This window comes from Gossypium raimondii, chromosome 5, assembly GCF_025698545.1.
Source record: "Gossypium raimondii isolate GPD5lz chromosome 5, ASM2569854v1, whole genome shotgun sequence".
Lineage (NCBI taxonomy): Eukaryota > Viridiplantae > Streptophyta > Magnoliopsida > Malvales > Malvaceae > Gossypium > Gossypium raimondii.
The window spans coordinates 39694151-39766239 of NC_068569.1; the positions used below are offsets into that span (position 1 = coordinate 39694151).

Below are 72089 nucleotides of genomic sequence, written 5' to 3' on the forward strand. Positions count from 1 at the left end.
TATTAGAGTCACTTTTTAAAAATAACTTCACTTGCCCTCAATAGAAACTCTCTAATAAAAGCCTAAAGAGAATACAAAATATATTAAGAAAACAATACAAAATGATAGCCTAAGATACTCAAAAAGCACACCAAGCATGTGGGACGCAACAACCTATTTATAGACTTTATACGATCAACCTTTAATTAAACACAAAGATAAGTTATCTCTCAAATTTAAGCTAATTTTATCCTCCAAGATATCTCCATTTTTATTTTCGAAAATGGCTTTACCTCTAAGGAAATTTAAGGCTCTGATTGGTTTTTGGAAATATTTTACGTTTTCATTTTAAGTTTAAAAAATAGTTTTTATTTTTTAAAAATTGAAACATGCGTTTGGTAAATAAAATTAATAAAATTATTAATAAAAACATGAAAATATGTTTGGTAATTTTTTTTATAATAGAATTATGAGAAATAAAATAAATAATTTTTTACATTCATCTAGATTCAAACTAGACTAAAAAATTTAAAATCTGAAAATTTATTAAAAAAGGAATATTTTTGCTTTTATATTGGTTTAAATTAGAGTCAATTAATTTAAGGTTAAAATGTAACACCCCAAAGCCGGCCTAGACGTTGTGGCCAAATCTGGAGAGCTACATTAAACCACATCTAAAAAGTCCAACTTTTAATAATAACATTCAAACGTTTCAAAACCATTTACAAAATCATAAACAACCCATAAAATCCAGTCTTTAAAAGCAGCAATCTGAAAAAATATGCAATAGTATAAATTCAGATAAAACAAATAAGTAATCAAACGGAGATGACCGAGCTCCTACTACGTCGAGCCGTCTAAGCCTATGGGCTACCTTAAATTCAATCAAACAGACGAAATGAGTTTTCATACTCAGTGTGTAACTTATGCATTCAATTAAGCATAAAATATCAGACAAGTCTTTAGGTTCCTATTACTCGACAGTTCACAGAATTGGATACAATAACAGAAACATGATATATCAGATACAGATACAGATGCAGATTTCCTACCCCATTCCGCTACACACCATCTTCATCCATCTCTACACACCAAATAGGGTAGTATCAAGTACCCATCCATCCCTACACACTGCATAGTAACTGTATGTCACGTTGAGAATGTTGCAAACTAGCTACTAGATTAGAGTGCGATAAATTGCCAAAATCAGATATATATGTATGTGTGTGTGCGTGCGTGTGTGTGTGTGTGTGTGTGTGTGTGTGTGCGTGCGTGTGTGTGTGTGTGTGCGTGGCTTAGCCACTAGAATCGACAGATAATTGAATTTCAGATATATATATATATATGATTATGATTCAATGCATAATTAATAGAAATCATATATGCATATACAGTGGTACAGATTCAAACAATACAGATCATACTTGCTTATCAAATAACACTTTGGATATATGCTCATATAACAGATTTTCCAGTAACAGATCATCAGATAATGAGTTTTATAGCCTAATTCAGATCATATAAACCCTATAGAAGGCCCACGTTCAATTCGAATGACGTTTACGTCCCTAGGGAAAATTTTCTGATTTTTGGCCCACATGCCCTTGTGGCCAACAAGCTAGAGAGTTACATGGTCTAGGCACACGCCCGTGTGACTCACAATCAAAAAAATCCCTCACATGGCTTGGACACACGCCCGTGTGACCCAAGTCAGAGAGTTACACGACCTACCACACTACCTGGCACACGGCCGTGTGGCGTCGACCACCATGGATTTCTACTTTCGCTGTTCATAGAAAACACGATCTAAAAGCAACAGAGATGATATCGAAACCTAAAAATGACAATCAATTTCCCAATTAATCGATTAAATCAAACTAAAACCTTAAATTCACATCCAAACTGAATTTATGTCAAATAAATTCGATGGAAACCAAGTCAAACTTAACACTTACCCTTGCGTACAATAGCAATTACGAGAATTCTACGTCAAGGTAAAAATGTTGCCCTCGAGAACTTCGCCTATTAAAGAATTACACAAATCAAGAATTCACTCCAAACGAAAAAGAACAAACACATCAACCATTAACAAACTCATGCAAAAATAATTGAATAAAGAATACTTACACAGTTAAATTGAAAAAAAAACTAGCAGCACAACGAAACATAGATACGAGCAGATTCTATAACCAATCAATGTGACCTAGAGGGAAAAAATTGATTCGAAGCAAAGAAGAGTAAAAAGAAAGGAATGATAGAAAAAAATACATTTTGAAACTGTGAGAAATTTCAGGAAAGTGAAAGATTAATTAATTATATTTTTTAAAAATAAAGGATAACTAAATTACAAAACAACATAAAGTATTCCCTTAATGCCTATGCAGAGACTTGAACACAAGACGAAGAGTATACAAAAGCTTAACCATTGAACCAGCAGGCTCATTCTTGACATAAACTTACACATAATTAAACTTAAGCCGATCATTCCCAGATAAGGTTTGAATCAAATGAATAATAAATTTTCCAAAAGTAGGACTTCAAGACCACGATCTAAAACACACAAACATGACCCTTTACTACAGAAGCATATACCTATTTATTGACAGAGTTTACCAAACGAAAGCTCAAATTTTGGGGCGTTACAGCTCTCTCCCCTTAAAAAGAAATTTCAGTCTCAAAATTTACTTTATTCAAACAAATTAGGGTATTGTTGTTGAATCGAATCCTCAGGTTCCCAAGTGGCTTCCTCGATGCCGTGATTCCGCCAAATCATCTTAATCGGAGAAACGATTTTCCTTTTTAAGACCTTAACATCTCGATCCAGAATCTGAATAGGCTCCTCCTTGAAAGTCAGATCCGGTCGTACCTCTATCTCCTCAATAGGGATAATGTAAGATGGGTCAGACAAGTACCGTATCAGCATAAAGAAGTGGAATATGCTGTGAATCTGATCTAATTCAGGAGATAGCTCTAGTTGATAGGCGACAGGTCCAAGACGTTTCAGAAAGTGGTAAGACCCAATGAACCTCGGGCTCAACTTGCTTTTATGTCCAAACCGTAGAACCTTTTTCTAAGGAGATACTTTCAAAAAACCCTAGTCACCCACTGAATACTCAATATCTCTCCTCTTTAAATCCGCATACGATTTCGGCCAATCAAAAGCTACTTTAAGGCGGTCTCGAATCAATCTAACTATATTCTCAGTCTTAGAAATCAAATCGGAACTAACACTCGACACTAACCTAACTCGGTCTAACACAGAGGGATACGACACTTACGACCATACAGAGCCACGTAAGGTGTCATCTGAATGCTAGACTGGAAGTTATTATATGCAAACTCAGCCAATAGAAAATCCTCCCAACTACCTCAAAAGTCAATGACACAGCTCCGTAACATATCCTCTAGAATCTGAATAACTCGCTCAGACAGTCCATCGATCTGAGAATGGTACGCAATATTGAAATCCAATTAAGTGCCCAATGCCCGTGAAGCTTCTTCTAGAACCAAGAACTAAAACGTGGGTCTCTGTTAGAGATGATCGAAACTGAAACTCTGTGCAGTCTTACAATTTCAAAGACATACAGTCTAGCTAGCTTCTATAACCAATAGCCCATCTTAATAGGTAGGAAATGAATAGACTTAGTCAATCGATCTATGATGACCCAAATAGAATCTTTCTTAGAGGGTGCCAGAGGCAATCTGCTAACAAAATCTATAATCATAAGCTCTCACTTCCAAAGGGGAATCTTAACTGGTTGTAGCAGACCTAAAGGTAGTTGATGCTCAACCTTAACCTGCTAGTACGTCAAATAATGAGAAATAAAGACAGTTACCTCCTATTTCAAACTAGGCCACTAGTAAAGCTCTTAGAGATCGTTGTGCATTTTATTTCCACTAGGATGCATAGCATAAGGTCTATTATGCGTTTCCCGCAAAACTGACTGCCTCAACTCAGCATCGTTAAGCTCATAGATCTGACCTCTAAAACACAAGACCCTGTCGTCGTTCAGCCCAAAATCAGAAGTCCCATTATCCTCAACTTGTCAAAAATACGACACCAGAGACTCATCACTCAACTGTTTAACTGATGCGATTTCTTGAGACTTGGAATGTTCAAAAAATAGCTTGCATGGAAGGATTGTCTTGAATGGTCTAATTTGATGGTGGAAACTGAAGTACTCGAATGCTTTAAGGAACTGAAGTTATAGAGGACCTCGACCAATTTAAACTTGTCAAGTAACTTGAACCTTGGTATGGTAGAAGTTGTCGCACCCCGGGAAGGGTTACGGGATGATAAGACAAAGGGTGAACACCACAAACTCGTGACAGTTTGATAAGTTCAGTTAAGAACCATAAAGAGAAAATCTCACAAATATATTTTATATTCAAGAAAGATGTTCTCTAACAAATGACCAGACTTAAACTATTTATAGGACCCTAAGTGACCATTAAAATTCAGCAACTAAAATGTTCACACACTATAAACATGTTAACACTTAACATTAACATGTTCACACACAACTAATAAATTCGATTCATGTCTCTTGGAAAATTTCATGAATGAAGAAATTAATTATATGCATGAATAAATCAGATTCATGGATCACTTGAATAACCATGTTCGTCCCTCCAAAACCGTGCATGAATCCTTAGCATGGAAGAAAACTCCGAATACCTTGAATGTTCACCTTCATCTCCCATATCCGTACATGTATTTGCATCAGCATGCATTTTCATAATTTTATGTGCCTTATTGATTTGCTTGTTCATGAATTAGCAGCATGTATCTTGTAAATTCTTCCTTCCTTTTGTGCATGCATATTAACAATTCAATGTGCTGAATTTATGTAGCACTTTCCCTTTGGATGTTCATGAATTATTCTTCATTAGGAAATGCATGGAGACATGCATTTAACACACCATATAATCGGTTACATGCACCATATTGATGGCTGATTCTTAAATATTCTAGAAGCTTTCCTTGTGCATGCATTCAACAAGATGAAGAGTTATCCTTGGTCCACCAAATAGTCACCCACAACACATATAAATAGACGTTATTTTAAGCATTCCGTACCATAATTTGGCAAGAATTCTAGACTAAGACTCACACGCATAAAATCTAGATTTATCACATTATGAAAACACTCATAGGTATATGAACAAATGACACACTCATGCATCAACTTAACACACACACATATATAAAGCAAATGTAATGACAATATCCTATATGCATATAATTATGAAATTATAACACGAATAACATATGAAACCCATAAATAAGATGCAAACAGAAACTATGGAATTAAGATTGCAAACAAACTTAATTAAAAGCTTTTAAAACCGACCCATCTTGAACGACAACTTTCATTTTACACTTGGGCCCCTAGTGTTTAGGCCAAACTCGGTATCTCCGAATGGCTTTGTAACATAAAGTGACTGGAATCACAGCATTAACTCTAATCTGATCAATCCAGGTAGATTTAACCTACAACTCGGCCAACAAACTACCGTCGTCAAACAAACTTAGGTGAGCAAACACCGCTCTCAAATCAGACATCGCTCTACCACTAAGAGCATCGACCATAACATTGGCCTTACCAGGATGATACTCTATAGTGTAATCGCAGTCCTTAAGCAACTCCATCCATCTATGCTACCTAAAGTTCAACTCTTTCTGAGTCAATAGATACTTGAGGCTCTTGTGATAAGTGAAAATGATACATCCTCACCATACAAATAACGTCTCCAGATTTTTAGAGCGAAGACAACCGCAATCAACTCAAAGCTGTGGGTAGGATAGTTGCCTTCGTGTGACTTAAGCTGTCGAGAAACATAAGCCATAACCTTACAATCTTACATTAGAACGCAACTTAATCTGACATGCGAATCATCGATGTAAACTACAAACTCTCTACCAGATTCAGGCTGTACCAGAATAGGTGCCTGAGTCAGAATGGACTTAAGCTTCTCAAAGCTCACTTGCTGCTCTTCAGACCACACGAAAGACACATTCTTACGTAATAACTTAGTCATGGGAGTTGCAGTAAGTGAGAACCCCTCGACAAACCTTTAGTAGTAACCCGATAAACCTAGGAAACATTGAATCTCAGACATATTACTCGGCAGTTTCCACTTGATCACAGCCTTAACCTTTTTAGGATCAACTCGAATTTCCTCAGCAGAAACATGTCCCAAAAAGGTAACCTCTCGCAATCAAAACTCATATTTACTCCACTTAGCATAGAGATTTTCACAGAGTATCTACAAAACTACTCTAAGATGATCATTGTGCTCGCTCTCAGTCTTAAAGTATATCAAAATATCATCGATGAAGGTCACGATAAACTGATCCAGATAGGACTGAGCTACCAGATTATTTAGATCCATAAATACAGCCAGAGCATTCATCAAACCAAAGGGCATGACTAGAAACTCGTAGTGTCTGTACGAGTCCTAAAATCAGTCTTATACATATCAACCTCCTTACCTTGAGCTGATGGTACCCAGAACGAAGATCAATCTTAGATAATACAGATACCTTATTGAACTGATCAAACAAGTCATCGATCATTGAAAATGAATACCTCTTATTTACTATCAACTTATTCAATTAATTATAATTCACACATATTCTAATCGTGCCGTCCTTTTTTTACAAACAGAACTGATGCTCCCCACAGGGACACACTCGATCTAATGAACCCTTGATCGGGAAGTTTCTGAAGCTGAGTCTTTAATTTCATAAGCTCCTTTGGTGCATGCGGTAAGGAGCAATGGACACAGGAACGGTACCTGACAAAAATTCAATATCAAACTCAACCTCCTTATTCGGAGGTATCCTTAATAACTCTTCAGAGAAGACATCTGGAAAATCCCTTACAGTCCAAATATTTCTAAAAAAAGTTATGTAAAACTAGAGTCAGACACAAAGGCCATATATGCCTCACAATCTTTTTGAACTAACCTTTTAGCTATTAGAACAGAGATCACGTTAAAGAGGTAATCTCGACGCTCACCGATCATAAAAGTCTTAGTATCACTATCAGATTTCAGAGTTACCCTATTAGAGGCATAGCCTAAATTGACTCGATGTTCCACGAGCCAATACATTCCTAGAATTAGATCAAACTCTCCAAACGACAATTCCATCAGATTAGCCGAAAACACAAGACCCTAAATTTCTAACGAAACCCTCCTATAAACTTTATTAACCCAAACTGACTGACCCAGAGAACTAATCATAGAAACCTCTGCAGCAGTACTCTCAACATATATTCCCAAATACATAGAAGCAGTACTAGCTACGAACGAGTGTGTAGAACCAATATCCATTAAAGTAAAATACAATACATAATGAATAAAGAATGTACCTGATATAAAGTTGGCGTTGTCTCTGTCCTTACGGTGTCCTACCGCATACACGATAGTAAGCTATCATGCCTCAGTCTAAACCACACCTTTATCTGGTGCTCTCTTACCTCTGCAAGAACCATTATCACCCATGGCCGTACCATGACCCCTAGGTGGTTATTGTGTTACCCTCGGAGGTTGAACTAAACTCGAAGTTGGCAACTTCACAGGAGCTTGCCCCTGATCAGATCAGAAGGGACAGCCTTTAATACGGGCTCCATTGACCCGTATTGTAAACAGGCTCCCAACCTCTTTCAGCACTTGCCCAGATGTGGTCTACCACGGTTGCCACAAATCTGAATCTTAATTAGTGTAGTTGGTGCCTCAGCCCTCCGAGGCCCATCAAACCTAGCCCATTTCTTAGTGCGTTGAACAAAACTAGAAAGACTTGAATCCCTCTTAAGCTTACTCTGACCCTTCTCCCGATCTCTCCTTTCGCGCTCAATGCGCTTCACCTCCTTCACTATCTTCGCATTGTCAACCAAGGCTGCCTCAAACACTCTCTCCCTCTAAGGAGCTATCAGAACCCTTAAATCGTATCTCAGCCCCTCATCGAATCAAATACTATTTTCATAATCATTCAAAACCAAATTGCGAGCATACCTACTCAATCTTAGAAACTCAGCAACAGTCCTCTCACCCTAAACTGGGCTTATAAACTTGTGTCTACGAGCCTCCACATAACTCACCCTCACATACTTACTTTAAAAAGTATTCTTGAAGAAATCTTATGTGATACGTTCGGGCTAGGTGCCCTTCTCAACTGTTAACCACCACTGTACCTCTTAATTTTTACGCAGGAGTGCAGTCAATATCATTCTTGATGCGCTCGGTGGCCTCTAACTAGTACTCGACCACTGTTGGGGTGACTCTAGTGAGGCCCTTGAATACTTTAACACTATTTGACCAAAGTCATTCAGTAATCGACCCTCAACTTCCACGTTCAAAATGTGTCCCAGCGACCCTCTCTAAAACATAAAGCATGGCTTGAGACAGTGTGTCATCCCCAGTCATTAGAGTTTGAGATCCCGTCTAAGTAGTAGGAGTACCAACAGTCTTGGTGGTGTCTAGATTGGGCATACTTCCCATTAAGGAAGACTCAGCTCGAGCTCCCCCTCGGCGCCCACGACGCCCATAAGAACCACGCCCAAGACTACTGCGTGAACTCATAATATCAACATATCCAGAAATATCAGAAGTTTATAGATCAGTTCGAAGTTTTTATCAAATGTCTTATTTCACAGTTTATATCACAGTCTCTAACTAAAGTAAACAAGTTTAATCACTATAGTATTTTTTAGCTAAATAGTATAGCTAAAGAAGAAGTACTTACAGGTTCGGCGCCAGGGAATCAGTCTTTCATAAAATTAATTTTTAGAATTAATCAAATAAATATTTTATCTAAAAGTACTTTTCATAAAAACAGGAGCCTGGAGTACACAACTCGAGTTTTATAACCTGACTCTGATACCACAAAATGTAACACCCCGAACCCGGCCTAGACGTTATGATCGAATCTAGAGAGCTACATTAAACCACTTTTGGAAAGTCCAACTTTTAAAAATAAAATTCAAATGTTCCAATGCCATCTACAGAATCATAAAAAACCCATAAAATCCAGTCTTTAAAAGCAACAGTCTGAAAAATATGCAATAGTATAAATTCAGATAAACCAAATAAGTAATCAAACAGAGATGACCGAGCTCCTACTACGGCGAGCTATCCAAGTCTGCGGGTTACCTGAAATTCAATCAAACAAACGAAATGAGTTTTCATACTTAATGTGTAACTTATGTGTTCAATTAAGCAGAAAATATCAGACAAGTCTTCGGGTTCCCATTACTCAGACAGTTCTTAGAATCGAATACATAAACAGAAACAAGATATATCATATACAGTTACAAGATATATCAGATACAGTTACAAGATATATCAGATATAGATAAATGATATATCAGATATCAGATATAGATACAGATCATATCAGATACAGATGAAGATTTCTTACCCCCTTCGACTACAAACCATCTCCGTTCATCCCTATACACCAAACAGGGTATCAAGTACCCATCCATGTTTACACACCACATAGTGACTGTATGTCACGTTTAGAATGTTGTAGACTAGCTGCCGAATTAGAGTGCGATAAATCACCAAAATCATATATATATATATGTGACTTAGCCACCAGAATCAGTAGATAATTAAACTGTCCACACTTCCTCCTTTATCACAAATCTCATCCCAATGCAGATGCATAATTAACAGAAATCATATATGCGTATACAGTGGTACAGATTCAAACAATATAGATCATACTTGCTTATCAGATAACACATCAGATATATGTTCATATAACAAATTTTCCAGTAACAGACCATCAGATAATGAGTTTTATAGCCTAATTCAAATCATATAGACCCTAAAGGAAGGCTTATGTTTGATTTGAATGACATTTACGACCTTAGGAAAAAAAATCAAATTTTGGCTCACACGCCTGTGTGGATTCACACGACTTGGATGATTGGCACATGTGGTCCACATGGCTTGGCACATGCCCGTATGTCTCATCATATAGTCTCACACGACTTGACACACGCTCGTCTGACTCAAGTTAGAGAGTTACACAGTCTAGACACACGCTCATGTCATTCGCCAGTGTGATTCACAATCAAAATAGTCCTTCACACGGCCTGGACACATGCCCGTGTAACCTAAGTCAGAGAGTTACACGACTTATCACACAACCTGGCACACGGCATTGTGGTGTTAACATCCATGGAGTTCGGCTTTTGCCATTCATAAAAAACTCAATTTTTGTTACACAACTGACACAGGTTTGATGTAGAAGCAATAGAGATGATCCTGAAACCTAAAAACGACAATCAATTACCCAATTAATCGATTAAATCGAACCAAAATGTTAAATTCACATCCAAACAGAATTTACGTTGAATAAATTTGACAGAAAATAAGTCAAAATTAACACCTACCTTTGCATACAACAGCAATTACGAGAATTATACGTCGATGTAAAAACATTGCTCTCAAGAACTTCACCTATTAAAAAATTATGCAAATCAGGAATTCACACTAAACGAAAAAGAAAAACACGTTAACCATTAACAAACTCAAGCAAAAACAACTGAGTAAAGAATACTTACACAGTTTAATTGAAAAAAAAAACTAGCATCACAACGGAATGTAACGTAACAGATTCCGCAACCAATCGATGCGACCAAGAGGAAAAAGAAATTGATTCGAAGCAAAGAAGAGTAAAAAGAAAGGAACGATAGAAAAAAAAAGACATGTTGAAACTGAGGGAAATTTTCGGAAAGTGAAACATTAATCAATATTTTTTTAAAAAAATAAAGGATAACTAAATTACAAAACAACATAAAAATGTTCCCCTAATGCTTATATAGAGACTCGAACACAAGACCAAAAAGTATACAAATTTAACTATTGAACCAGTAGACTCATTCTTAACATAAATTTACATAGAATTAAACTTAAGCCGATCATTCCTAGATAAGGTTTGAATCAAAAGAATAATAAATTTTCCAAAAATGGGACTTGAAGACCACGATCTCAAACACACAAATAGGACCCTTAACCACATAAACATATACTTATTTATTGACAAAATTTAACAAACAAAAGCTCAAATTTTGGGGTATTACATAACAATTCTTTTTCATCTTTTTTCACTTTTACAAAGAAAAACAACGAAAACAATTTTTATTGTTCTCTCTTTTACACATATTTTCATTTTATTTTCTAAAATTATTTTAAAAGTCGACCAAGTGATAAGATTAAAACTCATTATATATAGTTACCTTTTGCACGAATCAACATTCATTTGTTGTACAAATACTTTCAATAGTTTATACAAGTCTGAAATGCAAACAAAAGAAGACAAATTTTAATCGTCCTAAACTGATGCTCCAATTGATGTTCGAACAAAAAACATAAGAATTGAATGGAACAACGAATTAAAATTCATTATAAGAATTATTAGGTAATCATAAATTAGTTATTATCAAGCCTAATAGAAATCAAATTGAAATAAAATTCAAACTTCATTTGAGTTGGATTTAATATTACTTAAAATTTAAAATGCAATTAAACTCGTAAATTACTAAAATCAAATATTAGAATTCTAAAATTTAATTTACTTAATAGCACAAGAACTATTGATAATCTTGCGAGTACATATGCATCATTTCTGTTGCAAGTAAAATATCGTACTATATTTTTTTATTGATAACTTAAATATATTGATGGCTGAATTAAAAAGGAATGGCATACAAAACAGGTTCATGGCATGTATGGCGGCGACACATAGCTTGAATAGAATGGGGCCATGTTCGATTGACATTTTGGAAACTTCGTCCAACACATGATCGAGAAATGCCAATTCAACCATGTGTTCCCAATAGCTAGACAGATAATGAATTCTTTGGACATCTTTAAACCAAGTCAATGATGTTTTTTTGGTCTACAAATACTAAGCTACAAAGTGCCAGTTATTGCTCATTAACCCCATTGCACGCCTCTGCTATATTTCCAAGCTTAAGGCCCTTATTTTGTGTCACAAGATTTCTTCAGAATGGCTTTAACCCACAACTCATTTCAAGTAAAGATTATGGTGGTTTTCTTGGCCATCATGCTTCTCATGTCCTTAGCAGCTGCTAGAAACGGAGCCAGATATTACGGTTTTGACTTTTTTTGTCATTCATATTTTTCATAATTAATTTCAATAGCATCAATCATATTCATAATTGTAATAAACACAACACCAATGAAAATGTGCTTCTAGCTCATAGATTAATTGCAGTTCATTAAAAAACCATACTTGATTTTGAACCTGATGCTGTTGAGTTGGAGGTCGGAAGAATGCTCCATATTACGATAGCTCTTCGGACACATATGATAGTACGGGAAGTGGAGGGGGAGGCTATCCATGCTGTAATTAAGAAGCTCTCTTAACTTTGAAGAAAAGGAATAAAAGGAAAAAGGGCAAAAGTCTACTTTATAGAAAATTGTTATTATAAATAAAGACAATATATATATATATATATATTGGATCAAGACAATAAATTGCTCAAGACAGAGCAAAATTTGCTTTAATTTTTCTCTGTAATAATGGTACTTTATTTTATGTATGGGTCTTGTGCTAATGTCATTTCTACGATTTGTCTCAATTATTTCCCAATATTGTTTTTATTATATCTTAATTATTTTTCTTTGTTAAAGTAAAATTTTATTAAAATCCTAAAGGTACAAACTTACCAAAAAGTTAGTATAACTAGACCATTGCATAAATTATTATAAATATCATTGTTAAAACTTTATTATAATTTTTCGAAATGTAAAGAGAAGGTGAATATAATCGAAAAGGCAATTATTATAAATTTTAAGATGTTATTCATATCTAAGGCAATTTTTGTGAATGTTTTAATTATTTTTCTAATACTGTTTTGTGTTATATCTCAATTGATATCTTATATTTTGTGTAGCGTATTATAATAATTCAATTTTAAATTTTCACTTAAAATTAGATAACTACATATATTATTACAAATATCGTCTATTACTACAAATATCATTTTCAAGACGTTAATTTAATAAATATTCTGGTAAGTATAAGATATACAATTGTAAATCCTAAGTCCTAGTGAGATGAATTCAAATTGAGAATTAATCATAGCATATCATATATATTTGTTTTAGTCATATCTTAATTTAAATATGCTAATCAAATATTCAATGTCCCCAAATCTTAATAAAAAATCAGAAACAAAAACAAAAACAAGAGCAAGGCAAGGCAAGGCAAAGGTGTCGCTGGCTTGAATTGAATCTGTCCATGTTGTATTGAAAACATTGTCGAAGACATGATTGAGACATGCATTCTCAATAGATAGACAAATAAGTATAAGAGTGAAGGAGAATAATAGAATGATTAAAAAGTTTTAGACTTTGATGTACAAGGATCTTCACAATTCTTTCTACCAAAACTCAATTTGTGTTTTTGGTTTATAAAAGGCTACAAACTGCCATATTAATTATTCCTCATCACCCAATTGCCTTATTTTCTTTTCCAATTTAATTAGAATGGTTTTAACCCACTAATGATTTCAGGTGAAGAATATGATGGTTACCCAGGTGTGAATTTGACGTGTTTTATTTTAGTCATTTTGGGCACAATGTTATTAATTTTGATATTTATTATTTAATTTTTATATAGGTGCAGTGTAAATCTAAAATACGGAAAATAAATGAAATTATGAAGTCACATGGAAGATTTGAGTATGGGAATAACAATTTGACATACAAGACATTTTCAATTTTTTGGATTATTTTGTCGATCGAGTTTTAACACGATTGGAAATATCAATGTATTTCTTCTTCTTCTTTTTCGGGAAAAAAAATTGAATACAAAACAAAAAATAGTTGACAGATTCAAAAAGGTGTTTTTTACGCTTTCATTTTTCTGCCTTTTTCTATTATTTTTTTACTTGCATTTCAAAAAATAAATAAATACAAAATCGAAAAAGGAGAAGCAGATCTTACCTTTCTCGGTGTTTACGCCGTCATGGGGGGGCCGAGGTCGTCGTCTCCGATGAAAGACGACGTTTTTGGGATCGGGAGTCGAAAAGGCCAAAAATGGCCAATTTTTTATGATCTCCGGCCACATGGACGGCGACACCGTCGACGGCAACCGGCGGCCGTCACGGTGGTCCGGCGACCCAACGGCCGGATTCTGGGCCAGTTCCAGAGAGAGAACAGAGAAAAAAGGAAGATTTTTTTTATAAAAAGCTATTCAATTATGTTTTTATTATTTATAATAGGACCAATACGACGTCGTTTTGGGCCTAAGCTTTAGGTGCCAAAACGACGTCGTTTTAACATTAACCCACGACTCGACCCGACGGCCCTGAGGATCCGCGTGTTTTTGTCGAAGGGGCTATTTGCGCAATAGGCCCCTCCACTTTTGCAGCATTTTCGACGCGGTCTTTGTTGCATTTTCTGATTTTGGCCACATAATTTTGTTTCTTTTTTGATTTGGTCCATAGACCGTGCGTAGGTGCCTCCTTGGGCGACGCCATTTTGCCGACATGGGATATTTTCCCAATTAATCCCCGCTTTTCTTTGCGCATTTGAAATTGGTCCCTTTATTTATTTATTTATTTTTATTTTAATCTATCCTGCTAATTTAATTTAAGCTACAATTAAGTCATTTTTATCTTAATTCTTTATTTATTCATTTATTTATTTGTTTGCTTATTTATATATTTATTTAAAACTTTGTTATACACGTACATACACACGTTTTTATAATGTACATACATATATATATTTTATGTTTTATATATTTATACATACATATGTGTTTTATATTCTATAACTTTAATATATATATATATATATATATATATGTACATGCATTCTTATAATATATGTGTTTTACATTTTATAACTCCTATATATATATACATACATATATTCTCTTTTGTATATACTTTATAATCTTAAAATATACATATACTTATATACATTTTATAATACATATATTTACATATATTTTATAATTTATATACACATATATATTTGTTATATTTTGACAACTTTAAAATATATATATGCACACATATTCTTATACTTTTTATGGTTTTATTAATTTTATTTATTGCATTTTTGTTTCACTCGATGTTAATTTATTTATTTGCGTATATGTTCGTTATTATTTTAAAGGAATGTCTTAATTATTCATTTATTTATTTGTTGTGATATGATCGATTTGTCTCTCCTATTATTTATCTCGTTTACTATGTCGTGCGTATTATTTATGCTTACATTATCGTGTTCAACATTGTTTGCTACGAACATTAACGCCGTGCTCTACCATTCCGAGTTAGATTAATTTCAATGCATAAATTATGATCTTTTTGAATAAGCAAAATCTCGTGTTTAAATTCGAGAAGGAAGTACCCTAACTTACGGGGTTTCGATTTTCACAATAAATCTAAATACACGAATCTTTTCAAACTCAAGTTTTAAACGATCTCCGGAATTAAGAAAAGATCGTGTCCTAACTTATTGGGCATGATCCCTTTTTTTAATCCGAGATAGCTAAATATATTTTAAATAAGCAAATTTTTGGCATTCATTCGCGCACGGGAATTCAAGACATTGTGTCCTAACTTACTGGATATAACTCTTTTCCCCGATTAACGTAAAATATGCCCTTTTCTCGAAAATTTTCAACATTTCAATAAAGGATCGTATTTTTAAAATTCTTCAAAATTTTTAATCTTCGACATTGAGACACTAATTAATCAACTAGGTACCAATTTTTGGGCGTTACGAGGGTGCTAACCCTTCCTTGTACGTAACCGACTCCCAAACCCGTTTTCCTGAATTTTGTGGACCCAAAATCGTTGTTTTAATAAAATCAAATTGTTTATTAAAAACAACCACTTTTGAGGTGACCCGATCACACCTCATCAAAAAAGGTTGGTGGTGACTCCCATTTTCGTTTTCATTTTCAAAACCCAAGTCGACCTTGTTTTACAAAAAAATGGTGTCAACAGTTTTGAATTGTTGTATGTTGGTAATTGAATTATATTTGAAATGTATTGGAACAAGGTTTGATCATGTTATGGTTAACGTTATTAGTTATGAATTCATGGATTGTAGTTGTGTTTGCGATGTCATGTTATATGCTTGGATATAGGAGTTAAATAGCAGGATTCAGATATTAGGGTTTTAGGGTGTTATAGATTCAAAAACAAGTTCCTTAAGTGTGGAAAAGATTCTAATTTGTCGTAAGGAATTTTGACAGATCAAACTACTAAATTTAATGTCGAAACCATTTTTTGAAAAATAAAAATTTTGGGTTGTCGACTTAAAAAAATGAAAATTGGGAGTCGCCACCAATCTTTTATTGAAGTGTGATTGGATCACCTAAAAAAAACGGCTTTGGTCTACGAGTTTTAGAAAAGCGGATCCGGGAGTCAGTTGCGTACGAGGAAGGATTAGCACCCTCGTAACGCCCAAAATTGGTACTTAGTTAATTAATTAGTGTCTTAAGGTCGAGAATTTGGAAAAAAAAACGTAATCCTTAGCAAAACTTAAAAGGCTACATATTAAGACCCTTATTATTTCAGAGAAAGAAGATACCACACCCAATGCGTTAGGGCACAACATTCTAATTTTCCCCAAAATGAATCGGGCCAAAATACTTGTACAATAAAACTTTAAAAGAACATCCACTTATCCAAGATTTAAGAAATCACACCCAATACGTTAGGGCACGATTCCTTTAAAATCCCAAACTCGGAATATTTCCTTTATTATTTTAAAAAAATCTTCATTTCGAGAAATCAATGCGTCACATCCAATACGTTAGGACACAACGTGTTGGATTCCCACTAATGAGTTTTTATTTTTATTTTTGATTGAAGAGAAACGCTTGATTATCGGATTTAACGAAGAAAATCAGAACCCAATACGTTAGGGCTCAATTCCCTTGAAAATCTTAAATACGAACATTATCTCAATTTAAAAAAATATTTCTATCTTTAAATTTGAGTAAAAAAATGATGTAATGTGATTTTATAATGCAAATGCTATAATAACAATAATAACAATAATAAATACATCATCAACATAAAAATAATATAAGCAAATGAATAAACGAAATAAAAAAAGGTAATCCATGACATGCAAAATATTAAGTGTAAACACAATTATACAATGGGTGGTATAGCAAACAAATAAATAAGGATCAAAAGATGTACACATGGAAATTATGAAGATTAAAAATATACATATAATTTACAAATAAAATTTTAGGTTATGGAATTTATATATAAATACAATACATAATATACTTATGAAAATAAAGAAAAAATAATTATACATACATATATAAAATAATAAAAAATAAGTATATTTTAAAAAGGAAAATATTTAATCACTTAAAACGTAAATATATACATATATATATATGAAAATATTCATTAAAAAATAGGAAAATATTCATTTTAAAAAATATATATATCTGTGTACATATAAAAGGAATATATATAGATAAAAATTAGAATAAAAATAATAATTACACTATTAATTAATAAAATAAATAAAAGAACATAAAAAACTAAATTGAATTGCTATTAAAATATCCGGGTAAATCCATAAATAAATAAAAGTAAAGGACTAATTTGAACGCATACGAGTTACATAGAGGGGTGGAAGGAAATTTTCCTTCTCCTCTAAAACAATGTCGTTCAAAAGGATTAAATTGGAATTTAAAATAAATAAAAGGGTAAATTAAAAAATAAAGAAAACTTAATTACAAAAACATTAAAAGGCGGAGGGCTAAATAAAAATAATAAATAAAATTAGCAGTGGTATCACCTTCTCCCTTTTTAAAATCGTAAATAAGTAAAAAAAATAATCGAAAGAAAAAAATAGTAAACCACCTTTAAAAAACTGCCAATCGTTCTTTTTTATTCCTCCTCCTCTTTTCTCTTTTCTTTTATAATGAAGGGAGAGGCCTCTATTTATAGTTGAGCCTCCCCAAATCCAACGGTACAGATCAACGGCTGAGATTAAAGGGTATCTACAAATTAAATTTCTAAAATTACAAAATCATATCTTCTAAGATTACATATCATATCTAAGATTGCATATATCATATCTAAGATTGCATATCCTCAAAAATTATGTTTCCATATGTGAGCCCGGGCTAAAATTGGGTATTACAGCTTCCCCTCTTTGCTCGTTGTCGTGTAACAGGAACGGAGCAAAGACTTTAAAAATGCCCAATTTTGCCCGGTCTTGCTGGAACATGAAACTCTTCTTCTTTAAGTAGCCTCATTCCTTCCTACTGCATCTTCAAAAGTATAAGAGCTAGTGCTTCAATCTATTCCACTGCAACTGCAGGGAGATAAGACTTACAATCTTCAACCTATTCCACTACTGACTAGGGAGATAGGATTACTAACTTCAATGTACTCCACTGTAACCACAGGGAGGTAAAATTCACCATCTTCGATCTACTCCACTACTGCTTAGGGAGATAAGATCTGAAATCTTCAATCTATTCCACTGTTGCCCAGGGAAGTAGAATTACTGGCTTCAATGTACTCCATTATAACCACAGGGAGGTAAAATCCGCCATCTTCGATCTGCTCCACTACTGCTTAGGGAGATAAGATCTGAAATCTTCAATCTATTCCACTGTTGTCCAGGGAAGTAGAATTACTGGCTTCAATGTACTCCACTATAACCACAGGGAGGTAAAATCCGCCATATTCGATTTGCTCCACTATTGCTTAGGTAGATATGATCTGAAATCTTCAATCTATTCCACTGTTGTCCAAGGAAGTAGAATTACTAGCTTCAATGTACTCCACTGTAACCACAGGGAGGTAAAATCCGCCATCTTCGATCTACCCCACTATTGCTTAGGGAGATAATATCTGAAATCTTCAATCTATTCCACTGTTGCCCAGGGAAGTAGAATTATTGGCTTCAATGTACTCCACTATAACCAGAAGGAGGTAAAATCCGCCATCTTCGATCTGCTCCACTTCTGCTTAGGGAGATAAGATCTGAAATCTTCAATCTATTCCACTGTTGTCCAGGAAAGTAGAATTACTGGCTTCAATGTACTCTACTATAACCACAGGGAGGTAAAATCCGCCATCTTCGATCTGCTCCACTACTGATTAAGGAGATAAGATCTGAAATCTTCAATCTATTCCACTGTTGTCCAGGGAAGTAGAATTACTGGCTTCAATGTACTCCACTATAACCACAGGGAGGTAAAATTCGCCATCTTCGATCTGCTCCACTGTCAATGCAAGAAGGCAAGATCTACTATATTTAACCTGCTCCACTACAAACGAGGAAGGCAAGGCTTTGTTTTCGATCTGCTTCGCTGTCGTTGCAGGAAGACAAGATCTTCTCTTTCACTGATCTGTTCTCTGGGGAGCATGACCTGTATAATGAACCTAATTATGCCTAATGATTAGAATGGCATGATCAAAATGCATCAAATGCTCCTAACTAGACATGTATGAATGGTGCTTGCATGAATGCAAAATTTTATTTTTCCAAGAATGATCCCGCTTAGGTTGTCATTACTCGAAGTTTATTAAGGCTTTGTGACTAACGTGCTACAACGCCTTCTTGCTTGACTGGCTTTTCTGAAGAAACATTTAGCCAGGTTGCCCCCCAGTGTGAACCTCCAAGTTTAATCCATTGGGGCGCAAAAATTCATACCATCGTTCTCCCACTGTAACCCAAGAGTATATGACTTTTCTTCAATCCTCTCCTATCACAATTCAAAGATATAGGATCTAAATCTTTCTAGTCTCTTACACCATTCCCAAGGTGTCGTACCAAAGGCTCATGCGCAACTGAAGGCTCTCTTCTCTGAGGTAACCTCTTTCTATTGCCTAGTGATCATTAATTGCTTGTTGACCTAGGCTTTGTCATCAACACGACATCCAATTTTTTGACAACAAAATCCAAAGAGAAAGTCCTAGTTTAGACTGTTCATTTTCAAATTTCCAACCTTTAAACCCGGAGTGTTCTAAATAATAGTCTTGTTTCAGGCTCTTGTATTATTTAGAAACTTCTAGAGTAATATGTAAAACTTCCTTCGTGAAAGTTTTATTAGTCCATTGATCATTATTATAATGCAACATGCTAGCAAAAAGAACAAAACGATGGATGAAATAGAGATAATTCTGAGCATAGCTTGAAATAAATAAATTATCAAAGATAGTAAAGAAGAATAACAAAGAGATTAATTGGGAATACGTATCTTGGAAACGAATGAAGTGTTTCGAGAATAACAAATTTAGTATAATTAATATGAATATTGGGTGCCCTAGATATCGCAGCTTGAACTTTTCTGTACAAACTTTTTTTTTGAAGATCCATCTGAGTTTGACATGTGTTTAGGAGATCCATAGTACTCTGCCAATGCCCCAAGATGTTGCCTACCTTTTCTTGATAATTCTGGTATAACAAGATCACCACATGCCCCAATCTAGTTAAAATTTGAGTTGCTCTAATCACCTCGTGCCCCATTCTGATCAATATTTGAGCCGCCCTTTTCGGGTTTTCAACTCAAATCCCCTTTGGTCTCAAAGTGCCCTTTGCGGGTTTTCACTTTGGCCTCTCCATTTTTCTTTTTTTTTTGTTTTTTTGTTTTTTTTTTGTTTTTTTGTTTTGTTTTGTTTTGTTTTTTGAATCTGAACTCATAGGATTAGACAAGTCTTCGTTATCCCTTTCGATCAGAACCAATGTAAAATCTTCTTTGTGATCAAATTTTTTTGATAGAGCCTTTTGGGGCATAATTTTAACTATGATGAAAACTTTGGATCTTCCTCTTCAATTAATATGAAATCCAACAACGGAGAAATGACAACTTGACTTCGACAGGCTAAACCATTATGAGCCAAAGAAGAAGGCATTGCCCCAAGAAGGAATGCATCGTTCATGATGTTAATCTTGAACATATCTTGTAAAATTTTTTTTGATATTGCATTGTTGTTCGATTACAATGTCAATGCATACCCAAGCATGACCATACGAAGACATCTTTGAACTCTTTGAAGTAACTCAACAAGGTTCTGCTTCATTTCTTCGGTTATACATGTTCCCTTAAGGTCACAATCTCCATTGTCTCCTCATGAGGTAAGATTTCATTCCTGTTCGATCATCTGTAACAAGTCTAAAAATAGGCTACAATCTATGCCATCTTTAAAGTCATGAGATCCCTCTAAACACAGATCCCACTAAAAGGAACTTCGAATCAGAATAAAGATCACTCATGTCGTTGATATCTGGGGACCCATAATAGGTACCAAAGAATATACAAAAGAATGTATGAATAATCATTTGTACAATTATGAATGAATGGAATAATATGGAAGAAGATCCGAAAGAATGAAAGTATAATTATTCGAAAAAAATGAAAGAATATTTGCTCAAAAAATGAATGCAAAGATGTATTTTATTAGAATAACAACGTTCAGACATGAGCCTATTTCATAAAGGAATTCTTATTGCCTCTAGTCTGAAGGCAACAAGTGTGTTTTAAACATTACTCTAAGTAATCTCTAAATACTACAGGGGCTTCTTCTGCAGTCTAATTATTTAAAACACTCCTAAGTCTATAAGGGCAAAAATCTGACAAGGTCTCTTCTTCAGTTGTTTCATCGTGAACACTTCTCGATACCCCTTCATATTCAATCATGACTGGGTACTAGATGAACCAACTATCTTGACAATACCCATGTTGATGAATTTTTCAACTAGCTTTTTGAAGGTAATGCAATTTTCTATAGAATGCCTTGTAATTCCTACGTGATAATCACATTGTGCACTTGCATCATACTATTTGGGATACGGGGGCTGTGGAGGCTTCACATATAAAGGAGCAACAACATGTGCATTGAATAAGCTTTGATACAGCTCATTGTACGACATTGGAATTGGCGTGAACTGGAACTTTTCAGTACATGGCTTCACACCTAATTCTTGTCTTGATGAACCCTGTTGGTTAGCAATCGATTTGCCGTATGTATTCACGCTGTTCAGCTCATTTCCCTTTTCTTTTGAGGCTTGTCTTCTGTTATTTCCTCCAGCATCAATCTTTCCGCTCCTTATGGCACTTTCAATCATTTCACCATTCATGATTATGTCAGAAAAGCTTTTTGTCGCACTCCCTAACATATGTGTGATGAACGGAGCTTTCAATGTATTTATGAATAACATTGTCATTTCCCTTTCCAAGAGTGGTGGCTGAACTTGGACGGTGACCTCCCTCCACCTCTGTACATCTTGCTGAAGCTTTTATTTGATTTCTTTTCCAAATTCGTAAAGTGATTCTATCAGAACCATATCATCACATGACCTGTACTACTTTATGAATGCTCGTGCCAAATCTCTCCATGAATTAATGCAGTGCGGTTCAATCGATTGTACCACTTGGATGTCGCCTGTGAGGCTATCCTCGAAGCAATGAATCAAGAGTTGGTCATTATTGACATAACCGGTCATTCGTCTGCAGAACATGGTAATATGAGCTTGGGCTCTGGTTCCATTATATTTCTCAAACTCGCATTTTGAATTTGTAAGGAGCACTAAATCCGAACTGGACTCAATTCTTTAGCATCCATCCCATAGTAGCCTTCGCACATTCCATCGCTCTAAATTTCTCTTCCACCATTTGTACTTTTCCTCTAGCTATTTTGGCAATTCATCATTCATTTTTCCTTTCCAATTGCCTCATCGAAATCGGGAATAGCAGGATTAACAAAGTTGGCTCCGGTTAGAGCCCGATCCGCTTGAGATTCAATAGCGTTGCAGCGTCACCCGGAGGATTAATGGTAACAGAGGACCTACGGGTATATCTCAACTTGTTGGGGTAAAGTCCGGAGGATAAACAGTCCCTCATTGTCTCCTTCTTCATTATTGAGCACAGAGCCTTTTCCTTTATCAGTTCCTTTGTTGAACCATTGAGTTAACTGAGTTATCATACTCCCTTGAGATTCTATCATTTTGTCTATCATTTTTTGCTGCTTTTTCATTTGCTTTTGAAGTTGCTCCTGCATTTCCTTTTGGGATTGTTCTAGTCTTTCCATCCTTTGATCCATATCCTTAGTTTTCGATCGAGTACCGTAGTAGTGTTTGGTATGTTGATTGGTTTCCAGATTAACTGAGGAGTGATTTAAATCAATTAGAATCTTTTAGTGGACTTTAATGCATATGATATCATGTAATGTGAATGCATGCAATGAATGCATAAAGAGATGTTGATTCTGATTCAATTCCATTTAAAGAACTTTACTAGAAAACAAATCTCTTTACATAAAATGAATATTTATACGGCCTTACCCTCATAGGCGAAGACATTCGATCTTCTTCTTCATTCGAGCGTTAAGATAAATCTCACGAACTCTTCAAAAACGTCTCTTCTATCTCCTTTTTGCTCGATCCGGGCCGTAACTTGTTGTTCGCTCATCCTCATGATGCTCATTAGCTTCTCTTTAAGAAGGTTCAACGGTTCTCAAATAATCTTTATCATCTTGAATTCTTGGGCAACGGAGCCATAGTCCTCCATTAAATTATCATCCTTCTCTTATCATGTGTTCTTGGACCATATTCGGACAACCATATTATCATCCACTTTATCAAGAAACCCATTTTCTTATGACCAGCTCTCTATTTAGCAATTGAACATGAATCAACACCTCTTTTATAATGAAATGAAATGCCATGACATGTAAATAAAACACGAAAAGTCGATCATATAAACATATAATATAATAGTAAAATTCCAACTCGGATATCTACTAGGGTTTAGTATAGTTCTACTTAGGGTGGATTCCTAAGGTTCATTATATGAGGTTTGGCTTCTAGAGTAAAGGTACCGAACCAGTGATTCCTTAATCCTCACCCATTATAGGCTCATATGGATCGAGTTCGATTGGGAATACATTTCCTATGGCTACGGAGATGAAAATCTCACGAAGACATAGGTACGGATGTATCCCGAAAGTAATCCACTACCCTACACGGAGGTGAAAACCTCACGAAGGCATAGCTTCTTACTCCCACTTAAAAGGGTAAAATTGTTCAACTCATGAAATGTATAATGCAAACAATATTTAAGTGATAAGATAATGAATGCGAAAGGATGTCATGAATTTTTTAAAAAATATTTTTCTCGACCGTAAGACAAAAATTAATCAACTTTGTGGCTCGACTCTCTTTTTATTTTAAAATGTCCTTAGTGGAGTCGCAAAGCTGTCGAAACCATTTTTTGAAAAATAAAAATTTTGGGTTGTCGACTTAAAAAAATGAAAATTGGGAGTCGCCACCAATCTTTTATTGAGGTGTGATTGGATCACCTAAAAAAATGGCTTTGGTCTACGAGTTTTAGAAAAACGGATCCGGGAGTCAGTTGTGTACAAGGAAGGATTAGCACCCTCGTAACGCCCAAAATTGGTACCTAGTTAATTAATTAGTGTCTTAAGGTCGAGAATTTGGAAAAAAATGTAATCCTTAGCAAAACTTAAAAGGCTACATATTAAGACCCTTATTATTTCAGAGAAAGAAGATACCACACCCAATGTGTTAGGGCACAACATTCTAATTTTCCCCAAAATGAATCGGGCCAAAATACTTGTACAATAAAACTTTAAAAGAACATCCACTTATCCAAGATTTAAGAAATCACACCCAATACGTTAGGGCACGATTCCTCTAGAATCCCAAACTCAGAATATTTCCTTTTCTTTAAAAGAACATCCACTTATCCAAGATTTAAGAAATCACACCCAATACGTTAGGGCACAATTCCTTTAAAATCCCAAACTCGAAATATTTCCTTTATTATTTTAAAAAAATCTTCATTTCGAGAAATCAATGCGTCACATCCAATACGTTAGGACACAACGTGTTGAATTCCCAATAATGAGTTTTTATTTTTATTTTTTGATTGAAGAGAAATGCTTGATTATCGGATTTAACGAAGAAAATCGGAACCCAATACGTTAGGGCTCAATTCCCTTGAAAATCTTAAATACGAACATTATCTCAATTTAAAAAAAAATATTTCTATCTTTTAATTTGAGTAAAAAAAAATGATGTAATGTGATTTTATACATGCAAATGCTATAATAACAATAATAACAATAATAAATACATCATCGACATAAAATAATATAAGCAAATGAATAAACGAAAAAAAAAAGTAATCCATGACATGCAAAATATTAAGTGTAAACACAATTATACAATGGATGGGATAGCAAACAAATAAATAAGGATCAAAAGATGTACACATGGAAATTATGAAGATTAAAAATATACATATAATTTACAAATAAAATTTTAGGTTATGGAATTTATATATAAATACAATACATAATATACTTATGAAAATAAAGAAAAAATAATTATACATACATATATAAAATAATAAAAATAAGTATATTTTAAAAAGGAAAAATGTAAGTATTTAATCACTTAAAACATAAATATATACATATATATATATATGAAAATATTCATTAAAAAATAGGAAAATATTCGTTTTAAAAAAAATATATATGTGTACATATAAAAGGAATATATATAGATAAAAAAATTAGAATAAAAAGAATAATTACACTATTAATTAATAAAATAAATAAAAAGAACATAAAAAAACTAAATTGAATTGCAATTAAAATATCTGGGGTAAATCCGCAAATAAATAAAAGTAAAAGGACTAATTTGAACACGCGAGTTACATAGAGGAGCTGGAAGGGAAATTTTCCCTTCTCCTCTAAAACGGTGTCGTTCAAAAGGATTAAATTGGAATTTAAAATAAATAAAAGGGTAAATTAAAAAAATAAAGAAAACTTAATTACAAAAACATTAAAAGGCGGAGGGGCTATATAAAATAAATAAATAAAATTCGCAGTGGTATCACCTCTCCCTTTTTTAAAATCGTAAATAAGTAAAAAAAAAATCGAAAGAAAAAAATAGTAAACCACCTTTAAAAAACTGCCAATCGTTCTTTTTTATTCCTCCTCCTCTTTTCTCTTTTCTTTTACAATGAAGGGAGAGGCCTCTATTTATAGTTGAGCCTCCCCAAATCTAACGGTACAGATCAACGGCTGAGATTAAAGGGTATCTACAAATTAAATCTCTAAGATTACAAAATCATATCTTCTAAGATTACATATCATATCTAAGATTGCATATATCATATCTAAGATTACATGTCCTCAAAAATTATGTTTCCATATGTGAGCCCGAGCTAAAATTGGGTATTACATTTAATATGTGAAAATTTGTTTAAAAATGAATATTTTTGTGTTTATATTGATTTAAGTTTAGGTCAATTCACTTAAGATTAAAAATTCTTATTTTCATCATTTTCACTTTTACAAAGCAAAAACAATTAATGAAATTTTTTCTAATTTTTACATATATTCATTTTCATTTTCAAAATTAATTCTAAAAGTCAACCAAGTGATAAGATTAAAAACTTTCAATAATTTATGCAAGTCAGAAATGCCAACAAAAGAAGACACATTTTAACCATCTAAATTGATTTTTCAGTTGCTGTTTGAACAAAGAGCGTGACAATTGAATGGAACAAAAGTTAAAAATTTATTTCAAGAATTAGTAGATGATAAAAATAAATTAAATTCAAATTGAAAATAAATTCAAACTTGATTCAAAATTTGAATGTTGAATCAAGTTTAGCTTGAGTTGGATTTAATATTAATTAATAATTTAAAATGCAATTAAATTTGTAAATTACTAAAATCAAATATTAGAATTCTGAACTTTAATTTACTTAATAGCTCAAGAACCATGGATAATGTTGCGAGTACATATGCATCATTTCTGTTGCAAGTAAAATATGGTACTATATTTTTTATTGATAACTTAAATATGTTGATGGCTGAGTTAAAAAGGAGTGGAATACAAAACAGGTTCATGGTATGTATGGCGGCGACACATAGCTTGAATAGAATGGGGCCATGTTGGGATTGACATTTTGGAAGGTTCGTCCAACATGTGATTGAGCATTGACATTTCAACCATGTGTTCTCAATAGCTAGACAGATGATGAATTCTTGAGACATCTTTATACCAAAGTCAATGAATTTTTTGGTCTATAAATACTAAGCTACAAAGTGCCAATTGTTGCTCATCAACCCCATTGCACGCCTCTGCTATATTTCCAAGCTTAACGCCCTTATTTTGTGTCACAAGATTTATTCAGAATGGCATTAACCCACAACTCATTTCAAGTGAAGATTATGGTGGTTTTCTTGGCCATCATGCTTCTCATGTCCTCAGCAGCTGCAAGAAGCCGATCCAGACATTACGGTTTTGACTTTTTTCGTCATTCGTATTTTTTCATAATTAATTTCAATAGCATCAATCATATTCATAATCGCAATAAACACAACACCAATGAAAATGTGCTTCTAGCTCATAGACTAATTGCGGTTCATTAAATAATCTTACTTGATTTTCATCCTGATGATGTTGAGTTACAGGTCGGAGACATCCTCGAAATGACAATAGCCCATATTACTACAGCCCTTCCCAAGGTCGGAATAATCCTCCATATTACGATAGCCCTTCCGACACATATGGTAGTACGGAAAGTGGAGGGGGAGGCGATCCATGCTGTAATTAAGAAGCTCTCTAACTTTGAAGAAAAGGAATGAAAGGAACAAGGGCAAAAGTCACTACTTTATAGAAAATTGTTATTTTGTTTTAAATAAAGACAATATATATATACATATATATATATATATATTGGACCAAGACAATAAATTGCTCAAGACAGCAAAATTTACTTTTATTTTTCTCTGTAATAATGGTACTTCATTTTATGTATGGGTCTTGTGCTAATGTCATTTCTATGAATTGTTTCCATTATTTCCCAATATTGTTTTCTTATTATACCTTAATTATTCTTTCTTTGTTAAAGTAAAACTTTTATTAAAATCCAAAAGGTATAAACTTACCAAAAGTTAGTATGACTAGAACATTGCATAAATTATTATAAATATCATTTATAAACTTTATTATAAAATTTCAAAATGTAAGGAGAAGGTGAATACAAGCGAAATGGCAGTTTTTATAAGTTTTAAATTTTTTTGTGAATGTTTCAATTATTTGGCTGATTTACCAATAAAAGCTTAATTTTTATAAATTTACCGAAATGGGTCCGGTATTTTATTATTTACCGGAATGGGCCATTTTCCGGCAAATCGCGTCCACGTCGGTAGCGATGTCGGGGGCGTCTTGAGAAATGTGACCACGTCGGGCGCTTTCGGCGTGGCAACAAATCGCCTCGTGGGCGCGATTTGTTGCCACGTCGACAAAAGCGCTACCGACGTACGCGATTTCCTGACTTGTAGGTTTTTGGATTTTAAGGTTTAGGGTTTAGGGTTTTTAAGATTTTTAGGGTTTTAGAGAAAAAAGTAAACAGATAAGTCGTGCCCACGTGTACGTGCTTCTTTATGGAAACATCTGCCCTTGAATCTACAAATGTTGAGCATGCATTCACTGAAGTACTAACTCAAATACATCATGTGATCAGTCAAAAAGCACTCGAAGGAGGGAATGATCAAACAACATTGCCCAAGGGACAAACCATCAATGCCGGCTCTAGGGATGATGTTTCAGCTGTGAAGAAAGACAGCTGTTGTTCTGCATAATTGTTAGATGATTCCGAGTGTCCAAATTTGCTTCCTCATTAAGCACAAGCTTTCCTCACCGTGATCTTTCTCGAGATCTTTCGTTGAAGACGAAGAAATCACAGCATTCCAGGGATTTTCTTATAGTTTGTTCGATGAGATCTCGTTTAGTATTTTAAATGATTTTCATTAGTTGTGGAGAATAAATTTTAAATTAGCTATCATAATGTTTTGTATTTTCAAAGGAGTATTTTATGTAATATAAAAAATAAATAAGGATAATTTAGGTATTATAAATAATTTAAATAATTTAGTGCGACTATATACATGAAATTTCATTAGTTGCACTGTTCACGCGTTGGGCAAGTCGCGGCCACGTCGGTAGCAATTTTGGCGTGGCAACAAATCGCCCCCTCGTGGACGCGATTTGTTGCCACGTCGAGAAAGTCTTGACGTGGCCGCAATTTCCTGGCACGTCCTCTGACATCGCGCTGACGTGGACGCGATTTACCGGAAAAGGCACATTCTGATAAATAATAAAATACTGGGGCCATTTCGGTAATTTAAAAAAAAAGCTTTTTTTGGTAAATTGCCCCAATTATTTTTCTAATATTGTTTTCGTTTTATATCTCAATTGATATCTTATATTTTATGTAGCGTATTATAATAATCCAATTTTAACTCTTTAAGATATTTCACTTAAAAGTTAGATCACTGCATATATTATTACAAATATCATTTCCAAAACGTTAATCTAATTTTTCAAAATGAAGTGAGATCAAATATTCTGATAATTATAAAATATACAAATGTAAGTCCTAGAGAGATGGGCTCAAATTGGGAATTAAGTTCAGTTTATCGAATGGTTTAAAACTCATTTAAAAGTTGTTAATTGTTGAATTATCATATAATCATTATTATTTGGTTTATTTTGTTTATAATATAATCTGTAATATTTATGTTTCATTATTTCATATCTAAAATTAAAGAAAACATATGCTTCTTGTTCATCAACATATATTTAATCGTTCAAAAAATGTTGAATTATTTTTTCATGAATACATTTGTTCAATTTCCGAATAAATTCATTTAAATTAAATTAACAAATGCGTGTAAACATAATTTTAAAGTTTCTAACATGAATTGAATACGGATAACTTTAAAAACAAGCCAACAAATTTAAAAATCAAATTTGATATGGAACTCCATATATAAGTCTAGAGTTGACTTGAGTGTTTCTTTTTTATGTTTTAGTTCAATTAGAAATTTATATTTTCGACCTTGCTTAATTACATTTATTTCATTACTAAAAACTAACCCAAATTTTAAATTAAATTAGTTATATTTAAATTAAAACTCCAGTCAATATCAATTAAAAATAAAGAAATGAGATACTCATGACTACAAAATGTAATATACTCAAATTTACCTCTCAAGCTTCATAATAACTAATTTAAATTTAAATTTTCAAGTCAAATTTAAGTTCTTTGGGAACATACTTTGTTTACATATTTATTCAACACTATAATGAAAGGTGTTGATTCTAAAACTTAAAATTAATATTTCATAAACATTTATTGAGCGTTATAAAGTTTTTATATAATTCTTATTATTTATAATTTTTCAACCCTTAAATTAGAGGATGATATATGTTTAAATACACTTAAACTTATTTTCTTTTATATGTTATAATAACAATAATATCAATTAAACTAACACTGAATTAATTTATTTTATTATAAAGTTAAATAATAATGATAACAAATGAGGATATGATACCACATGCATACTTGTCTATTACAAGTAAAAAATCATAACATATTATATATATTTGTTTTAATCATATCCCAATTTAAATATGTTAATCAAATATTGAATGTCCTCAAGTCTTAATAAAAACAAAAACAAGAACAAGGCAAGGCAAAGGTGTCGATGGCTTGAATTGAATCTGTCCATGTTGTATTGAAAACATTGTCGAAGACATGATTGAGACATACATTCTCAATAGCTAGACAAATAAGTATTAGAGTGAAGGAGAATAATAGAGTGATTAAAAAGTTTTAGACTTTGATGTACAAGGATCTTCACAATTCTTTCTACCAAAACTCAATTTGTGTTTTTGGTTTATAAAAGGCTACAAACTGCCGAATTAATTATTCCTCATCACCCAATTGCCTTATTTTCTTTTCCAGGTTTAATTAGAATGGTTTTAACCCACTAATGATTTCAGGTGAAGAATATGATTGTTACCCAGGTGTGAATTTGACGTGTTTTATTTTAGTCATTTTGGGCACAATGTTATTAATTTTGATATTTATTATTTAATTTTTATATAGGTGTAGTGTAAATCTAAAATATGGAAAATAAATGAAATTATGAAGTCACATGGAAGATTTGAGTATGGGAACAACAATTTGACATACAAGACCGTTTCAATTTTTTGGATTATTTTGTCAATTGAGTCTTAACACGATTGGTATGAACATTATTGCCAATATAGGAGGATGTGGGTTTGAGTGCGCTGAAGCACATTATCTTCTTATATATGGATTACGGAGAGATTATGAGTAGCTCTAGGCATTGTATCAAAAAGAGTAGATACGATCCGAAACTATAATGAGACTGTTAAAAAAAATTAAGATTATTTTATTATTTTATTTTATTTTTATTTAGATATTATTTATAATGATATTTATTAAAAATGTAATTAGGGTTAAATTTTATTTCTTATATTTTATTTAAATAAATATTTAATTTTCTTACTAAGAAATTTTGTAGGAACTGAATACTAAAATTTCACTCCCAATTTAATAACTGAAAACTGTAAAGGGAATGACGTCCTTGATTTGGCTGGAGAGAAAACACAACTGAATTTCTTTCTTTCTTTCATATTTTGGCATGCGCCATTCCATGCTCCTGTTTGCTTTTCTTTCTTTTCTTTCTATTTTTTATTTTCCCTTTTAGCTTTATTCAACTCTAAATTTCTTTGTTTTATGTGTAACTAAATTATTTTCTAACTAAAGGTCAATTAAATTTTGGTACTGGAATTAACTCTTTTAGTTGGGTATATGTTTTTTTCTCTGTTTCATAAATAGGATTACCTCATAGTATTATTTTTAGCATTTTTTCAAGAAGGATCCCTTGGATGATATTGGGAATGATACATAGTTAGTACAATTAATTCGGCGTCAAATTACTTTACCGAAGAACAAGTTTGCGTGGTTCGACTAGGACTACAGTTGGGTGACGCCATAAGATTAAGTGATTTAATTTAAACTACACGGTTGAAATCATTAATTAGAGTGGAGTTCTTATAGTTTGCAAGGTTGCAGAAGGATTAAACCATGGAAGCGACTTTTGGGGCTATTTGTTTGATAAGGCTTAATTGTCATGTGTTTCCTGTGATTAATTTACGATTAAGGAAGGTTCTAGAAGGATTAGACCATGGAAGAGAATTTTGGGGCTATTTGTTTGATAAGGCTTAATTGTTAGGTGGTTCCTATGGTTAATTTACGATTAAGAAAAAATTGGTGGTTGAGGCGTCCTCGATCATTATAATTAGATTACAAGTGAGATAGAAGACATCAATTGTTCGTGAACAATTCTGGAACTGAGACCAAAGTCATTTCTGGGGCTGGAACAATCATCAATTTGGTTTATTTTATTTAATTTAGAAATAAGTTTTTATTTATTGTTTTATGATTCTTTGATTTCTATTTAGTTAAGTTCGTATTACTTTAATCGTCCATTATTTGTTTTAAGCAAGATTGCAAGAGTCGTGGGCATTAAATTGCCCACGAAGTGCCCTAGTTGTGAGAAATTCGAACGTTGTTGACCAATCCCTGTAGAATCAACCCTAATATGTTAATTATGAATTTTATTTAATTTTTTTGGTATAGGATTTATTTTTGGTGGATTCGACACCCATCAAATTTTGGCATTGTTGCATGGATTGCCAATAATCTAACTTTTTCTTATGACTAGGTCAAATCCAAGAGAACCACTAGATTTTGACCTCGAATCGAGAAAACTTCCAGCGTTACAAAAGAAACAATAAGACGCATAAACTACCGAGACGGTGCGAAGTTGTTGACAACGAAACCAGAAAAGTACAAGTGTCAGAGGTCATCGACGAACTACCTAACGATACAACAGTCGACGAAGATCCACCTCGTAAATTGAAACTCATGGCTGATCGTACTAGCAGGCAAATTGTTGCAGCACCGAATGAACAACAATCATTATGTATCGCTTACCCAACTGTAGATGTACCATTTAAACTTAAATCGATCTTGATACACTTATTGCCCCCTTTGCACGGTATGTAGGATGAAAATTTGCATAAGAATTTGAAAGGAATTCCACATGGTTTGTTTGGGTATGACACCATTTGGAGTTACCAATGACCAAATTAAACTTCGAGCTTTTCTTTTTTCTTTAGCTGACTCCGCTAGAAAGTGACAATTTTATTTGTCTCCTGGTTTAGTTAACAAATGAGTTGACATATCTCGTCTAGTCCTTGATAGGTTCTTTCTAGACGTTAATTTAATAAATATTCTGGTAAGTATAAGATGTATATACAATTGTAAGTCCTAAGTCCTAGTGAGATGAATTAAAATTGAGAATTAATCATAGCATATCATATATATTTGTTTTAGTCATATCTTAATTTAAATATGCTAATCAAATATTCAATGTCCCCAAATCTTAATAAAAAATCAGAAACAAAAACAAAAACAAGAGCAAGGCAAGGCAAAGGTGTCGCTGGCTTGAATTGAATCTGTCCATGTTGTATTGAAAACATTGTCGAAGACATGATTGAGACATGCATTCTCAATAGCTAGACAAATAAGTATAAGAGTGAAGGAGAATAATAGAGTGATTAAAAAGTTTTAGACTTTGATGTACAAGGATCTTCACAATTCTTTCTACCAAAACTCAATTTGTGTTTTTGGTTTATAAAAGGCTACAAACTGCCATATTAATTATTCCTCATCACCCAATTGCCTTATTTTCTTTTCCAGATTTAATTAGAATGGTTTTAACCCACTAATGATTTCAGGTGAAGAATATGATGGTTACCCAGGTGTGAATTTGACATATTTATGTGTTTTATTTTAGTCGATTTTGGGCACAATGTTATTAATTTTGATATTTAGGGTCCGTTTGTTTGACTGAAAATGGTTTCTGGAAAATGATTTCTACAAAATGACTTACTTTTCTTGAAAGGTTACTATTTTCTGGTCTTTGTAAAATATTTTTTTGTTGTTTGGTAAATTTCCTCAAAATATTTTAGGAAAACTGTTTTAAATAAAACAAATATACATTTGAGAATTTATTATTATTTATTATTGTTTAATTGAGTTTATTTTATATCTATTAAATTTATATTTTACATTATTTTTATATATATTGTAATGATTTATTTATAAATAAATACATCAAATTAAATATATAATAGTACTGAATTATTAAGCTAAAATATTAACAATAAAAATTTGAAAACAACCCAAGCGAATAGATGATTACTAATTGTGTTATAAAAAACAAAGATTAAATAATAATAAAAAATTAGCTTTCAAACCACAATTAATAATACAAATTAATAATATTATCCAAGCACATAATTAGTAGTATATATCACATGATAACTACAATATTTTCCAAGTGCATAACTAGTATTACACAACATAATTAGTACTACACCATATTAAAGCATCAATATCTTCAACATTGAGAAAATTTTTGAAGTCAAAATTTTCTATGCTTCGTACTTTTAGCTAAAAAAACTTTGGCCTTAGATTTACAACCCACAAGATAATCTAATACACTACAAAGGAAGTCATCATTAAATTCTTCTAACTCTATCGACATCACTTCTTTGTAAGGAATATCTCAAACAAAGGAACACTAACTGATGCAACAGCGAGCTGCCTGACATAAAAGAGAATCAATCAAACAAGGTCAAAAAAAATCATTGAAATTACAAATCAATAAGTACGAGCAAGAAGTATATGAAAACTTGAGCCAATTCAAAATGTATAAACAATAAATGCTCATAACAGCAACACAAATACATGTACAGACCAACAAACAAATGATCTATAATACATATGAAAAAAGGGAGTGATTACCTAGGACACAAAATTAAACAATACCATTTAATTGAATCAAAATACATCTACAAACAAACAAACGTAAAATTATACTAAAATCAATGATTAAATTCGCTTTTAGAAAATACTAAGGTATTAGTTGTCTTGTTGTGATCATGAATCTATTTACAATATCAGATATGATTTCGTTATTTGTCTGTTATTACATGAAGGAATACCATTTAGTATAACACTACCTTAAAAATAAAATGAATATAGAGTCCAGAACTAAGGAAGTTGATGTTAATGAAGAAAAATGTTTGGTAAGCCTATGACAAACTATTGCAAACAAAAACAGTTACAACCTATAACATCAAAATTAAGAAAAGAAAGATAGATAGAGACATTGAAGCAGGAAGTGACAAACACAACAAGCAAAACCACTTAGCACTAAAATCTAACCTCAAACCTTAGTAGATCTAAGAGAGCAAAAGAAACACTTGTATCACAAAAGCTATTTGGCTTCAGCTTGAAAAAACCTGAACTCATCTTGACCATCTGACAATCAAGCTCGAGCTAATGAAAGAGCTGAATTTGAGTATTTGAGTCAAGTAGTTTAAGAGCTTAATCGAGCTTTTTCTTTTTAATTACTATTGTTTCAATTTGAATCCAAACTTGAGTATAAAAACTGAGTTTCTATTTCACTTTAATTGAGGCTCATCCAGTTCCAACTATTATCTCAAATTGCTTCAGCTATAAAAGCAAAATTCAATCAAACTCTAGTTGAGCTTGGAGCCTTGCATTTCAGATCGAATTTCGAATGGTTTGAGCTGACTACACCCTATAACCTGACCTACCCTTTTGATTCAGATTACATTACTCACTTGCAAAATCAAAAATATAAATTCACATTGATACTAAAAGAGAGAAAAAAAAGTTGAACCAGATCATTTTAACTTGAAACAAGATTATGTCCAAGACAATAACATCCATAACTTCTGCAGCAGATTATCAGTAAATTACTAACCAAATTATTGTTGCATCACGAATCTGAATTACCTAAAAGTTTACAAGAAAACTAAAAGCATCCAAATAAACATTCAAAAAGAGCATTTTTAACGTTCTGTTCCATTATAATTGTTTGTATTTAACAATAATTCATCGAAATGAAATACAGAAAGAGAAGAAAAAACATGCAATTGATTCGTTAGATCAATTATTAGAGAAGGGTAAATAGAGAAAATGTACCATACTGGGTCAAAATTCGAGCTAATCAATGATTTATATAAGAAAAAAAGGTTCTTTTTTACCCCAACAAAAAGAGGAAAACAAAATTGATTTCTATTGGAAGAAAAAAGAAAGGGAAGAAAACAAAATCATGCCCACTAATCCCATTTGAACTTAAAGACTTTGAATTTTTGCTCATTAGTTGTGTCTCAGCCACCACCTCCATTACCATATCTTAATTATTCCATTACCACCAACAAAAATCCAGTTTGCATAGTTCAAGGAAGATGAAACGTAAAAATAACAAAAACCATAAAAAATAAAAAAGTGGGATTAACCAGCAACCAATTAAGCCAAAACAACATGTTGTTACTAAAAAACAACCACATATTTCTTTCTTTTTTCATTCTTACCTTCGAGAGAGGAAGATAAACACCATCATTGATTGGTGCAGTACAAATTTCGACAACGAAAGGCGAAAAGGAGGAAAATCAAAGGTGAATGCCGACAACTGGTGTTGGGAATCGTTGCTGGCTGGCGGCAAGCACTAGATCAGAGTGGGAAGGAAGGGGGGAGGGGAAAGAGGCTTTGGGTTACGTTTACTGCCGAAGAAAAAACCTTTAAAAGGGTAAGACATTTTCCTAAAGTCTTCTTTTCAGTGTTTTGGAGTAAGTTTTACGGTGGGAATTTATTTTCCATCAAACAAATAGTGGAAAATGATGAAAATAGTTTCCGTAAATTATTTTACAAGTAAACAAACACAACCTTTATTGTTTAATTTTTATATAGGTGTAGTGTAAATCCAAAATATGGAAAATAAATGAAATTATGAAGTCCTATAGAATATTTGAGTATGGGAACAACAATTTGACATATAAGATCTTTTAAATTTTTAGATTATTTTGTCAATTGAGTTTTAACACGATTGGTATGAACATTATTGCCAATACAGAAGTATATGGGTTTGAGAGCGCTGAAGCATATTATCTTTTTATTTATGGGTTACAGAGAGATTATGAGTAGCTCTAGGCATTGTATTTTTACGATTATTTTATTTTTATTTAGATATTATTTATAATGATATTTATTAAAAATGTACTTAGGATTAAATTTTATTTCTTATATTTTATTTAAATAAATATTTAATTTTATCATTAAAAAATTGTGTAGGAATTGAATACTAAAATTTCATTCCCAATTTAATAACTGAAAATTGTGAAGGGAATGGCGTCCTTGATTTTGCTGGAGAGAAAACACAAAATTGAATTTCTTTCTTACTTTCATATTTTGGCTTGCGCCATTCCATGCTCCTGTTTGTTTTTCTTTCTTGTTTTCTTTTTTTATTTTCCCTTTTAGTTTTATTCAACTCTAAGTTTCTTTGTTTTATGTGTAATTAAATTATTTTCTAACTAAAGGTCGATTAAATTTTGGTAGTGGAATTAATCCTTTCCGATGGGTATGTGTTTTTTTCTCTGTTTCAAGAGATAAATAGGATTATCCCATAGTATTGTTTTTAGCATCTTTTCAAGAAGGATCCCTTGCATGATATTCGGAACGATACACAGTACAATTAATTTGGCGTCAAATTACTTGACCGAAGAACAAGTTGGAGTGGTTCGATTAGGACTACAGTTGAGTGATACCATAAGATTAAGTGATCTAATTTAAATGATCTGCACGGTTGAGATCATTAATTAGAGTGGAGTTCTTCTAGTTCGCAAAGTTGCAGAAGGATTAAACCATGAAAGCGACTTTCGGGGCTATTTGTTTGATAAGATTTAACTGTCAGGTGGTTCCTGTGGTTAATTTACGATTAAGGAAGGTTCCAGAAGGATTAAACTACGGAAGCGACTTTCGGGGCTATTTGTTTGATAAGGCCTAATTTTTAGGTGGTTCCTGTGGTTAATTTACGATTAAGGAAGATTTGGTCGTTGAGGCGTCCTTGATCACTATAATTAGATTGCAAGTGAGACAGGAGACATCAATAGTTCGTGATCAATTCTAGAATTGAGGCTGAAGTCATTTTTGGGGCTGGAACAATCATCAATTCAGTTTATTTTATTTAATTTAGAAATAAGTTTTTATTTATTGTTTTACCATTCTTTGATTTCTATTTATTTAAGTTCGTATTACTTTAATTGTTCATTATTTGTTTTAATTAGGATTGTAAGAGTTATGGGCATTAAATTGCCCACGAAGTGCCCTAGTTGAGAGAAATTCGAACGTTGTTGACCAATCCATGTAGGATCAACCCCACTCCGTTAATTATAAATTTTATTTTATGTTTTTTGGTATAGGATTTATTTTTGGTAGATTCGACACCCATCAAATTTTGGCGTTGTTGCCAGTGATTGCCAATAATCTAACTTTTTCTTATGACCAGGTAAAATCCAAGAGAACCACTAGAGTTTGACCTCAGAATCGAGAAAACTTCCTGAGTGTTAGAAAGAGAAACAATAAGACGTGGTAAACTACAGACGGGTTTGAAGTTGCAGACAATGAAACCAGAGAAGTACAATAGTGTCAGAGTTCATCGACGAACTACCTTGTGATACAAGAGTCGACGAAGATCCACCTCGTGAATCGGAAGTCATGATTGATCATACTATTAGGCAAATTGTTGCTGCACCAAATGAACAACAATCATTATGTATTGCTTACCCGATTATAGATGCACCATTTAAACTTAAATCGAGCTTGATACACTTATTTCCCACTTTGCACAGTTTGTAGGATGAAAATCTTCATAAACATCTAAAAGGAATTCCATATGGTTTTTTTGGATATGACACCATTAGGAGTTACCAATGACCAAATTAAACTTCGAGATTTGCTTTTTTTCTTTAGCTGACTCCGTTAGAAAGTGATAATTTTATTTGCCTCCTGGTTCAATTAACACATGGGTTGACATATCTCGTTTATTCCTTGACAGGTTCTCTCTGACATCTCGAGCAATTGAGTTGAGAAGGGGAATTTGTGATGTTCGACAAAGGGATTTAGAGTCCCTTTATGATTATTGGGAGAATTTTAAAAAGTTGTGCGCAAGCTGCCCACAACACAACATTACTGAGGAATCACAAAACTGGATGGAGGGACCACCCTAATTTGACCTACAGAATGAAACCCTATTACAATCAATCATACCAACCAAGGCCTTTCCCCCTTGACAATCCCAAACTTCAAGTTTGTTTCTAGAAGACATTGTCAGTAAACTTGCTGCTGAAACTCTCCAATTTTAGTAGGACATGAAGGAAAAACATCAAAATTTGGAGAACCAAACTTTCCATAACAATTGGTAGATTGGAATCCCAAGGCAATTTGCCATTACAAACAGAACCAAACTTGAGTTAGAATGTGAGCACAATGACTTTACGAAGTGAGAAAATCTTGGAATCAATCCTTGGCAAGATTCATGGGGACTCTGGTTAGCAAAAGAAAAAGACAAATCGATAAGCAAGATAAATTCTAGACCCCCAAAATCAATCACGTTATCTGTAACACCCTATACCTGACTCGATTGATGGGTTCGGTTGCAAGATGTCACACCAACTTTGGAAACAAACTATAAGCAATTTACAACAAAAATTGTATGACTAATGTGACTAAAACAACCAAATATGCCTTATTTAATCAAGCTTAACTTAGTTTGCATATTGACAAAAACATCTAACAGGAAGATTTATGAAACATTTACAATAATAGCTTTAATATTTTGAATTGATTTCTCTTTGTTGGAAATAAAATACTACGGTTCATACTTGGTTACAAAAAGATTTCTAACCCTGAGGCTCAACCTTTAGGTTGCATGTTACAGATAAGAACACAAGTTTGCCTAAACTTGAACGAATTCTGGCTTGATCCCTCTTCAGCTCCTTATATAAATTGTTATACCTGGAAAACATAACAAAATCTAAGAAAGTTCAAGTGAACTTAGTGAGTTGCTAATTAACATACCGTTTATAAATTTATAAGTGAGAATTTCATGGATTTGATCTCTTGTTCGACATCACTTGCACTAGTATAATTCGTACATCTTCCTGGCATACTTTGTCCTCCCTGGGGTTGGCTCAACTTGAGAATTTGTACACTTCTGCACTGACACAATCCTTCATTTCTATCACTCGTGCTATAGGCTACAATGTAGAATGATTTTGCTTACCCATTTGCACTGATTTCATACAAGATGGATTATTACCTCTTTTCCAGCAAAACATATGCAAATTACCTTATCAATTGTTATCATTGCAAATTAACGTATGACAGAAGAAAACTCATCCATGGAGATTTCCACTTGGAGAATTTTTACTTGTAGATTTACACATAAAGTCTTATCTACGCGAACTCGAGGTTGGCAAATACATACTTGCAAACTATACTTGCGAACCTTTATATGCAGAATTATAATCACAGATTCATATTTGTGGATTCTTTATTGTGAACTCAATCTTAAATAATAGTTGCTGCTAGACTCTTGCCTGACGGAGAGTCATTACCAAACTCTTGTTTGGCGGATAGTCACTACAAACTTTCGACTTAAAGAAAGTCCTTGGCGGGCTCCTACATGAAATGAGATCCTTGCGAGTTTTGGCTTGAGAAAAATAATATATACGAACTCCCGTAGCTTGAACATAAGAACAAGCCCATGCAATCTCTTGCCTGGATAAGATTCCATACTGACTCTTATGAAAGATAGTCTTTTTCAACTCTTAAACTTGAAACTAAATATAAGATTAGTAGATTGCCATAGCTTAAATCATAAAGATAAATCTAGTGGACTGCCATACATACAGATTTATATAAGAGATTCATGGACGCAAACTCATAAATGGTTGAATCATACATGCAGATCCATGGATGAATATTTACATACAAATGTGGATTCATATACGCTTAATGGGAAATGCCCTGAATAATCCAATGAGTGACTAATAATCCTGTTATATAGAAAAAAGTGACTATCATGCCCTTTTCTGATGAATCATATGGTCTTGCGACTTCATCTACTAATAAGAATAAGGTTAAAAAATGACTGTAATTACAATTGAAACGACTGAAAAAGATATATGAGTTAATATATGCTCCAAAGTTGAAAAAATCATAAACATTATGAAAAAGGTCTGGGTTTCTAGATTCCATAACCCTAAACCCTAAACTTGAATGAAATAAATAGAATTTGAATGATTAATGAAAAGAAAATAATAAAATCAAAATCATAATAAAAAATGAAATTCTAAATTATTAAATGAATAATTTATTTTAATTATACTTAAATTAATGTGTTTGCTCGCGGTAATTGTGGCCTCTAGGGAGAATCGATGACTGCATCTTTAAGGCATTTGCTAGTACTAGTACATCTGAGAATTCTTAATTGGCTGGTTGTAAATAGCCCCGGGACTATGGAACAAAGGATTATCCCAGACACCTACACCGAGGTATTGACGGTGATTCTCAAATATCGCCCGTTCATAATTTCAATTTTTATTTGTTGAGTATCAACTTAAGCCTTTAATAAAATACTTCTTGTAGAATATCAATAGATATTTCAACCCATTATTTTCTATTACAAAAAAAAAATGAAACATTCCATTAGCTTATAAATCATTACACGGATCAGAGGGTGGATACGTAAAAGATATTTTTTTTTCTTTTCCATCACTTTGACATGTATAAAAAAAATATTGTGACATTTCATTTTTTATAGAATTTTCAACCCGGTCATTTTTTATATATCGCAAAGGTCAATTTTATCGTTTAGAATAAAAAAGAAGTGTCACAAGAGGTTTTTCAATCAATAATAAAAGGTCTACTCGATATAAATGAGGAGTTAATGAAACCTGTTCAAAGAAATCTTTCAAAAAATTATCAATGAATCCGAAAGGTTCCTTATTAGAACATGGTATTTGATTCGCCAAATACATCATTATTTTATATTCTTTCATATGTATGGTGCAACCCGATCCATGTTTTTTAAGTATCATACATACAGATTTATATAAGATATTCATGGATGCAAACTCATAAATGGTTGAATCATACACGCAGATCTTCACAAGAAGAAATTCTAGGTATAACTTTGTCATGAAGCTTAGGGAACAAATTTGCGGATTACCGTAACCTAAATCATAAGATAAATCCAAAGGATTTCCTTATCTTGTATGTGCCCATGGCCAGAGGGGTTGATATATATCTCCATAGAGTCTCATACCTAAAAGAACCCACCTAAGGTTATCATAAACTTGTGCGTATATATCTCCATACCATCCAACCAAACCTTCGCAAAACCAAATGTCATGCATATACATTCTCTGCACAACCCGTCCAAACCTCCGCAAAAACTAATAACATGTGGTGCAGGGTGTACAACATGACATTTCTTCAACATTCATCTTTCATTACATTCCTCCATACTCCAGATGTCATTCATTTTTACGTCTGACATATAACAAGTGCACAACTAAACATACTATTAATAACGCAACACAGATCATACCAAACATATCATCTATCAGACCATTTCAATGATAACCTCTTTAGTAATTACTTTACCAATAGTTGTAACATCCCAAAATTCAAAGGTTAGTAGAATCGAGTTTGTGAATCGAGAGAGAGCGGTCATGCCTTAGTTTTTGAGATTATTAATACATTTTTAGGAAATAAATGAGGTATTGGTTTGTTGGTTATGTGTTAGTGAAACTGTAACACCCCTAACCCGTATTTGCTGCCGAATTAGGGTTATGAACCATTATCGTATAATAAAAAACATTTAAACATGATATCATCCCATAAATAAATCACATCATAAACCATTCATTCATATGCATACTATCCCTATATTGAGCCCTTGAGGCCCTAAAAATATCTTAGAAGCAAATTGGACCAAATTGAAATAATTTGGAAAGTTTAGGAAAAAGATGCAAAATTTGCAAAACAAGGGTCACATGCTCGTGTCTCAAGCCATGTAACTTTCGAACTAGGGACACACAACTGTGTCCCAGCCCGTGCCCTCACCCGTGTAACTCTCTGAGTAGAGCCACATGGTTGTGTCACATGCCCATGTGCCAAGCCGTGTAACTCTCAAAGTTGCTCCACACTCCCGTGTTTCTGGCCTTGTGTTAGGCCGTGTAACTCACTGACTTGTAACCTTAAGAAATTCTCAGATGACAGATAGCTGTGTCGCCAAGCTGTGTACTTCACATGGATGAGTCACATGCCTGTGTTTCAAGTCATATGAACCCAAATTTCACCTAATCAAGCCATTTCATAACCTAACCCTACATGAACATTCAAATCATTTGTGCACACTTAAAAGGGGACCTAAACAACACCCAAACATACACCAAATTGCCATTTCAAGATCCTAGTCCAACTAACCAATATGCCATTCAAATGCACCACAATTATAACAACACAACATTTACCGAAACATGTGAACATTACCTAATTCCATGCATAAAGACCTCATACTATTATATGCCTAAAACATAACATAATTGACCATTTCTAGGTCAACATATTGTAACAAAATGCCATGCACATCAATTAGCAAAAGTGACCAAATGGACTTCCCTAATCAAGCGTTATAAGTCCATCAACCGTACTTAAACATCAAGGCACAATCGTACCAAATTACCATTTACATATTCATCAAAGCAGCATTATAAACCACCTTATACATGTTAATATTATCATTTCCAAACATAATAACCTAGTTCAAATATGAACTAAAACATGTCACATGTAACCATTTTCAAACCATCATCAACATGCCAAGAGAACCATATCAACAAGCACTTAAAAGTAACCAAAATCATATAACTTGGTAAGGCATCAAGGTGTACCAAACCAACATAGCTTTCCAAAGCTTATACATACCAAAAGAGCATTAACACATGCACCATAATACCATTACAAATCACCCTATACATGCCATTATAAACCTTAGCCAAATTACTAAACAACTGTCGAGTTGTCCACTGGATAGTGTGATAGATCTCCAACGAACTTCCAACCGATCGAGCTTCCGATAATTTGTAAAGCAAAGGAAAATAACTACGTAAGAAATGAATGCTTAGTAAACTCGTATAAACTTTAAACATAACATACCATTTCAATAATGAACTTTATAGAATAAGTATAAGCCTTTACCAATGCCATAAGCTTAATAAAAGCCTATATAACACCACCAAACTCACAAGTTATCATACTTTTCATGATACATATGAAATCAACCATATATATATAAACATAACATTTAATTCATTATTGTTACCATACGATCATGTTTCATTTCATTTTCTTACTTATCGTTTCCAATACCATGAGTTTAATATAAGTCTATTCAAGTATCATCAAGCACACATGTTAGTAAATTCATTGATAAATGATAAGCTATAAAAGTAACTATTTTAATCTCATTCTTAAAGCATTTTTGGATGATTAATTATGCAAAGTAGTGAATTTGATACTCCTAATCCTTTGAATTCATGTTTCTATACCTAGGAGAGCATTTGGGAGCGAAAGGAGCAAAAAATGAGCTAAAATCAAGTAAAAAAAAGCTTGTTTTAGGATCCATATGGGCTGTACATTTCCACATGGGTTGGCCACAAGCCCATGTGCCAGCTCGTGTCAATTTTGCACTCTACCTTCCAAATACGTGAAAAAAAATCAAATTTTTAGGCTTTCTAAACATTCTAAAGATTATAAATACCAATTAGAAGAATAGAGAAGGGGGAAACCAGGGTAGATCGAAGAAAACACATGAAGAACACCATCAGAATCAACTCGGAAGCGGATCTCCATTAAGATAGAAGATCTCCGTTTAATTTCTTTCGAAGTTTTATTGAGTTTCTTATGTCTTGTGGTTATTCTGACTTTGAGATGTTTCTATTCAGAATTATGAACTAAACTCCCTAGATACCTAGGGAGGATGAACGTATGATGAATCCTCTTATTTAATTTCTGTTTTAATGCGATAAATATTTGATTCTTGTTCTTAGTTAGTATGCTTATTTCATGTTTTAATATTTCTGGGATATTAATTCATATTTAATATGCTTAATTTAGTGGAGAAAAAGTCCCTGTTTAGGAGTAGATCTAGCATAATTGAGTGGAGTTGTATGCAATCCTAGAAATAGGATGACATAAATCTACCAGATTAGATTCAAATCTAATAAGGGAATCCATAGATTGAGTTACTGCGACGATAGGGGTTTTAATTAGAAAGAGATTTCAATTAATCAATCTAGAGTCAGTTGTTCTTACTCTCGAAAGAGATATTAACATAATTTAGGGACTTCTACGGATCAAGACACAAGTGAATAAATCGTTTAATTCAGATTCATACTAAAAGGTGAAGTCTAGGTGGATTCTTTTCTGGGTATTGTCTATCTCATTAGTTAATATTTGATTATTTCCTTGATTTATTCTCTGTTGTGTTCTTAGATAAATTAGTTTAGCAATTTTAGATTAAAACACATCACCCCAATTTGTCGACTAGATAATAAGAAGACGGTAATTACTAGTACTTTTAGTCCTCCAGATACGATATTCCCTACTCACCATAGCTATACTATTGTTCGATAGGTGTGCTTACCTTTGTCATATTTATAGTTAGTTTAGTGACCATCAAGTTTTTAGCGTCGTTGCCGGGGACTAAAATATTAGGAGCACTTTATTTTTATTAATTTAGCCATTTTTATTTTTTATTATGATTTTTTAGTTTATTTTTTATTTGCTTCTGGCAGGTTCTTTTATTTTATGATAAGAAGAAACCTGTCGGGACCATTGTTATTTGACAGTGAGATTGAAAGTACTGCTCACAGAAACCGTAGAAAAGTAAGGCAAAGTCTACAGAATATAGTAGACGAACATGAGGATATTATTATTGTTGAAAAGATAGGTGATAATCAAAATAATCAACTACCTCCTGTAGTTGCTGCAAATCCTGTAGCTCCTGCTCTTATTCATTATACTATGTATGGTTATGCTGCAAATCGATTATTGTGAGACCCACTATTGTTGCAAATAATTTCGAACTAACATCGAACACTATTCAGATGATTCAATAATTTGTTTAGTTCTATGGTTTGCAAGACGAAGATCCATATACTCATTTTGGCCAGCTTTCTAGAAATCTGTGATACTTTCAAAATTGACGGTGTCACTGACGATGCCATTCGCCTACGGTTGTTCCCATTCTCATTAAGGAACAAAGCTAAGCAGCGGTTGTACTCTTTACCATGAGGTTCGATCACTACATGGGATTAAATGACCGAGAACTTTCTATTGAAGTACTTCCCTCTAGCTAAGACAACCAAGTTGAGGAATGACATCTCTTTCTTTGTGCAGATTGATTTAGAGATGCTATATGATGCACGGGAGAGGTATAATGATTTATTGAGAATGTGCCCTCACCATGAGTTACCTCTATGGCTACAAGTTCAAACCTTTTACAATGGTTTGAATCCCTCAACTAGGTAACTAATCGACGCAGCAACTGGTGGAAATCTGAATAATAAAACACCCGAAGCAGCTTATGAATTTATTGAGGAGATGTCACTGAATAATCATCAGTGGAAAGTCATGAGGGTGAAGCCAATGAATGCAGTCGGTGTCTTTAATTTAGATGTGATCACCATGTTATCAAACTAGGTAGAAATATTAAACAAGAAATTTGATGATTTATATCTTTTTACCCAGGTAAATCCCATAATGCAATGCAATGCAAATGGAGGTGGAATAAATAATCCAGAATATATACCCTTCAGTCCTAGCATGGAGAATGAGCATATAAATTATATGGGTAATAATTCTAGAACTCAAAATAACCGTTATAGTAATAACTATAATGCAGGTTGGAGAAAGCACCCAAACTTTTATGGGGTGATCAAGGAACCTAAAGATCACAACCCCTTTCGGGCTTACAACAACCTTATCAACCAGAGAAAAAGCCGAACCTTGAACAGATGTTGGCAAAATTTATTTTGGCATCGAAGACTCATTTTTCAAAAATCAATACAACTTTGAAAAATCAGCAAGCATCAATTCTTAGGCTTGAAAATCAAGTTGAACAACTTGCTAAATTGGTATCAGAAAGGCAATAAGGTAGTTCACCTAGTAATACTGAACCCAAAGTGTTGGCTGAACCCAAAAAGAAGCTGCAACAGGAAACTAATAAGGCAAATGATGAGGGAGTAAAACCCGAAGAATTTCAGACACCAGTAGTTAAAGAATATAAACCACCGATCCCATATCCGGAAAAGTTAAAGAAAGGCCGCATGGATGAACAATTTGGTAGATTTCTTGAACTCTTTAAACAATTACATATCAACTTATCTTTTATTGAAGCTATTTCGCAGATGCCCACATATGCAAAATATTAAAAGAGCTATTAACAAACAAAAGGAAGTTTGAAGAACCATCCACTATGGAACTCAACGAGGAATGTTCAGCTATTCTCCAAAATAAATTGCCAACTAGGCTGAATGATCCAGGAAGTTTTACTATCCCTTGTTTCATTGGTAGTTTAAATATTGAGAAAGCATTAGTTGATTGGGGTGCTAGTATTAATTTGATGCCTTATAAAATGTTCAAGCAACTTGGTCTTAGGGAACCAAAACTTACTAGGATGAGTATTCAATTAGCCGATAGATCTGTTAAATATCCTACGGGTATTATTGAAGATGTACTTGTAAAGGTAGATAAATTCATATTCCCTATTGATTTTGTTGTGCTTGACATGGATGTGGGTAGTGAGGTGCCTTTAATTTTAGGTCGCCCCTTTTTAGCCACTACTAGGGCTGTCATTGATATGGGTGATGGTAAACATGTGTTGAGGGTAGGTGATTAAGAGATCACTTTTAAAATCTAAGATTCCATATGATTCTCTAGAGAAGATGATTCCTGTTATTTTATTGACTCTATTGATCATGTTATTCAAGATTCATTACGAGAAATTATTCATAAGGACACGTTGGAACTGTTTCTTGTTCAATGAGAGGAGGTAGATGACGATAATGCTGTTATAAGTGAGACAAAAATTGATTTAGATTCAAATGAGTCTTCACTGAGACAAAAAATTTATGAGGACATTGAGGTAAATAGGGAATTAAAATTAAAACCCTCTATTGAAGGACCTTCCAAATTGGAACTGAAGCAATTACCAAATCACCTAGAGTATGCATTTGTTGGAGACAATTCTACATTACTAGTGATTATTGCTTCAGATTTAAAGCCAAATGATAAATATGAGTTATTGCAAGCGTTGGAGGAACATAAAAAAGCTATAGCATGGAAGATTTCTGACATCAGAGAGATCAGTCCTTCTTTTTGCACACATAAAATCTTAATGGAAGACGAGTACAAACCATGTGTGCAAGCTCAAAGAAGGTTAAATCCTAATATAAAGGAAGTTGTTAAGGTTGAGGTTATTAAACTTTTAGATGTTGGGATTATTTATCCTATTTCTAGTAGTACTTGGGTGAGTCCTTTGCAGGTTGTTCCTAAGAAAGGAGGCATGCTGTTGTGGCTAACGAGAAAAACAAGTTGATTCCAACAAGAACAGTCACGTGATGAAGAGTTTGTTTTTATTATAGGAAGTTGAACGATGCCATAAGTAAATATCACTTTCCTCTACCATTCATAGATAAAATGTTGGAGAGATTATCTGGTCACATGTATTATTGCTTCCTAGATGAACTTTCTAGCTATTTCCAAATCCCGATAGCTCCCGAGGACTAAGAAAAAATGACATTTACATGTCCATATGATACATTTGATTATCGAAGAATGCCTTTTGGATTGTGTAATGCTCCTACAACTTTTCAATGTTGCATGTTAGCCATCTTTGATGAACTTGTAGAAGACATTATGGAGGTATTCATGGACAACTTTTCAGTATTCGATAATTCTTTCCACCTTTGTCTTAAAAATTTAAAAGGAGTTCTAATGAGATGTGAGGAAACGAACCTTGTGCTTAATTAGGAAAAATGTCACTTCATGGTTTGGGAAGGGATTGTGTTAGGCCATAAAATTTCTAGTAGAGGGATTAGGGTTGATAGAGCAAAAATTGAAACCATCGAAAAACTACCTCCTCCTATTTTAGTTAAGGCTATTCGAAGCTTTTAGGACATGTTGGATTCTATAGAAGATTTATAAAATTTTTTTCTAAAATAGCTAAACCCTTAACTAGTTTGCTAGAAAAAGATGTGCTATTCAATTTTAGTCAGGAATTCTTATAAGCATTTAATATTCTTAAGGAAAAATTAATTAATGCCCTGATTGTGGTTGCACTTGATTGGAATTTACCCTTTGAACTAATGTGTGATGCGAGTGATTTTGTAGTAGGTGCAGTTCTTAGATAGCGAAAAGACAAGCATTTTTAACCAATCTATTATGCTAGCAAGACTTTGACAGATGCACAAGAAAAGTACACTACTACAGAAAAAGAATTGCTAGTTGTGCTTTTCGCATTTGATAAATTTAGACCATATTTAATATTTTCTAAAGTTGTTATTTACAGTAACCATTCCGCTCTTCGTTATCTTCTAACTAAATCGAATGAAAAACCTTGACTTATAAGGTGGATTTTATTATTACAGGAATTCAATTTAGAAATCCAAGATAAGAAGGGAGCTGAAAATCTTGCAGCAGATCACCTTTCAAGATTAGAGAATCCCCATCTCAAGGAGCTTAATGAGAATGAGATAACTGACTCGTTTCCTGAGGAACAACTCTTGGTTATAACCGATTTTGAAGTCTCTTGGTTTATGGATATTGTGAATTCCTTGGTCATTAATATCCTACCAAAAGGGTTGACACATAATCAAAAGAAGCAATTCTTTGCCGATGTGACATTATTTTTGGGAACACCTTTTCTTTTTCGTGTATGTGCAGATCAAGTAATTCAAAGGTGTGTTACAAAATCAGAAGTGAATAAAATCTTTGAGCACTACCATTCAAGACCGATAGGAGGACATTACAGTGGAATTAGGACAGCACATAGAACGCTTGAATCAGATTTTTATTGGCCCACACTATTCAAGGATACTAATAGGTATGTTACTTCTTATGATAGATGCCAAAGAACAAGTAATATTTCTAAACGTGATGAAATGCCTCAAACTTATATGCTTTCATGTGAAATTTTTGATGTATGGGGTATTGATTTCATAGGCCCATTTCCTAGCTCTTTTGGTAATAATTACATTCTAGTAGTAGTTGATTATATGTCAAAATGGGTAAAAGCTCAAACTTTACCTACTAATGATGCTAGAGTGGTAGTTCAATTTCTTAAGAAGCTATTTTCTCAATTTTGAACACCTAGAGCGATTATTAGTCATAAGGGTACACATTTTTGTAATGCTCAATTTGATAAGGTCCTTAAGAAGTATGGGGTGCATCATAGAACAACTACCCCTTATCACCCTCAAGCTAGCAGGCAAGTTGAAGTTGCGAATCAAGAACTCAAATGCATCCTAGAAAAACTGTGGATTCAAATAGAAAGGATTGGGTGATAAAAGTAGATGATGCTTTATGGACTTATAGAACTGCGTATAAAACACTCATATGAACATCTCTATACAGACTTGTATATGGAAAGAGTTGTCATTTACCACTTGAAATTGAACATAAAACATTCTGGGCAATAAAATTTCTAAACTACGACCTTAAACTTACAGGTTTGAAGAGATTGATGCAGCTAAATGAGTTAGACGAGGGACGAGCTAATGCTTACGAGAATTCAAGACTATATAAAGAAGAAACAAAGAGACATCACGACGCTCGTTTGAAGTAGCCCAAACAATTCACAGTTGGGGATCGTGTCCTTTTATACAATTCAAAGCTCAAATTATTTCCCGAAAAGTTGAAATCAAGATGGTTAGGTCCATTCGTGGTACAAACTATTTTCCCGTACGGTATGATAGAGGTAACACATCTGGCATATGGAATACTCAAGGTAAACAGACATTGACTCAAATTTTATAGTGGTGATGATTTTATAGATGATAGAGAGGAGCATTGGCTCCAAGAACCACCGTAACCATACATAAGGTAAGTCGAGCTTAGACTTTAAATAAACGCTTCTTAGGAGGCAACCTAAATGTTTAAGTTTTTCTAATTCCTTTAAATCCATTGCATGCTAATTTAAAATATTAAAAAAATGTATGTTTTCTACCCACACGGCCTGGGCACACGAGTGTGTCCTAGGCCGTGTGTAAAATGGGGAAATCGATAGTGCGTCACATAGCCTGGCAACATGGCTGTGTGACCCATACGGCCTGGACACATGGATATGTCCTTGGCCATGTGCATAAATGAGCATTTGACAGTGAGTTACACAGCCTTGCGACATGGCCGTGTGACCCACACGGCCTGGACACGCTTGGGACTTAAATTTTCAAAAATTTGAAAGTTACACGACCTAAAATAGTTCACATGGTCGTGTAAGTCCTGGAGCTAATTTTTTCGATTTTATTCGAAGCCAGAGAGTTACACGGGCAAGAGACACGGTCGTATGTGAGGCACGTTCGATGCATACAGGTGTGTGGGGTCTCACATGGGCGTCGATGAAGTGAAGGACCACACACACGGACGTGTCTGAGGCTGTATAAAGACTGGGTTGGTATTTTTTAATGCACACGGGCGTGTGACACGGTCGTGTTGCCCAACACTGGTCCTTACACAATCGTGCCGCCCATTTAACCCCCAAACCCTAAATTCTTTCTTTTACTTTCATTTTCTCCAAATTACCCCCAAAAACCCTAGCCGCTGCTCACCCACGATCGCCCCCTTTTCAACCACCAGTGTTGCTCTCTCTCCCATTGTCACCAAGTCCTCTCACCGGACCTTCCCCCTCCCATTCGTTCCCTCACCTCGTCGCACCCCTACAAACTCGCAGCTCCCTCACCCAACAAGCCTTTCCTCCATGACTTGATCCCTATGCACACGCCCCACCAGCCTCATCCTACCCCGCGCCCTTCTCCCTTTCGTTCCCCTCTTCCTTGTCGAACGACGTACACTCCTTCCCCAAACCAGCCACTCTCCTCCCCCTTGCACCGTACCCTTCTCCCTCACACCGTCCACTGCCCCCTCAACGCCTCGTGAACCTCTGGTCCCAACCTACCACCGTCCTCCGTCGATTTCCCCTTTTACCCTTTTCTTTATTTTATTTCTTTATTTAATGTTCTTATTTGTTATTTTATTTTATTTATTTTCATTTTCTTCCTCTGATTTATTATGATTCTTATTAATTTTAATTCTTTGTTTTAGTATTATTAGGCTTAACTTTTATTTTTATTTTTATTTTAACTTATTCATTTTTTTAGTTCTATTCATTTTTTTATTTTAAATCTTGTTTTACAATTATGCTTTATGCTACATTTAATTATATTGGTTTTGTTATTATTATTATCACCTTTAATATTAGTAGGTACAATCAATTTAGGTCAATATCTATTTTCTTATTATTCGTATTATTCTTATTATTATTTGTTCCAATTCTTATTCTACGTATATCATTATTTGTCAGTTAGGTTCTAATTTAGTTATTTTATTTATTATTCCTTCTTTATTGTTTTCGTTAATTCTAGTTTGATTCATTATAGCTTAAATATATGGTTTTTTGCATGATTAGGTTTTCATACATATTATTTTAGGAATATATTTCTATTTTGACTACTTGGATTTTGCCTTTTCGGCCCTTTGTCTGCGTATTTGGTGATGCTTTATTTATTGCTGAATTTTTTATTTTTCAGGCACACTATGACAAACACTCGTAGCAAGTCTAAGGTTGTCGTTCCACTTTAAAAAAACGGACGATTCCGGGTGCAACATCCTCCTCGCGCCCTTTTGCCAAGGCTCGCCACCCTTATATCTGATTTTCAACGAGTCCCTATCAGGATTTATATCAGCTTCTTCGACTGCGACCACTCAGTTTTGGCCGATGTATTGATTGTGCCGCTTTGGAAAAGGTCTAGTTAGCTGATCATGTGCGCTCCATTATTGACCCCACATACATGGAGCTAACTTTGGAGTTCTGTTCGACATTTACTCTACAGTCGAGCACCATCACTATTAGACTCGGTGGCCTGGCGCGCTATATGAGTGTCCCTGAGTTTCGACGCTGCTTTGGGACTATACACTGAAGAGTTCATGAGTGTCGAGAACTTCCTCCGCCTACATCGACACATCAACTACTAGCCATCTTTTATTAGATAGACCTTACGGTGAATACAACATTGTATGATGCGACTCGCTCGAATTCGACTTCTCTCCCTCCAACTTTATGGTATATTCATGCCATTTTGGCTCACACTTTGCTTGGTAGGAAAGAGACCACTAGAGTCGTCAGTACCACCGATGTATACTTTCTCTGGAGCATGGCCACAGGGCAAATTTTTTATTTAGCGTACTTCATCGCTTTCGCCTTTCACCATCAGATAGACTGAAACAGGAAGGGTCCTATCTGTTTAGGCCCTTATATGACTCGACTTGCACGACACTTTTGTCCCCTCGACACACCTGAACAGTCATCCTCGCTTACACGCAGACCAAATGTCCCCACAGGGAATATCGAGCATGACCTATATATGAGCATGATCGAGCGACTTCGTGGAGTAGATCCTCCTTAATACCGATTATCTTATTCCAACCCTCAAGATGAGCCCAAGGACTTCATTGATGATGTCCCTTTCCATCACGAGGATCCACCTCATTCTTCACCATCCTATTTCTTCTATTGCTATTTTAGAGGACCTCTCTGAGCGGTTTCACTCGCTTCGAGCAACACTACTTTTAGGGGTTTGACAGTATTGACGCGACACTGCAGTAGAACTATCAGCATCTTCATATCTCTGCTTCAGCGCTGACGACTCACGACACTGACGCTTCGATGATGAGGACCAATAAGTTTATTTGTTTTCTTTTTAGTTTTCTTTTTATTTTATTTTTATTTTAATTTTAATTTTATGTTTATGTTTAGTTTTAGCCTTGTTATTGTTATTTTCTTAGACTTATTTCGTTATTCTCTTTTGAACTATATTTTTAATTTTATGGTTGTTTCTAATCGAGTTAGTAACCTCTTAATCTTCTTCACTATTTGTGTTTATTTTCTTATTACTTTGCTTTGAATCATGTACTACATCTAGATTTGTCTATAATTCGCTTTTTACCATTCTAGCAATTTCATCTAATATTCGTGGTAGTTTCAATTTTCTCCTCTTTGATGATATTCTCGCTTATACTATGATTATATCTGTTTCAACATTGAGGATAATGTACATCTTAAGTGTGGGAAGTTATTTATATAATTATTAGAAAATCTCTTAATTATGTCTTGTACTTAAGTAATTTTCTCATACTTCCATTAGAATGAATTTTTGTTGATGTGTTTTAGATTAATTTGTCGATAATTGTGTATTGGTTGATTTAAACTTGAAGACATGAGAGAATCGAGCATGATAAGTTATTTTTCAGAAATTAGAAATTTTTAGGTTGTTTCCCTAAATTAAAGTATTATCTTGAAGTTTTATATTTGCAAGTTTGACATCAAAAACCATGAATTTTTGTGAGATTTTGAGCCTTTAGAATATACATTTATCTTGCTCATTTTATTATTGGTTACGAGCGAGTCAATTTGATTTTTTTTTCTAGAACTTGCTTAGACTATACATGTCGAGACCACACCTTTGATTTGATATACTGAGATGATAAAGGCACTTAGGTTTTAACCCACTTATCCCATAAAAGCCTACCTTCATAATTAACCCTTAGTGAACCCTATTGAGCCTAACACACTGTTTCTTGATTTTTCCCATTAATGTTAACCCTTAACTCAATTTTTCATTGAGACTTTTTCCCGTTTTACGGATTCCCTTTCTGTCGAGATTTGATTTGGTTAGTTGCCCAACTATACTCTTTTGTTTGATTCGCTGAATTGTTTCTTTTTGTTCTAAAAAAAAGATCAAAAAATATATATATCGAAAAAAATATTGATTATTAATTAGTCTTATTTATTGAGCTAGAATAGTTAAATTCATATTTTGAGAAGAAGCTTGTCGAAACCACTTTTTAAATTTGAAAAAAAAATGGGTATCGATTTTGAAAATGGAAATGGAGTCGCCACCGATCTTTTATTAAGGTGTGATCGGCTCACCTCGAAAATGATTTTGGTCTGCGAAATTCAAGAAAAACAGGTTCGGGAGTCGGTTACGCACGAGGAAGGGTTAGCACCCTCGTTACGCCCAAAAATTGGTACCGAATCGATTGTTTAATGTCTTAGTGTCGAAACTTGAAAATATTTTTTTTTAAATACGATCCCATGAAATGAAAACTTAAATAATTGAATTGGTTAAATAGATGGACCCATTTCAAAGAAATAAACTGCCACACTCAGTGAGTTAGAGTGCAACAGTCCCATATTCGAAATTAGATTCATCCTTTTAAAAAATATATATATATTTTGAGAAGGATATTTGATTATTTAAGTCAATCGAGAAATTAGAATCCAGTAAGTTAGGGTTCAATTTCTAGAAATTCTTAAACTACAAATATTGTCTTTATTTTAAAATCGAGATAACAAAATGTCGTATCCAGTAAGTTAGGATTCAACATTTTGAAATCTTAAGAATTTTATTTTAACAATTCGTATGGCTTAATAAAATAAACACTTGATTATCTAAATTCATCAAGAAAAATTGAAGCCCAGTAAGTTAGGGCACAATTCTCTCGAGAACCTATGAACACCAAGCCTTTTTTAAGAATCATGAAACTAAAAATGATTTTGATGCTTTAATGAAACACCATTTTAAAAAACAAATGTAATATGATTGAATGTCAATGTATGATGCCAAAAAAAGGGACAATTTATAAACAACATATACTAATGAATAATAAATAATCAATAGAAAAATACAAACAAGCATAGCAACAACAATTTCAACCATACGTTATGCAAATACCAATACCAATATTCAAAAATTAAATGAGTTACTAATCAATTTTAAAGGATACACCAAAAAAAAATCAATAGCAAGAAGGAAAATCACAATCAATAAATTATATCTATAAAAGTTTTAAAATAAACAATATGTCTATAAATATTAAGAATATTATAAACAAAATTATAAAAATGTGTACCAACTATGTTAGACTCATAAAATATATAAAATAATACATTATGAAATTAAATAACGATATATGGAAAACTTAAAATAATACTACATAATAAAATAAAATAATGTATATAAAAGGTTAGGAAAATTGATAAAAAGAAAATAAAATAGAAATAAAATACTACTATTACTACTACTACTACTACTACTACTACAATTACTACTACTACTACTACTACTACTACTACTAATAATAATAATAATAATAATAATAATAATAATAATAATAATGGTAGTAGTAATAATGATAAATTAATATTAAAGTAATTATTTTAGTAGCAAAATAACAAAACAGATTACTAATTTGGAATTAAAAGCAAAATTTTGGGCCCCGGATCCTTAAATCCCCTTTAATCCGTTGTTTGGTTCATGGTATTGCTATTACGGGTCTAATACATTACTAATCTACCTAATCGGTGAAATCCACCCTATTTCTAATCCCTCCCCCATTTTGCTCCGTTGTTTAGGTGTTGCTTTACGGGTCTAATACCCTCCCTGTTTTACCCTCCCGATCGGCTTCTTTTATTTTTTCCTTCTTCTTCTTCTTCCGTTCTTCATCTTCTTCTCCTTCTTCATCCAGGTAACTTTCCTCCTACTTCTTCCGTTCTTCATCTTTTATTTCCAATTTTCCTTAGCTTTGTCCGTCGCATATCTTCTCTTCTCAGGGCTGTTGTTTTGTTTCGCTCAAATCTATGGCTACTTTCACCTTTTTCTCTCTTTTTCGGTACTCTTTTATCTGTTTATATTTTGTTAATGTTAAGGACAGAGTGATAAAGTATTGATTCTGGGTATTTGATTTGGACAGTAATTATGTAACGACTGGAAGGATTGTTGCAATTGTGAGAGCCTCACCACGACTCTCTTCTTCTCTCACCTCCATCAATTTTCTAACACCAAATCACTCACGCAAGTATTTTTCTTTTCTTTTTATTTGGTTGGGAAGTTCTCTTATTTCGGCATTCAATTGATGATTACTATTATTCTTTTCTTTTCTTTTTTTGCTTTTCTGCATTTTAACCACGTGCAAATGATTAGGATGAACTTAGAGAAGAACTATCTGCGTACCTGATCCATAAACCTTGATTCGGTTTTCTTGAAGCAGTTTCTCTAGATGGAATACTGACCTAGTTTAAATTTCTAGTTACAATTCTCCAGCACAAAATGTTAGTAGCAATACGGTGAAGAACGTTGTTTGGTTGCCGAGAAAAACGTAAGGAGAAAAAAATGGAGTGAATGAGTGATATGTTTGGTTACATTTTATCTTTTCCATTTTGTTGCATCAATGTTCTTAAGATAATTTTTGTGTTTTTGTGTTTTTTAACAGAGAACTTAATGATCAATCAACTAGTGTGTTGCACTCGTATCATGATTCAGGTTAGAAGTTTCTCCTTGTTTTCCCCCACTCGTACTTCAATTTAAAGATGATTAGCAATTCCTAGTCCTATGGTAAAAATGGTATTGATTGATTGTTTTCCCCCACTCGTACTTCAATTTAAAGATGATTCCTAGCCTTCTTTACCATTATTATAATTTTAGTCTTTATATTAGCATCATTTTTGACACTTGGAAATCGCTGCATGCCTTGCTTTGTTATATTAGGTGCAATGCCGAGGGATGTTTTCAACACACTACCACCGTTTAGTTATGGACTATAGGAACAATTCCAAGGTGTGTCTGCTTTCTGTTGGATAATATATTTTTTAAACTGAAGTTTATAGCATTTATAATTGGCAAATTATATTAGGTGCAGAGAGAGTGAATGAGATATTTTGAGTTGTACAGCATCAGTTTGAAGTCTTATCTGCCAATTTGTTTAGTGAAAATTTGTAAAATGCAGGGCTCATTGCTATTTTAGTGTCTGTTCAATTTCCTCAAGTTATTTATTATTTGCCTTTAATAAATTTTTACAGGTCTCTCTCTGTCACATGGCGTGCCAAGTAGGAAATGGAGTTGAAGGAGCTGAAGAAGTTACATTTCTTTACAAGTTCACTCTTGGTGCCTGTCCAAAAAGTTACGGTGTGAATGTTGCACGAATAGCTGGTAAGGTTATTTGTAACTTTAGTTTCTCTTTGCCGAGGATCTACATGTGGACTTGTGGGAAATGGGGCCTCATTAGCTTCTATGTTGCTTATAGCTTTGATATGTATAAATATAATATGGAGATTAACTTGAATAATGTGTACTGTGGGTTGAAACTATAAGGACCTTCGAAGTCCATTGAAGGATGTGGTGTTTAGAGTGTTTAGAGTATGATAGCATCAAGGATTCCATGGGGCATATCTCACCTACAGGGAAAAAATTTAGCTTTTTGTTGATTTTTCCTTGAATTTAGTTCATATTATCAGATTATTGAAATGTGCATTAATCAATACCTTCTGTTATTAAGAACCTTTAGGACAAAAAGATGTAGATGTATTTTTTTGTATTTATCTAGATCTTTGTTTATAGAGAATCGACTGAATTGCAAAATTTTAGCATCTACTATGATGAATGTCACCTAACTGGTAATCATTTTAGGGCTTCGACTCATTACTACTTAATAGTTGCCAAGAAGTCTAGAGAATTTGAGGCTATATCACGGAAACACCGAAGCAAGGGATCTCAAGACAAGTTGCCAATGCAAAGTAGTCTTGACGAAATGGTAGTTTTTATTCGGGAACTAATCAGCCTTACACGCTTAAAGACATGCGAGGAGGGCACTTGTATTAGGTCATTGATTCAACTTCAACAGAGGGCAAGGATGCTTCTGCATCAACATTGATTGAATGAAATCCATGTAATATTTGTAATTTTTCCCAGGGTCATTCATTTTCGGATATAGTTAGTAATGTGAATATGATTGTGACTAATATGCTATCTAGCATTTTGTAAAGTTTGGGTGGGCTAGAAAATTGGAAAACATATTAGTTGGTAGCTGGAAGGTTGAAATGAGCTGACCGGCATTTTGTACAATGCATTTCTAATGAGAAAATTTTGTTGACATGATTGCTCTATCTCCTTGACTGAAACACCTAAAGCTGAAGCAGTTTGAATTAAGTAATTAGCAGTATTTGTGAAATTTTGGGTGATCAAGTTCAACATTGCTTAAAGGTCATAATGCTTGGCACTGGTTAAATGTATAAATTATATATCATTATTAAATTATATTTAATATTAATTATTTTAAATTATATAAATTCATATAAGAAAATTTATTATCAAGAATTTTATGAAATTATATATCATTATTAAATTATATTTAATATTAATTATTTTAAATTATATAAATTCATAAAAGAAAATTTATTATCAAGAATTTTATGAAATTATATATTATTATTAAATTATATTTAATATTAATTATTTTAAATTATATAAATTCATATAAGAAAATTTATTATCAAGAATTTTATAAATTATATATTATTATTAAATTATATTTAATAATAATTATTTTAAATTATACAAATTCATATAAGAAAATATTGATTATTAAAATTTTATTAAATTATATAAGAATATTGATTATTAAAATTTTATTAAATTATATATTTTAATTATAATATATTTAATAATAATTATGTTTAAATATGCTTAAATTATTTATTATTGATATTAATAATCTTATTAAATTTTAAATAACAATAACAATAATCATTTATCCAAACAAATTTATGCTAAGGGTATTCTAGTCATTTTAGTTTTTTCCATTATGCTATTACATCTCTATTCCATTCAACTAAACACAAGAATACTATTACACATCTATTCCATTACATTCAACCAAACAATTGATTTGCTATTACGCCTCTATTCCATTACATTCAACCAAACAATTCCATTTGCTATTACTCTATTCCATTACGCCTCTATTCCAGTGAGAAAAGTATACATGTTGGACGCACCCTACGGCAAGCAATGAAAAAATATAACACCCGGCGATCCTAACCATGGATCCATGTGTGAGGAACAAATCGGGGTGAAAAAAAGGTTTTGAAATTACCAAATGGTGATTCTGAGTAGACAGCGATGCCTTGGCAATGAGTAATCTGATCTACTATCGAACTAAACCGCAATATTTGATGACTCCGACCTCTACGTAATCCACCCAGTTGATTATGAACGGAAGGAATCCCCAAACAATTTTGGAGAAGACTTTGCTTTGACGGCTACTAGACTCACCAAGCAAAGAAAAACGGGATTTTATATCTTATTATTTTTTTAGGGTTTCTCAAATTAAATAAATATAATATGTTTAAAAAATAAAAATTATAATTACATTAATTATAATAAAGATTTCGGTAAACTATATTTATTTATATACGAACCAAAATCATATTCTCATTATGTGTACAACAACCTTGTACATTTAATGTGTTCGATATTTGATTACCCAATTAAATTAATTCTATAATTAATTTAATTCATGCGACAACCAAACACAATACCAATTATGTTTTATTCCATTCATTTCAACTATAGGGTGTGACCCTATAGGTTCTTGTAAAGTTAGCAGTAATGTTAGAACGATTCCAATGTTACAAACAATGAGTGGCACCTAGCAATGCATCATTGCTACCTAAGTCATAAGAAATCATGATTCGACATAACCTTTTTATGATTAATCTTTTCACGCCCTAATCCTTAAGTCCTTTATCTCTGGATTGAACACAAGTCATGGAATAGTCACACTTGTATAGTCAATTCCATGTTCCTTGATATATTAAGTAGACTATGATATACAAAGAAGTATGACATCTCATATCAGCTTATTTGAGCATGGTCATGCATTTCTAGTCTCACTCAATCAAGTGGCCTAAGATATTACTCCCATTATGTAGGGGGGACTTATCCAATATCGATCAACCATATCCCTCTACATAGATTGTGGTAAATCCAACATCAGCCTTTATAGAACAACCGATTCACGATTGTCGTTTGATCAGATCAAAATATACAAATCACGATGTTGGGATTATGATGATCTCAAGTTTGAGGATCATATACATATTAATCACTATGAGTAATGTCGTGACAATTACATAATAATCCAAGAAACATACTCATAACGGGTCAGTCCAATATGTTGTTCTCTAACACACATATTCATGCATCGATTCTGACACTCCATATCAATGACAACTCTTTATCATCAATCAACTACATGTTAGTCTTAATGCATTATCGTTGTCCTATCCAATAATAATACTTGACTAAGGACCTTTTAAGAATAATCATATTATTCTCATGACATTATTATAAAACAGTTTATTCATACACATAAAAAAGAAACTGAAATAATAATTGTAACGCCTTATATTAATAAACATGATAAATCAAGTATGTTATTACAACCATCTCATGATTGATCTTTGGGCATACTCTAACAATACATGCATATTGAAGAGTGCCGATTACGCTTCTATATAAGTGAGTATCTTCAAATGGAGTACCATTATTGCAAGTCAGATGAGGGAGACCTACCATTAGCGTAGGAGTAGGTGCAGCACCATGAATACCAGTTCGATGAAGTAATTCTAGAAGATATTTTTTTTTTGTGAAAGTAATAAGCCACTAGTCATGTAGCAAATCTCAATACCAAGAAAATATTGAATAGTTCCAAAATCTTTAATAGCAAATCTAGAGTGAAGTTGGGTGACAATATCAAATTGAGAACTGCCGGTTAGAACAATATCATCAACATAAGCCATAAGAAACACTTGTGAGCGAGCAGTGTGTCGAATAAAGAGTGAATAATCAATTTTGGAAGGCTGAAAACCCAAGTTGGAGACAAGGAAGTCCTTTAGAGTGTTGAACTAAGCTTGTGGAGCTTATTTGAGGCCATATAATGCTTTGTTAAGTTTACATACCAATGACTCACCGTTCAACCCCTGAGCTTCGAATCCGGTGGTTGTTGAATATAAATTTCTTCAGTAAGAATGCCGTTAAGGAATGCATTATTTATATCAATTTGACGAAGACTCTATCCTTTCATAACAACAATAGCAAGAACAGTCCGGATAGTGTTGGCATGAACTACTAGGCTGAAAGTATCAACAAAATCAGAACCAACATTTTGTGAGAACCCTTTAGTGACAAGACGCACTTTATAACGGTCTACCGTACCATCTGGTTTCTTATTAACTTTGAACAACCATTTACATCTGATAGCATGACGAGAAAATGGTAAATGAGCTAATGTCCAAGTGTTATTTTTTATCAAAGCTTGAAGCTCACTGTGAACTGCATTTTTCCAATGGGGATAATGCATAGCACTATGAATATTAGAGGGTAATTCGGGTTCAGAGGAAGGTGCTTGAGAAAGTAGGATTTTGGGGCGAAAAATTCCAGCTTTGCTTCTAGTTATCATGGGATGAGTGTTTGTGGTGGAAGCTTGTTGTGGGTCAAAATTATTAGTTTGGTCAATTTGTGGTGAGGGTGTAGGAGTAGAATATGATGGTGGGTTAATTGTAGTGTGGGAATTGCCAGATAAAGTGGGAGGGTGGGACGGTATATAGGGCAAAGATGGGGGGTTATCAAGTGAGCACATGGTGGGTCCCATGGTGTGTGTAGGAGTAGTAGAAGAAATATCTGGAGGTGATGGACTTGTGTGACGTGAAGGATGGGATGAGTTAATGGGTGATGGCATAATATACAAGGTAGTGGTTGAATTTTTATTTTGGTGGGGTAAAAGCTGAGATTGGGGGTTTTTTAAAAGGAAATTGTTGTTCATTAAAAATAACATGATGTGAAACAATGATTTTACCCTCTGATGTCCGTCACCGATATCCTTTGAGTAAGGGAGAATAACCAAGGAAAACACAAGGCTCCGACCAAAAATTCAATTTGTTCCTGTTAAAGGGGTGCTAATTTGGAAAGCAGAGACACCCAAATACATGGCAGAATTGATAATCTGGTTTTGTCCCAAAGAGTTTTTCAAATGGAGAAAGACCATCTAACGCCGTGGTAGGAAGTCGATTAATAAGGAAAATAGCACTTCTAAAGGCATCATTCCAGTAATGTAGAGGCATACTAGCATGAGCAAGCATCGACAACCCGGATTCAACAATTTGGCAATGTTTCCATTCAACTATGCCATTTTGTTTAGAAGTATGAGGGTAGGATAAACGATGAATGATACCATGGTGCGATAGATACCCTTTTAAAGCTTAAAATTCTCCACCATTATCAGTTTGAAGTATTTTTATCTTGTGATCAAGAAGGCATTCCACCATCTTATAAAATTCAATAAACACACTTAAAACATCTGATTTCCGAGAGAGAAAATATACCCATGTATATCTAGAAAAAGCATCTATAAATGCCACATAATAGGAGAAACCATTTGATGTAACCAGTGCTGGTCCATAAACATCATATATAATTAACTGTAACGGTGTTGTATACTCAATCAAAGAATTTGTAAAAGGCAATTTATGAGCTTTTCCCATTTGACATGCTAGACAATAGTCACCAATTTTATTATCATGAAATGAAACATTACAATTTTGAAGAGCTTGAACAAGAGTAGAGCGGTATGGATGCCCAAGACGGTCATGCCATAAAGGCAACGGAGTAGCATGCGAAGCAACATAACATTGAGCAGGCAGATTTGAAGAAGAAAACGACAACTTCCACGCAACAGAACTTCATTTGTCTTTAGGTCCCGAACCTTGCACTCCTTTGGAAAAAAACTGAAACATCACTTGATTATCACTAGTGAACTTGGAAACAGAGAGAAGATTTTTAGTGATGCCAGGAACATAAAGTAAAGAGCGCATGACTAAAGGTTGTGTTCGAGTAATTAAAGACAATTGACCAGTATGCATAACAGGAAGACCACAACCATTACCAACATAAATTGTACCTGGTCCAGAATATGAAGCTTTTTCACCCATGGATTCAGAAGAGTGAGTTATATGGTGGGTAACACCAGAGTCTGTGTACCAACTTGGATCACTTACTGTCTCAGGAGTTGCAATATAAGCATTGGCATTATTAGGCAGAGTAGTGGTTGGTGGCATGGAAGCATTAGCATCCTAGAGAGGTGGGGTTTGATAAATCCAATACCCATGTGGTTCAAATGAAGGAGGTGGTGCCCATGGTGCTATCCCACTATTGTGCACAAAGGATGGCCCACTAGTTGATGTCCATTGAGGGGTGTTAAAGGTAGCAACATAGGCTTGAGGAGCTTGTGTTCCCAGTTGTGAAGAGGGAGGTCTGTAAGTAAAAGCTTTATAGTTTTGATTGAAACAAAAGTAGCATCGATCTACCAGATGCCCAGGCTTTTCGCAAAGTAAGCATTGGACCCTAGAATTATTGGATCGACCCTTTCCTCAACCTCGAAAAGAAGAAGGATTGGGTGGTCTGTAAGAGGGAATTTCTCCATTGTTTTGAGAACTTTGAGTGGTAATCATATTGGCAGCAGCTGGAATAGAGGTGAGAAGAGTTTTTTGTTGAGCTTCAGCATCAAGAAGAAATGTGGATACAATTTGAACACTGTGTGGAATAAGACTAGCCGAGATGACAGTAATAACAGATTCAAAATTAGCAGATAAACCATTTAAAATAGCCGTAACATGCTCATATTCACTAACCATTTCTCCACAATTTGCCAAGTTATCACAGAAACTTTTAATTTTAAGTAAATAATCATTCATGCTCAAATCACCTTTGCGTTGAGAATAAAGTGCTAGACGATAAAACATTAACTTGGAGGTCGTTTTGCTGCCATAGACACGGGCCAAAGTTTGCCATATTTGAGAAGAAGTGTTCATTCCAATAAGGTGAGGAAGAACAGTTTGACTAACGAATGAAAGCAACCAAGAAGCAAGAGCACTATCTTGTTGCTCATATCTTGCAAAATCTGGGTTTGGTGTTGATCCACCACTTTCATTGGGTATCATCGAGGGAGGTGGAACTAGGGTGCCGTCTAAATAGCCTTGAAGTTTGAAGGTTTTGGCTGCCAATAAAACTTGTTGTTGCCACAATAAGTATTTGTCATCATCTAAGATAATATTAAGCTTTTTGGTTGAAATAAGTCTTCCATCAAAGCAATTGACGGAGCTCCCAATCGCACCGGAAGTAGTGACAGATTTAGTCGTTTGACTGGTGACGTTACTGTTGGTGTTGGTCATAACGAAAGCTTAATCTGTGAGGAAGAAAGGCTCCGATACCAAGTAAAGAAATATGTATAAGATAAACTAGATGCTAAACATATGCAGAAAAAATAAAAGAACTAGAAAAATGAGAAATGATTTCCTTCTGCATTCTTGATGGACCATTTTTAGTACATTTATACTAGAGATTGAGAGCAAATAACATATTTTAGTCATGGAGAATAAGAGGAGAAACGTGGAGCAATCTGTTGAAGAGAATGAAAATAGAAAAGCAGAATTTTCTTGGCTGTTGTGAATGACGACAAAGGTTAGGAGCCTCCACTGGTCATTTGACACTTGTCTATGCTAGTAACGTTTTCTTCAACACTTAATAGCTCAAGAACCATTGATAATCTTGCGAGTATATGTGCATAATTTCTGTTGCAAATAAAAAATGGTACTATATTTTTTTATTGGTAACTTAAATATGTTATGTTGATCGCTGAGTTAAAAAGGAGTGGAATACAAAACAGGTTCATGGTATGTATGGTGGCGACACATAGCTTGAATAGAATGGGGCCATGTTCGATCGAAATTTTGGAAACTTTGTCCAACACATGATTGAGCATTGGCATTCAACCATGTGCTCCCAATAGCTAGACAGATAGTGAATTCTTGGGACATCTTTATACCAAAGTCAATGATGTTTTTTGGTCTATAAATACTAAGCTACAAAGTGCCAAGTATTGCTCATCAACCCCATTGCACGCCTCTGCTATATTTCCAAGCTTAAGGCCCTTATTTTGTGTCACAAGATTTCTTCAGAATGGCTTTAACCCACAACACATTTCATGTGAAGATTATGGTGGTTTTCTTGGCCATCATGCTTCTCATATCCTCAGCAGCTGCCAGAAGCCGATCCGGACCATACGGTTTTGACTTTTTTCGTCATTCATATTTTTCATAATTAATTTCAATAGCATCAATCATATTCATAATCGCAATAAACACAACACCAATGAAAATGTGCTTCTATCTCATAGACTAATTGCAGTTCATTAAATAATCTTACTTGATCTTCATCCTAATGGTGTTGAGTTGCAGGTCGGAGACATCCTCAATATGACAATTGCCCTTCCCAAGGTCGGAAGAATCCTCCATATTACGATAGCCCATCCGACACATATGGTAGTACGGAAAGTGGAGGGGGAGGCGACCCATGCTGTAATTAAGATGCTCTCTAGCTTTGAAAAAAGAGCTACGAAGAAAAGGAATGAAAGGAACAAGGGCAAAAGCGACTACCATAGAAAATTGTTATTTTAAAAAAAAATAAAGATAATATATATATATATATATATTGGATCAAGACAATAAATTGCTCAAGACAGAGCAAAATTTACTTGAATTTTTCTCTGTAATAATGGTACTTTATCTTATATAGATTTTAATACATTGTTGTATTTTTCTTGTGCTAAAATCATTTTCAAACTTTTAATCTAATTTTCTTAAAATGAAGTGAGATGACATATTCATATTTGTGTAAGTACAAAATATTCAAATATAAGTAGAAGTGAAATGGGTTCAAATTGAAAATTAATTTGATTTATTATTTCTAAATGATTTAAAACTCATTTAAATCTTATTCATTGTTGAATTTATTATATAAGCAATACTATTATTATTTATGTTTTATTTTATTTATAATATAGTAATATTTATGTTCTATTATTTTATATCTAAAAATTAAAAAATGCTTCTTGGTGATAAAAAGATATTCTTTGTTCAAGAATTGATTTGTTTAATCCCAAATAAACTTTATTTTAAAATTTGAGTTGGAATATTCTAGTAACTAATTTCTAATTAATGATTGACTGATTAGAAATTAGGGTTAATGTGAAAAGTTATATATTAAGATTATGGTCCTTAAATTACACATAAGCAACTTTTGTAACATCCCATCTATAGAAAAGAGAGCAAATTTTCTATAATTTTCTTGTGTGCTAATTGGAAGGTCAAAACAGTAAGACTCTAAAAAATTTCAAGGAATCGATGGATTCAGGTATACTTTCGCGTCTAGTTTTGTTCTTAATGTTTTGGCATAAAAAATTTTGGTTTACAATTTTAAGTTTATATCAGATATTGTTTTTATGATTGTAACAATCTATAGTTACTATTACTTAATTAAACTTTGGTTCATAGTAAATTAAACTTATTATTTTATATTAACTATCATTTAATAGTGTTATAATTATAAATCAATTAAAACTAATCTTTAGCACTATAAATATATAAATTAACAATACATTTTCATTCAAAATAACATCTAAATATTACTTGAAAAAATCATATTTTATCAATATTTAATAGGTTTTGTTTTCATAACCGAAAAAAGGTATGATTTTCATTATTTTTGAGATGCTTAGTTATTATTATTTGATATTCAATAGTTCTAATATTATTTGATTTTAATAATTTTTACATAATTGTGAATATTGTTTACCATTGTGTTGTGAAATATTATGTTAAAGGCAATGAAGCATTAGAATAATGATTTTTGTGGGTAAAATTTTAACTTATATTCGAATGACAAGTTATTTTATCTAATGTCTTAATATTTTACAATCCATTATTTCTTACTTTTTTATTTTCATTACTCTTAAAATGTTATTTTATTCTCTTAATTATTTTTCAAAATTAATAAAATTTTATTATAAATTAATTCATTCTGATTTAATTAGTAAATATATATATTTAGAAATTATAAATATATATTATTTAAAAAATTTAAAAAATAAATACACGTATAATTCACGTGATATCAATATCACAGGAAGTGTCAAGTATCCTTGAGTTAAAATTGTACAGAGTCCGAGAGAGAGAGAGAAGCAGCGGAAATTAACTATAATAAATAATTTATATTTAAAAACTTGATAGCAACGTGTCGTGGTGTAGCTGGTTATGACGTCAGTCTAACATACTGAAGGTTTTATGCTTTCAAAATATATTTACAGGTTTTTATTCGTGCGGAGTACAAGTTAATTCTATATATAAATAAAAATTTGATTAAAATATTTATGTAAGTATATAAATATAATACATATAATATTATAATACAATTGATAAAAAAAATATATTTATAATACTGTGAATATGTACAAGCCCAATTTTGCCCGGGCCCAGTACACTCAAAGCAGACCAAGACCAAACCAAAATCAATAAACAGTCCAAATTACAATTCAACAGGCCCAATCAGACCAGCCCACTATTCAACCAAACAAACAACCCAATACAACAAATGACCTAACCCGGAGCCCAATAGACCCAAACCCCAAATTGAACCCAAAAAAATTAGTCAAACTAGGGTTTCAGCTTTTCTGAAACCCTAGCTAACCCAGCGCCGACGCCGTCTATAGGCTGCCCTATCCTATCACCTCCTCTGCCTCATCACGTCCCCTCCACTGCTCTGAACCTGGAAAATGAAACAAACACGCAACAACAGAAGAACCAAGTAGAGAACAACCAAAATAGGAAGGAAAATGATGTCCAACTTGGTTATACAGGCCGAGATTTAATGCTTGTAAAGGGTTCTTCCTTTTTTTTTACAGATATTGGAGAAAATATAAACAAAAATATTCAAAGCGATTTCTGGTTTTCTATTTCAATCTGTCTATTTATTTTATCTTTATTTTCATTATCGTTTTTTTATAAACGAAAATAATAAAAAAGAGGGCTACCGGAGATGCCTCGTGATCGCGCCGTCGGAGGGTGGTTCTCCGTCGTCGGACCTGATTCAAAAAATGGGGGTCGAGAGCCTCTGTTTCGGCGCTTACGGGGCTCAAAGACCAAACTTTCCAACTCTCTAGAAATCGGGCTTTAAAAGCCTGTTATTGCACTTCGTCGGCCGTTGGATTCAGTGGCGGTGCGGTGGACGGACGAACGGCGGTGAGAAGCCCGATCGTCAGAGGGCATGGGGGTTTGAGAGGTTTCTGCGAAATTTTTTTTAGTTGTGGGGGGAATAAATAAAAAATAAAAAATTGGGTTTAAATAGAGAGGTGAAACGACAGCGTTTTGGGTGACCTCCCTAGACTCAAAATCACGCCGTTTTGCTTAAGACCCGATTACCCGACCCGACGCAGCTAGGATCCGAGTGTTTTTGTGGGGAAGGTAATATTTGCACATAAGGTCCCTTCTCTTTTGCGCCTTAGAGCAATATGGTCCCCATTGTTTTTATAATTTGGCCCCATTAATTTGTTTTGGTTTCCAGTTTAGTCCCTATTGAAACTGCGTGTTTTGGAGGATGGGGATTATTTCCCATTTGGCCCCTCCTTGTTATTCGCGCATTCATTTTGATCTTTTTCCCTTTTATCTATTTTGAATTTGCCCCAAAATTTTGTTTTTAACTCAATTTAGTCCCTTTTTCATATCTTTGTTATTTTATCATTATTTTTATTATTAGTTCTATTATTATTTATATTTATAATAATATTATTATTAACGTCATCATTACTATAGTATTATTATCTTGATTACTTTTATTATTATTATTTTTGTTATTATTAATATTATTATTAGTATTACTTTTATTATTAATATTATCACTACTATCATTATTATTTATTATATTCCTATATTCATTTGTTTAAATTTGAAATATATTTATCTTATTGTATGATTGATTATTATTATTTACTTATACATATCCTTTTATTTCAAACTTTATCATATATATATACACATGCATATATATATTTTATAGTTTATAGTTTTTTTAAAATACGTACATACACACATTTTTATAATACACATACGTACATATATATATTCACATTTTATAATTTTATTTATGTTATTTATTGTTATTATTATTTATTTATTTATGTGCCTATTATTATTTTAAAAAGTTTTAATTCTATTCATTTATTTACTTCTTATTATAATTGATTTGTCTCTTTTATTTATTTATCTAAATTTTGTTGTTGTTCGTATTAATTATGTTTACATTATCATATTCATTATTGTTTCATTAAGCATATTAATACCGCGATTATTTCTACCATTTTGTGTTTTTATTTAATATATAAATCATGTTTTAAAATAAGCAAAATTTCATGTTTAGATTCGAGAGGATTGAGCCCTAACGTATTGGGTTTCGATTTTCTTCGTTGAATCTAAATAATCGAAAACGCTTTTTAATATAAAAAACATAAATAGAAAGCTCATTATCGGGAATTCAATACGTTGTGTTCTAATGCATTGGATATGACACGTTTTCTCGAGACGAGGATTTTTCTAAAAGATAATAAAGGCAATATTCAATATTTAGAATTTTGAGAAATTGTACCCTAACGTATTAGGTTGTGATTTTTTCATCTAACTGAAACAATTGAATATCCTTTTAAATTTTATTACACAAGTTTTTTTGACAAACTTATTTTTGAGGAAGTGAAATATCATGCCCTAACTCATTGGGTGTTGCATTTTCTCTCTCCGAAATGAAAGGGTCTTAACGGGTAATTTGATTTATACATTTCAATAAAGGATCGTATTTTAAATCCCTTTAAAGTTTCTAAATCTCGAGACTAAGACATTAATTAATCAACTAGGTACCAATTTTGGGCGTTACGAGGGTGCTAATCCTTCCTTGTACGTAACCGAATCCCGAACCCATTTTTCTAAATTTCATGGACCAAAAGCATTGTTTTAATAAATCTAAACCGCTTATTAAAAACAACCGTTTTCTGAGGTGACCCGATCACTTCTCATCAAAAAGGATTGGTGGCGAGTCCCATTTTTGTTTTCGTTTTCAAAATCCAAGTCGATCCCGTTTTATCAAAAAAAATGGTGTCAATAGCTTGGCGACTCCACTAGGGACTATAAGAGAGTCAAGCCGTAAATTGATTAACTTTTGTCTTTTTGTTGAAAGTTGAAATTTTGATTTTTAATATATGATCCTCTCATTTCATTTCATCTGTTTTTGAGTTTGAGTTTTCATCATGTCTGATATTTTAAATTTTTATATCTTCACACATTGTATTGTATGACTGTGGGACACACCTTTTAAGTGGGAGTGAGAAACTAGTCCTTCGTGAGGTATTCACCTCCGTGCATGATAGTGGATCACTTTCAGGATACATCCGTACCTATGTCTTCATGAGATTTTCATCTCCGTGCAGCCATAGGGAAATGTATTCCCCTGAACTGAACTTGGTCCATATGAACCTATAATGGGTGAGGATCGAGAAATCTGACGGTTCAAGTACCCTTTACTTTAGGGCTGAACCGCATGTAGTGAGACCTAAGAGCCTACAGTAGGTAGAACCACTCTGAACCATTAGTGGTCACCCAAATAGGTGTTCTATTCTTTCTAGATTACTTTTGTTTTATACTAACCTGTTTTGTTTTGTTTTGTTTATGATTGCTTTGTATTTTCATCAAAGAAAAGAGGTGTTGATTCAAATTTGATTGCTAAATAGTAAAACTTGTCATGGAAAATGAATTTCTTGATAAAGTGGAATATAATGCGACTGCCTGAATATGGACTGATCAAACGTAACGAGGGAAGGGTGATAGTCTGGTGAATGAGTACACGACTTTGCTTCGTTGCCCGAGGATTCAAGATGACAAAAATTATTCGAGAGCTACCGAACTTTCTTAAAGGAAATCCAACGAGCATCACGAGGATGAGTGAGCATCGAGTCGCGGCCCGGATCAAGCAATAAAAGAGATAGAATAGATGCCCTTTTGAAGAGTTCGTGAGATTTATCTTAACACTCGAATGAAGAAGAGGATCGAATGTCTCAGCCTATGAGGGCAAAACCGTATATATATCCACTTTATGTAAAGAGATTTCTTTTCTAGTAAAGTTATTCT

General features: G+C 33.4%; 2 long non-coding RNA genes and 1 other non-coding gene across 3 annotated transcripts; 1 reads left to right on the forward strand and 2 right to left on the reverse strand.

Moving 5' to 3' along the window:
* Positions 1–27136: 27136 nt before the first annotated feature.
* On the forward strand, positions 27137–27893 carry LOC128040959 (uncharacterized). Its single transcript, XR_008195726.1, has 2 exons — positions 27137–27324; positions 27498–27893. It is a non-coding gene; the product is annotated as an uncharacterized LOC128040959 (long non-coding RNA).
* Positions 27894–34258: 6365 nt separating this feature from the next.
* LOC128041217 (uncharacterized) lies at positions 34259–36563 on the reverse strand. The gene is made up of 2 exons (XR_008195916.1): positions 36385–36563; positions 34259–34583 (listed from the first exon to the last, which is right to left on the reverse strand). It is a non-coding gene; the product is annotated as an uncharacterized LOC128041217 (long non-coding RNA).
* A 9722-nt stretch (positions 36564–46285) lies between these two features.
* Positions 46286–46392, reverse strand: LOC128041420 (small nucleolar RNA R71). Its single transcript, XR_008196441.1, has one exon. It is a non-coding gene; the product is annotated as a small nucleolar RNA R71 (small nucleolar RNA).
* Positions 46393–72089: the final 25697 nt, after the last annotated feature.